This window comes from Akebia trifoliata, chromosome 11 (assembly GCF_017979445.1).
Source record: "Akebia trifoliata isolate Shusen 1 chromosome 11, ASM1797944v1, whole genome shotgun sequence".
Lineage (NCBI taxonomy): Eukaryota > Viridiplantae > Streptophyta > Magnoliopsida > Ranunculales > Lardizabalaceae > Akebia > Akebia trifoliata.
The window spans coordinates 36153270-36225358 of NC_141385.1; the positions used below are offsets into that span (position 1 = coordinate 36153270).

General features: G+C 39.1%; 1 protein-coding gene and 2 long non-coding RNA genes across 3 annotated transcripts; 1 reads left to right on the plus strand and 2 right to left on the minus strand.

Annotated features, from left to right (window-relative positions):
- Window positions 1–5889: 5889 nt before the first annotated feature.
- On the plus strand, window positions 5890–9539 carry LOC147391420 (uncharacterized). Its single transcript, XR_015170291.1, has 2 exons — window positions 5890–6487; window positions 9065–9539. It is a non-coding gene; the product is annotated as an uncharacterized LOC147391420 (long non-coding RNA).
- Window positions 9540–26289: 16750 nt separating this feature from the next.
- Window positions 26290–38879, minus strand: LOC147391421 (uncharacterized). Its single transcript, XR_015182990.1, has 3 exons — window positions 37554–38879; window positions 27369–27460; window positions 26290–27248 (listed from the first exon to the last, which is right to left on the minus strand). It is a non-coding gene; the product is annotated as an uncharacterized LOC147391421 (long non-coding RNA).
- An 826-nt stretch (window positions 38880–39705) lies between these two features.
- LOC147391422 (TRIGALACTOSYLDIACYLGLYCEROL-like protein) lies at window positions 39706–49525 on the minus strand. Its single transcript, XM_086459268.1, has 5 exons — window positions 49131–49525; window positions 47211–47460; window positions 42320–42701; window positions 41384–41724; window positions 39706–40040 (listed from the first exon to the last, which is right to left on the minus strand). Exons 1-5 carry the CDS (start codon window positions 49400–49402, stop codon window positions 39843–39845), a joined length of 1443 nt encoding a protein of 480 aa, XP_086315394.1. The 5' UTR covers window positions 49403–49525; the 3' UTR covers window positions 39706–39842.
- Window positions 49526–72089: the final 22564 nt, after the last annotated feature.

Below are 72089 nucleotides of genomic sequence, written 5' to 3' on the forward strand. Positions count from 1 at the left end.
CCAACACTCAAATGGTTCTCCGGATTGGACCATATGCTTATCAAAAGTTGGCAAGACTTGGCTGAAATGTTCTGGCATAATTATCAGTTGAACATAGATGTGGGTCTAGATTGAAATGATATGGCCAAGATGACTAGAAATCAAATGGAGACGGTGAAAGAGTATGCCCAGAGGTGGCGAAAGTCTGCCTCACAAGTAAGGCTTGCAATGACTGAACAAGAGATTCATTTCAACACTAGGGCATATCTTTTGTACTCATCTAGTTGGACATACTACAGGCACCTTCTAAAATTTAGTTCAAGTGGCAGATCGGTCGATGATGGGATCCGAACTGGTTTAATATTAGACTTTACAGCATTGAGTGCAACAGTAGGGACATCGGCACAGAAGAAATCAATGCCTTTTGTAAAAAAGAAAGAGGAAACCCAAGTCAATAATATACAACCCAGCCAACCTCTCATTGTTTAGGCACCAGCTCAGCGGACACCGACACCCTAGGCCCCTTGGATGCCAGTACCTTGAGCTACCTGAGCTCCTGCATCTCAAAATCAATTTAGGACGAATCCTCCACCAATTGCACAGTAGGCACCACTATATGGACAAAACCAACATGCACGACCTAACAGGATAAATAGAGTGTTTACCAGGTTACTTATGACGTTATCTGAGTTTCTGCCAATCTTGCTCAGGGGTGAGTATCTTGCAAAACGTCCACCAAATCCTGAGGCTGCCAAAGGGCCAGGGTACAACCCCAATTTGTTCTGCGAATTTCACATGGGTGCACCAAGGCACTCCACAGATCAATGCTGACAGCTCAAACATCAAGTACAAAATTTGATCGATAAGAAAGCTCTCATCCTGGATGGACCTGCTAACCCGTCCCAACAACAAAATATCAATCAAAACCCCCTACCTACTCACAATGGAGTGGGGAGTGGGCACATGGTAAATGTTGTCTGTGGAGAACTCAACTTCAATCCCTCAGATTTGATAGCACCTATTTGAGCAAAAATCAAGGTCTACTTAACAAAGGAATCAAAAGCACCTGCGGTTAATACAGTCAACCACTACACAACAAACTCATCCCAAAATTCACTACCACCTCTCAGATTGTCTGACCTCACCATCCACCCCATTTATCAAAATACTACTACCTAACCACCTTTAAGTATATCTTATGGATCACCAAGCCATCAAAATTCAACCCGACCTCCTCTTGTTATACCCTACACATTGTCAACTTCTCAGGGATCAACCCGACCCCCCTTCATATACCATACACTTTACCTTCACGTCTACCGCTTGTCATTTTATACACTCCATCAACCCCTCAGGTAACTCCTCCCACCACCACTACATCCAAATCATCACCACCAATACTCATTCTCAATGTAAAATCCGATCCACCTCCCATGATCATACACTCACCTAAACCATTCCCTTATAGCTCTGATCAAACAGTTCTTTGGAGCTACGAGACCATTATTACCACATCCACAGGGGTCGATACGATGAAAAAAGCAATGCTGGCCGACATTGGTCATATGACAAAAGTAGGAAGATGTTAGAAAGCATCAGTGAAAGGGGTAGAGATAAAAGAAACACTAAAAGGGGCAGATATCAGAGAAGAAATAAAAGAAACAGTGAAAAAGGTGACAGATGAAGAAAAAATGAGAGCAAAAAGAAAATGCAAGATGTATGAAAATAACTAGAATGAGAAAATATTAAACAATGAGACAGCAGACTTCATTAAACTCATTCGCAAGAGTGAGCATAATATAGTGGATCAATTGAACAAACAACCGCTCAGATCAGCATTCTGGGTTTGTTACAGAAGTTAGAGGAGAACCAATAAGTATTGTTGAAGATTCTAGGAAAATCACATGTACCTTCGACTAAGTCACCAGCACAGTTGGAACAAACGATCGGTCAGATCATGGCCCCCAATCCTATTATCTTTACAGAGAGTGAATTTGTGCCTGAAGGACAAGGGCACATGAAATCGTTAAACATCATGGTCATATGCAAGGGCATGATGGTTGACAGGGTGCTGATTGATTATGGCTCAGCGCTTAATGTTTGTCCGCTTGAAACCTTCCAAAAACCCAACGCCGACTGGTCACATGTCAAACCTAACAACAAGGTTGTTCGAGGTTTCGATAGCTCGAGAAGGGACTCTTTGGGAGATGTGGACTTACCGATCACAATAGGTCTATGTACATTTGAAGTAACATTTGAGGTCATGGAAATACCGACGACATTCAACTTATTGTTGGGCAGACCGTGGATCCATATAGCAGGGGCTGTACCGTCTTCGTTGCACCAAAGAGTCAAATTCATCATGGGGCAGTGAATGATATCAGTACTAGCAGAAAATCTCATCCTGGCGGGGAGAGCTCCGGACGTCCCCTTTATCGACATTGAGATGATAAAAGACAAAGCACTTTACCATTCCTACCAATTCGCTGCTGTCAATCATGTTGAATAGGGGAAGGAGAAGGTAAGAGTTGAGTTGTCAAAGGCAAATCTGATGGTTGGGCGAGTTATAAAGAAAGTAGGTTATCGACCCAGACAAGGGTTGGGACCAGGAGGAAAAAGGGAAAGCTACACCGGTCGAAGCAACAAAACACGATCCTTAATTCGGTCTGGGGTTTAGGCCCACAAAAAATGACATAATAGAAATGAACGACAAGAAAAAAGAACTTTCGACTAGCGAAAAAGTAAAACCGTGAACCGAATGTCTGGAATCTGGGCAGAGTTCCACATATCAGTGGTAGCTTTCGAAAATCACAGATTAAACCCAACAACTTATCAGAACCACTGCAACAAAACCAGTAAAAAAGTCAAAGACGGTAAATTTCAAATCTATGCACATTCAAGAAGACTCAGTCGTTGAGTCCTAATCATCCTTCATAGAAGGCATTGATGTTTTATTCAATGGGGATTCCGACGAAAGTCTATCAGAAAGAATTCGAGAACCCACAAAAGAGGAAGCAATTGAGAGTAAGGGAAAAGAATCACCCTTCCCCACTAGTATTGACTGGGCATCAATTGTCATCCCACCGAGTTTGGGAGGGACTATGCCCAATCTGACAAAGACCAATTAAAGATAATGGCTATCTCCGAACCACCCACCAAATCACCCAACAAATCACTCTCTCATCTTATCCGCCCCCTTAGAGAAGGAGAAGTTCTGAACAATTGGGAGGAATTCCTGTTAACCCTTGAGGCCTAAAAAAAAACGCCATTAAATGAATCTAGTTTGTCTGAGGATCATAACGAGCCCTCGTCATTGGGTAAAGACTGTTTTGAGGGCTCCCTATTTTTATTAATGAATTTGCATTATTGTTCTTCTGAAATCGCCTCGACCCGTTTTCCACCAAATTGTGGATAAGGGTCCGATTGATAAATTGGAGACTTTTAGAGAATAAGGAGTCGCCACCTAGTTTAGGTCTAGGAACCAAAAATAACTCCAAAATAGATTGGGTCGGTCCACGGATCAGAAAAATGGGTAAGATGTCAGATTACGGGTTTTAAAAAGTGTTAGGCATCGAACCCGTCCGATTGAGATGATCGGTCTCTACTACGATCCAAACTGTCCTACAGTCAATGGGTAGATACTAAAGTCAAGATTATGGTCCAATCATCGTCACCATCATCATCAAATTATATCGAATGTGTTAAACGAATCTCAAGGCTAATATTCCCCAAATATCATAATCTCAAATTTCGCATAAAGATGGAAATATTTGAAAAAGCCTTAATTCCGGTCTATACTTCAAAGTCCACATGGCAACATTTCAATTCAAATATATGAAGATTTTCCAAATCGACCAAACTAGGAATTTGTGAAAATTTTCTAAAGTGGAAAATTGAGAATATGAAACTTCTAATTTGGGAATTCACGAAATTTCTAAATTAGAAATTAGAAATTTCCTAAATTGAGAGATTAAAATTAGAAATTTGAAAAAGGGATTTTCCAAATTAGAAAATCATCAAAATTGGGTTTCTCAAATTAGCAATTTACAAATATCAACTTTCTAAAAATAGAAAATCAGGATCTTAGGAAAATCACCAAATCAAAGAAAAATCCATAAACCTCCAAAATTAGCAAGTTGTGAATTTTCAAGAACCCATTTTTGTCATATGAACATAAATCGGCGAGTCGACTCATTGACAACATTTTGAAAAGTAAAATAACTTTTCGCACCAATATCCACCAAGATCAGTGAGTCAACTCATGTCCATTTCATCTTGCAATATTATTAAAAAGAAGATTGATTTCAAACTCATATGTGCATACAAATCAGGGAGTTAACTCACGTGGCAACTTTACCAAAAATCAATTTTAAACCTCATATGTGCGCAAAAAATCAGTGAGTTGACTCACGTGTACATTTTAAAAGAAATCAATTTTAATGCTCCTCATGCACATACCAATCAGCGAGTTGACTCACATATTAATTCAATTAAACAAACCCATTTTGAAATTCCGATGTACACACACATCAGTGAGTCAACTCGATGCTCATTTCATAAAAAAAAATGATTTTAAACCTCCAATGCGCACAAAAAATCAGCGACTTGATTCACATGCATATTATTTATAAAATCAATTTCCCCTGCACACATAAACTCAATGACTTGATCCACAACCACGTTATAAAAAAAAATTGATTTTGAGCCCTTATATGCACCAAGATTCAGTAGGTTGTCTCATGTGTTAACTTTAATAAAAAAATCAATTTTGAAACTTCTAAGCACAAAAAAACAACAAATCGACTCATGCAAACTTCACAAATTAATGTTCATGAATGAAATCAACATATAAAATAACACCTAGAGGAGAGTACGAAAAGGAAATAAAATGGACTTACCACTTGCAATATTGTGGTTACACGGAGTTCCTTCAGAAATATTTGATTGCTCACTGCTCGAATATGTGAGAGAGGATGGATATATGCTACCCAAAAAGAGAGATATCGAGACTTGATGGAGATGATGTTGCGGCAATGGCTGCAATGAAGTGGTGACTTAGGCGTTGCAGCAAGGGCTGTGTGAAGGTGTGGCTGAACGTGAAGATGGTTGAGCTAATGAAGAATGATACGAAAACGAATGTGGTGTGAAGGGCTGCTGTCCAAAATGGGAATGAACTTAAAAAAAAGAAGAATGGGGGTGAAGGTGGTGTGCTGTTGGTTGAGCACCCCCTATCCGATCTTCCCTTCCTCTTATCTTTTAGTTCCTCGTGCTTGCTGTCCAAAGGATGGACTGAGAGTGAAGTGGGGCTGAAATAGGGCTGTCAATGGAGGACGTTTTGGGTGTCAAAGATAACACGGAGAGGGATTGTTGGAGAGGGTTGTTATGGACGGTGAGGTTGCAGATTGAATGTAGAATAAGATGGGACAGCAAGGGGGCTGTAATGGACGATTTTAGGGGCTGAAATGGGTTGTTTTTTTTTCTGTGGTTGGGGCTGCTGAAGAAGGCAACAATGGAGCCGTTTTGGATGGTGGTTGGGAGTTGCTGGAGAAGGTGATGATGGGAGTGTTTTGAATGTTGGTTGGGACTGCTAATGGTGGAAATAATGAGGCTGTTCTACAGACTGAACAACCAAGGGAATGGGGGCTGAAAATGTGAGGAAGGAAAGTTGTTAAGGGGGCTGTAATGGAAGGTGTTGAGATGATAGGTAGAGAGGAAGGGTGATTGAAAGAGAGTGATGAATGTTGCTGTGCGTTTGAGACGTTTTTTGGGAAAGATAGGGGTTGTTTTTGGCTGCTATAAGAGAAGAGCAAAATAAGAGGGAAAAAAAGAAGATGAGGATGAGAAGAAAAAGAGATGGGAGCTGGTTGTCTTCTCTCTTAGTGGCTGCACAAAACGTGGGAAGAATGACCTTTACACTGTGTTTGGATTGAGGGAAAGGGAGGGAAGGGAAGAGAAAATATGCTATTTTCTCTTCCTTTCTCCTGTTTGGATTGTTAAGTAAGGAGGGAAGAGAAGAAAAACGGAGGGAAGGGAAGGGAAAAAGTGCTGAATTTTGTTCCCTCCAAAAGTGGAGAGACGAGGAGGGAAGGGAAGGGAATAAATTTTATATTCCAAATTTACCCTCATCATTTTCAAAATTTCCTAAGAAATATGATATTGGCAGGCCAATTATAACTAGTTACACCCGAAGTAATAAAACAACTTATCTGATTTCAAAAGCCCAAGTAGAAAACGAAGGAGCCGAACTCGAACTCGTGTAGGAGACGACCTCTCTCTCTCTCATTCTTCTGGTTTTCTTCAAGAAACACTCTTCAACGGCACTCACCTTTCTCTTCTTCAATCCCACACACCTTTTTCTTCTCCTTTTTTTCAAAAATCCTGAAAAACAAATTTAATCTGATTTCAGAAACCCTAGAGGTGTAGAACAAAGAAGCCGAACGTAGGAGAAGACTTGAGGTATCCTCTCTCTCTCATTCTTCTGGTTTTCTTCAAGAAACCCTCTTCAACGGTACACACCTTCCTCTTCTTCTTCTTTTTTCGAAAATCCTCACTCTTTGTTTTTGTTTTTTTTTTGTTGTAATAGTGGGAAATTATCATCTTCGATTTACAAAAATATTTTTGCTGAAGAATAATTATAATTATAGGAATACCCTTGTATCAATTTGTATTTCAAGTAACATATCGATATGTAGTCTTAACACTGTTTTCATGTTTACTGATATATGCAAATGATTATCTATACATTTATTCCAAAGAAAAGCCAAAAAAAAAAAAAAAAAAAAGCTCTATAAAAAAGCATAAAAGGTAGAATTTTGTCTTTGTTTTATATTATTCATTATTCTTGGGTTTTTTTTATTAGCTTGTACTTTATGTAGAGTAATGATGCTGTTTCGATCGTTCATCATGTTGGTTCTGTTAAAATCCACTCTCATGCTTGTAAAGGTTATTAAGAGCAACCTTGGTATCTTTCTGTTAAGACACTTAAGATGTATTTTGGGCCTTTTGTCGTTCATTATTATTTGTGTTCATGATATGAATCGAGTAAATGATATGCAACTTGTAGAATGGTCATGACCTTAAGATTGTGCCAATCAGGCAGCAGTTACATTCTGATAATGAGCTAATACGTGGATGAATAGGCTGTAAAGAAATAAGTAATATGCCCATACGTTGGAATGATAGGATTGCTAGATTGGTAAAATTATGGGGATGACCCTTCTAATGTCCAGTTTAACACATGTTTTGGTTTCATGATGCATGCAATGCATTGTGCTTGGTGCTTGCACCAATCAGGCAATAATTCTTTTCTGATAATGAGCTAAGATATGGATGGATCGACAGTAACAAGGTCATAGGAATGTGCTGGTATGTTGGAGTAGTAGGCATGTTAGATTGGTAAACTTTTGGGTATAATCCTTCTAAGGACCAGCTTAACACTTGCAACAAAAAAAAAAAAGAAAAAAAAAAGAGACCTTATATTGGCATCCCAACCTTCTCAACATTGTACAAACAGATTGTTTTTTGGCATTTATAATCGGCATGGTGGTGCAAACTTATTGTGTTGTTGGATTGGATGTAGATTTAACCTGACTCATATGTGTAACATATGTAATACATAAAGAAATAAAAAAATAAAAGATAAAAATTTAAGAAATTATTATCTTTTTAGGATGTGTTTCTCCCGTAATTCCGGAGCTGGAGGTGATGTTTCCTCTACGAACATTCAAAGATCTACCTCCCCTAGGCCTTCCGAAGTTTGTGTTACTTCACATTCCGAACATGCTTTTCAGGCATTTTCAATGTTGCAAAACAGTCCTGAAGTTCAACTGTGAACTTGACCTTTTATCAACAAATGTTTATTGGAGTATGTTGTTTGTGTTTCTGGGTGTATACTTTTTGATACCTTAGATTAAAACAGAGGTTCAGCAAATATATTTTTTTATTGAGAAATCTTTGAATGTGTACTTCGGTTAGGGAATTGGTTCTTGGTGTCATATGTATTCATGCAAATCTTCATTAACTATTCTTAAAGGGTTTTTTTTTTTCAAATTTAATTATGAAGAATATTTGTTTGTAAATGCACAATTATCTCTCTCAATGACTTGTATCAACTTGATCCTGTGAAGAAACTCAAAGTAAGAGAATTTGAGTTTTATTCTTTAAATTTTCTTATTTTATTAGCTAAGTCTTTAAATCCTGATGCCCATTTGATCTTGTTGAGATATCTACTTTAGGAGATACCATATCCTTTAAAAGAAAAAAAAGAAAAGTGAAGGCCTCCCACAATGCTATAGGTTTATTTCCACTTGTCATTGATCCACCAACCCCAAAAACGCTTACTTACGTTCTCCTTTTATTTCAACTCCAATTAGCTAGATGGACCTGAAATTTCTGACTAGCAACCATTAAAGAAGGATTGGTCCACATTTTGTATCCCTGATAATTTCCTTCAGTTTAATTGGAGTTGATGTGTACTCTGATTAAACCAAAGGGAAAACGAAAATTGTACATCGTAACAATATGACGAAATATTTTTTAGGCCGCAGAAAGTTGGCCCATCTAAAATGGCTGTAGGAGGAATGATGGTATCGAGATAGATGAGTGGAAAGACTAGGAAAGATGAAATAAAAGTGAGAACAACCCGATGAATTTAGTAGTAGCCTTATTAGAAGAGGTAAAAAAATTCAATTAAGATGGTTTTGGCTTGTTTAACTAAGACTAGCAATGCTGGTTGAAGGTTCTAAACAGAGAAGAAGGCTGAAAGTGACATAAATTATGAGTTGTTCCAAAATATCAAAGACTCGTGCCTTGACGTAAGATTTAGATCTAGATAGAATTGAATGGAAAAGAATGATTCACTGATTACAGATGGCCAATGTGATTCATGTTCTCATCCGAATGATGTGGTTTTGTTCTGTTTGTAGAATGTTGTTGCCTCACTGACCTCTGATAAAAATGTCTAGGAAGCTGTGATGAAGAAAGAGAAGGTTATGGAGTTATATAAAATTATGCTATTTATAAACTCTTTTTCATATTTGTGTTCTTAAATACTGATTGCATTGTGGTTGTTCTACTTCTACTCCAGAAATGAACAAGAACATGGGCGAATCTACATCAGGAATTGAAGGTGAGAAAAGTCCAGAAAATAATCCCGATATTGGAGAACCATTTGGAAGCTCGGCCATGAGTTTGATGCAAACGATCAAGTTAAGAGTGTTGGCAATGGTGAAAAATCTATCAGAGTTGTTTCATTGCATCCATATAAATCCAATCGAGGGAAATAGGCATGGAAACAATATATGGAAAGACTCGGCCACAAGAACTGTTCTTGTGGTACTGGCAATGGCAACAATTATGGTGGTTATGGGGAAGTAGGCGTAGAGCTTAATCTGTGAATGCAATGTATACACAAACTTGTAACTTAAATGTTTTTGTTGAGACATGTTTGGTTTCCAATTCCAATGTCACGGAAAAAATCATGTCTATACACTGTAGTTCAAGTTTGTAGCAATGAAATATTGTTGTTCTTCCCCAAAGTGATATATGATTGATTTCAAATACCTCTTGAGACCTCTATAAGAAATCATGTTATTATGTGTTCCCAAATATCCTATCTTTTTCTTTGTGATTTTAAGATTGCTTAGAAGGAGATAACGAGTTGAGGTTGAAGTCTGAGTACAAACAATTTTTACACTAAAATGAGGAACAGGGGGGTCAACAATGGTTTGAGATGAATGTTAACAATTACCCAAAAGGTAATCTCTGTCATCCCGTTCATCTTTCTCTGGGTATTTGTAATCTTCTAATGTTCATTCTTTTTCTTCTTTCAAGGAGGAGATATTTAGTGTATGCTTGTATTGCTACTAGGTATTTCATTTATAATTCCATTAATTGGAGTCTTAAAGGGTTGGTGTGAAAATAGAAATTCTCATTTTTAATTACATTTGTAAATTAGCTTGACAAACAAATGGAATATCAAGCAGAACAAACCAGAACTTGAACACTAGCTATACATGGTTCTTAACCACAGTGACAAAGTCACGGTTTGAGAATAATTTGACAAGAGAAAGCTTTGGAAACAGTCGGGAAAACATTGGATAACTTTAAAAGTAAAAATGATAAGAAAAACAAAAATGATATGTGATTTTTTTTTTAAATCCTCGATTAAATCATGGTTAATCATGACTTTTTTTCAAAAACTTTGTGATGATTTAATCGATAACTATTTAAATCATGATTTAATTGAGATATTTAAAAAAAAAAAAAAAACTCAGATTTTTATCACTATGTTCTTAAGTACACTATAGCAAATATTCCTTAATTTTGTGGATTTTCCTTACAATCCGAAGACGAATTACAATTAGACAAAACTTGGTGCATTAAACTACAAGTTGAAAAATCTGAAACCATTTAAGAAAACCTTAAATTATCCTTGAAAGTAAGAAATCTCGAGTATTTATCATAAAATCATTCAAGAAAACAAAAAGTAGAACTTATTAGGCATAAAAACAGCACCTTGAGAGCCAAAGTGACTTCTTCCTGCCTTTCAAGCTCAATGAGACAACAATCATGTCCACCTTCAAGAGCCTCAATACATGCATTTTGATGAATTTATTGAGCTTCTCTTCATCATCTTTGAACCTTTTAAGACCCAAAATTACAAAAAGAGCTTCTTTGTAGATTATATCCTATGGCATTGGATCATGGTTTTGAAGTTGAAGTTACTTTATTTTGGAAAGAAATAAAAAATATCTATTTAATATTACATTTTTGGATCCGATTAATTTAACCCGACCGTTTCAATTTTTAAAATATTTCTTAGAACAAAGAAGGTCAAATGAGTTTAGGTGTTTATATTTTGTATCATTGTACAAGTAGAATTTTATTTTTTAGACTATGAAGGGTATAATTGTCATTTGACAGTAATAATTTCTCTTCTCTCTTCTCTTATGAATCTTAACCAAACAGTAGAAACTTGACTTTTTCTCTTCTCTTCTCTTTCAATCCAAACAGGGTGAAGAGAAACTTCCCTTCCCTTCCTTTCCCTTCCCTTCCCTTAATGAGTTTCTCTTCCCTCCCCTTCCCTCAATCCAAACACAGCCTTAATGGCTGCAAAAAAGTATTAATGTCTTTTTCCTGTTTTCTCTCCTTTTTTTGTTGTTTTTTTATTATTCTCTGTACCAAAACGTCAGCCCTCTTTTTATGACTTTCAAAATGTCCAATCCCCCTTATGAGAGAAAGCTCTCTCTCTTTTATAGCAATCTCTTGCTATTTTTTATTCTATATCTTTCTCTCTTTTATTTATTTCTTTCTCTTTTTGTTTGTTCTACTTTATTTGTTTTTTTTTTTTTGGTTTTTTTTTATTCTTTCTTTTATTTACTTATTCTTTGACCGAACCAAGGAGAGAATATCTCTCTTTTAAAGTTTAGAAAGAATTGGATCATGATCCCACGCTTCACAACACGTGCCACATTGGTAGATTAAATTTTGATTTTTAATTTTGGTTGATGGTTTGAGTTAATTTTTAATTTTGATTTGATTTTAATTTGATAGATTAATTGTGTTTCATTTTTCGATCTTGATTGGTTGATTAAATTAAGATTTTAATTCGATTGGTTAATTATGTTTTGATTTGGATATTGATTGGTCGATTGAGTTTAATTTAAGCTTGAATTTTGATTTTTTAATTTGTTAATTGGCTTTAGTTGGGTTTCGATTGGATTTTAATTAGGATTGGTTAATTAGTCATTAATTTGATTTTAAATTTATTTTTGATTTAATTTTGAATTTTAATTTGAGTTTTAAGTTGATCTTAAATTTTAAATTGTTTAAATTTTAATTTTAGCTTAATGGTTATTTTCAATTTGAATTTATTTGATTGTGAATTTTAATTGATTTTTATTTTTTTATTTTAAGTTGTAATTTAATTTTGATTAGTCGAGTTTTTTTTTCTAAATTTTTTTAATTTTGTAATTGCATTTTCCTAAGCGTTAAGGTTTCTAAATCGGATTTGGATGTTGAGGGGCAATTCGGTCATTTTGTAATTTTTCATAAATTTCTCTGATTTTATCAATTTGGGTCTCGTTAGACTCAAAATCATGTTTTGAATGTAATGAAGGTACTTTCGAGATTTTTCAGAGGTCCAAAATTCATGAGGGTATTTTCGTCATTATTTTTCAATTTTTGTCAACTTTGGTGAATTTTGACGTGAAATTTCTTTCAGTCGCAATGTGATTATTTCTAAGTCTCGAGGTCATGTTTTCCTAGCGTAGCGAGGTCTCTAAATTATCCAAATGTGTAGTGAACCTAAGTGTATGTGTTTACTAAGTCGGGTGGAAGATTTAGCGATCCTAAACGTGCGTAATTCTATGTCGCGTGGCCAAGAGAAAGAAGTGAATGAAATTAGAAGATAGAGAGAATTGGAAGGAGGTTTCTCGCAAGCTTTTGAGTTCTTTTACGCTCATCATTAAGAATCTACAGCAACCGGGTGCCGAATCGCCAAGTAAGGCGGATGCAAAAATGGGGTGTTTACATCTTCTTATTTCAGGTATCCAAAAAATAACAAAAAAACAAATATTTCTCAAAAAGTAAAAGAATAAAAAATTTCTCAACAGACAAAAAAAAAATCTTTCAAAATTATAAAAAAATAGATATTTTTCAAAAATAGAAAAAAGAGTTTGCAAAGGATCTGCCTCAATCACATGAGTATCCAGATAAAACAGAATTTGAAAGGGACGGGTATGATTTCGATCTTGAACTCGACTTCGACCTCATGGGAATCGAAGAAGAATCTAAGGACGAAATGGAATACCCACCCAAAGAAATCAAAGACTTGATAGAACGTCACGAGAAAGGTGTTCAACCAAACATCGAAGATACAGACTCAATCAATCTTGGTACCAAAGAGGACCCACGAATCGTCAAGATCGGAGTCTTATTAACATCGCAGCAAAAATAAGATATGATCAAACTCTTACGGAAGTATCAAGTTGTCTTTGCATGGTCGTACAAAAATATGTCGGGATTAGACATAGATCTTGTTGTACACAAGCTACCAATTGTCTCTGGAAGCAAATCAATTAAGCAAAAACTGAGAAGACTAAAATCCGAATGGACCCTCAAGGTTAAAAATGAGGTCATGAAACAATTCGAAGCAGGATTTCTTGCAGTCTCTACGTACCCAGAATGGTTGGCTAATGTCGTCTCAATACCCAATAAATATGGAAAGGTACGCATGTGTGTTGACTATCGAGATATTGGTGTGATAATGAATTAAGAAGTGCGAAAGAGTATGTTGATATTGCAAAAAAGTAGCACTAATGCAATAGGCTCGTTCGTAGTCTATGCTCTTGTTGATATTGTTGCGATGAATGCGACTTTAAATGTGGGTGACTCAGACTATGTAGCCCTCCTGCCTTCAGATCTTGGTTGATTCGACTCCAATAACAAAACTCCCTCTTGGATTGAAAAAAAAGTCAAAAATCAAAAATTGAAAATCGAGAAAATACAACAAAAAAAAAAAATAAAAAAATTGAAAAAATCCTTTCGAGTTGCACTCAACTTCGATTTGTTAAAACACGACAAAAAATATCCAAATTTCAAAACTCATCAAACTTTCATCAAACCCAAGATCTCACACGAATTTTATGCCATCGAGATCAAGGAATTAATAAGGCCAAACTCTGTCAGACCCCGTGCTTGAGTAGTCATTTTCTACAAAAGTCATCGATTTAATCCAAAATTCGAAGTCGTGTTTTACAAAGTTCTCTTGCCCGTGTAAATAGGGGTTTAGTTTATTCTTTATAGTTCTTTGCACGCAATTCCTGCAAAGAAGGACAGCTGTAGACATCCTAATTTGAACGGGCCCATACTCGAAAGGGTTCAAAAATACATATTTTTCAATAAAAATTGTCAACGGGCCTCAAAAGCCAAAATCAATCGAAATATGACATTTGGATCGAATCGCGGCCCTTGAGACCTTTTAATGGTTTGGTGGGCCCATCAAAGGGATTTAACATACCCTACACCTTCCCAACCTTTATCGCTCCTCTCTTATATCTCAAAATACCTGATTTTCAACGAAATTCTCCAACGGGCTTAAAAAGCCCGATTTGCCAACAGGTGACATTTTTATCAAATCAATGATTTTAAAAATCTCAAAAAAAATAATTAAAATTAAAAAACGAGACTTGGGACGCCTATCACCTCCTATACCCTCCACCTCTCCACTTCCAAATCTGAAAAGACCCTTAGCCCACCTAAGGCCCATAAACCCTCAATCCTCCAAAATCAATCTCTCACCTTTCCCCCCTAACCTAACCTAAACTTGATCTCACATCACCTAAAATCTAAAATCAACCTAAACCCTCATAACCATTTCCAAGACAACTCCCAACCAATTCCTAAAATCCAAAATCATTCCATAACCCAAGTCCAATACACTAAAAAGCCCACAAACCCTTATCCATATACAATTTACATCAAACCCATAATCCTAACCTACAAACTACTACCAACATCAACCAATCACCATCTTGATAATCAAATATGACACATGTCATCACCCCGTTTTATCTCCTTCATCCAACAACCTACCCCCATTAAACCTCATCTACCCACACATCAATCTATCACATTTTCTCTAAAAAATCACATCAACCCACACCCTCCCTAACCTACCTTCCCTAACATACCCTCATAATTTCCTAATCCCTATTCTCTCAAATCAAACACATCAACCCACACCTCCCCCTAACCTATTATCATCATACCTCCCCCTAATCTACCATCATCATTTCCTATAAATCCATCTCTACAACCTAAACCTACACCCATCCTCTCAAGTCAAAAACTCAATCTCTCACATCAATTAAATCTAAACCTCCAACTTCCACACATCTTACCACATGTCACCATCTTCCTCATCCTCCCTACCACCCTTTTACACCCTCAATTCTCTTAAATCAAACACTACTCAATCAATCAATCATCCTCTTAAACACCCATCATCTCACCTCACGAAACACTCCATCTAAATGATTTGGGTAAGATCCAAAGCATTTGGAATAAAACACAACCCATTTACCCTCATTACATAATTACCTCTCTCCTAACTCCTAATTTCATACCCCTACTTTTAAAACATATGACATTCTCTACTCTCCCACACTTCACCTCATTATACCCCTAAAATATCTTCTCAACATCTATAAAACCCCCTCCTCTTCCCAAAAAAAGACCCCAACTTTCACTACTAACCACTATTCCCAATTCTCAATACAAAAAAATACTACCAATTCTCTTCCCCAAGTCTCACAAAAAAATTACTATGTACTTCACTCATCTCTCTTATCATTTCTTCTCTACTCATTCAATCATATAAAAGTTATATTTTCCTAAATCACTAAGAACTCAATAAGAACTCAAGAAGACTCAAAGAAGAAGAAGGAAAGAAAGAAAAGAAAAGAAAATATTGAAGCATCAAGGTGGGTTCAAAGTATACTACCCCCTCTCTTCTTCTCTACCCTCTTCTATTATCGCCCTTATTCTTTTTAATTTTATTTTAGATGGACTTGGGATGAATGGTTCTTAAGGCATAGGTTTATAAGGATCATCCCCTTTAATGGGATGATCTTATAATCAAGCCGAAAGCAAATCTTTATTTAGGGTATAAACACACGACACGTGACACTTTATTTTTCGTATTTTTTTAAGTCAAAATGATCGAGTTGAGTTGAGGTTACTACTTTGATTTGTCAAAAATGTCAAATTTTAATGCTTCGGGCAAAAATCACTGTTTTTGGGCCCTTTCGAGTGAGGGTCCGTTCAAATTGGGGTGTCTATAGTTACATTTTCCTAAATTACTAAGAACTCAAGAAGAACTCAAGAAAACTCAAAGAAAAAGAATGAAAGAAAGAAAAGAAAAGAAAATATTGAAACATCAAGGTGGGTTCAAAGTATACTACCCCCCTCTCTTTAATTTTATTTTAGATGGACTTCGATGAATGGTCCTCAAGGCATAGGTTTATAAGGATCATCCCCTTTAATGAGATGATCTTATAATCAAGCTGAAAGTAAATCCCTATTTAGGTTACAAACACACGACACGTGGCATTTTATTTTTTGTATTTTTTTAAATCAAAATGACCGAGTTGAGTTAAGGTTACCACTATTTCGAATACCGATCTTCCAACAAAATAGGCCAACTGGCCTCAAAGGCCCAAAGAGTTAAAAAGTGACAATTTCATTGAACCAAGGCCACCAAGACCACCTAATAGTCTAAGGGACCCACCAAAGGGATCAGACCCATCCTATGATGACCCAACCTTTACCGCTCCACGCTTACATCTAAAAAAATCGATAAAATCCTTCAACGGGCCTAAAAAGTCCGATTTGCCAACACGTGACATTTTTGATCAAATCAATGAGCGCAAAAAATCTAAAAATAATTAAAAAAATAAAAATGTGAGACTTGGGAGACCTACCTTCCACCGCTTCGCCTCGAAATCCACAAACACCTTAAGCCCATTAAAGGCCCATGAACCTTCAAATCTACAAAAATCAATTTTCCATCGTACCCTTAACCTAAAATTTATCACATATCCCCTAAAACCTAAAATTTACCTACCCTCAAAAATTCGATCCAAAACTAACCCTATTCAAGCCAAAATAACCTACAACCCTCTAAAAGCCCAAGCCTAATATATCATAAATCCATAAACCACTATCTATACCCAATTCATTCTCCAACCCACAACCCTAACCCATTATCCATAATCCACATCAACCAATCACTTCCCCAAACATTAAAAGATGACATATGTCATCACTACCCTTCACCTCCCTCATCTAATCACCTACCCCCATCACCATTCTCTAAACAATCCATTTAACCCACATCACTTCCCTCCAAAATCACCTCAACTCAGACCCTACCCTAACCTAACCTATCCCCATCCCCTAACATCATCAACCACTCCCACCTCAACCCATATCCTAATTCATCACCATCCCCTAACATCATCAACCACCCACATCACCACCCATATTTCTTACATCTCAATCCATCATTCTCCCTTAAAACACTCTAACAAAATCACCTCAACCCATACTTCCCTCATCATCAACCAACTAACCCCTACCATTTTCTCTACTAAAAAAACCACCATCAACCAATCTCATTACCTCCCTCTCTCATCATATATGCCACATGGCATCATCCCCTTAATCTTCCCAAAAACCAACTAACCAACCTTTTACACAACTTATTCTCCTAAATCTAAATACCTCACCTCTTCAACCAACCTAACACTCCTTCTCTAAACAACCCTCTTACATCCCCACTCCCCCATCAACCATCACTCATCTCATCCCACCAAACACTCTATCCAAATGAATTTGGGTAGGATCCAAACCATTTGTGTTAAAATACAATCAATTTCCCTTATTTACATAACTACCCTCACCTACACTCCAAATTTCATACCCTTTACTTCTAAAACCCATGCCATTATCTATTATCTCAACTCTTCACCCCATTATACCCCTCAAACCATCATCCAAACACTATAAATACCCTTCCCCTCCTTCCAAAAATGGTTATCAAGTTTCATTAAGAAAAATATTTTTTCTACTCACTACTACTACTCTTCCATATCACCTTCTAAAAAAAATAATTGGATTCTCACACTTCACTTGAACTTAAGAAAATCTAAAAGAAGAAGAAAGAAGAGGAAATAAACTTCAGGTGGGTTCAAGACTCTCCCCCCTTCTCTCTCTCTAACCTTCTCTTCCTTCCTCTTCTATCATCCTTCTCCCCTTCATTTTATTTTAAAGTTTATGATGAGTGGACCCCAAGGCTAAAGGTCTATAAGGGTCATTTCCATCAATGAAGTGACCCTATGATCAAGCTGAAAGTAATCCCTTTCTACGGTACAAATACACCCACGTGACACTTTTTTTTACCGCCACATGGCGGGGAGAAAGGGGTGCCTAACATATTCTCTTTTTTCCAACCAAGCCGCTTACCTCGATCTCTAGGTTTGATTAGTCCCTTATTCATTGTGAGTCACTAAAATGTCAAAATGATAATTTTTTGACAAATGTACATCGGGTGACTATTCACACCCACTTACAATATGAATGGTGGTGACTCATATTCATCGTAGATGTGGTCGTTGTAACGATGAAATCCACATATCTACAGTAACTTTTTGTATGATTGAAGGAGTAGAAAAAAGATGATGAGAGAGATGAGTGGAGTATAGTAATTTTTTTGTAAGACTTGGAGAAGAGAATTTGTAGTATTTTTTTTGTAGTGAGAATTGGGAATAGTGGTTGGTAGTGAGAGTTGGGATCTTTTTTTGAGAAGAGGAGGGGATTTTTATAGATGTTGGGAGGGTATTTTAGGGGTATAATAGGGTGAAGTGTGGGAGAGTAGAGGATGACATATGTTTTAAATGTGGGGGTATGAAATTAGGAGTTGGGAGATGGGTAATTATGTAATGAGAGTAAATGAGTTGTGTTTTGATCCAAATGATTTGGATCTTACCCGAACCATTTGGGTGGAGTGTTTCGTGAGATGAGATGATGGGTGTTTAAGAGGATGATTGATTGATTGAGTAGTATTTGATTTAAGAGAATGGATGATGTAAAAGGATGGTTGGGAGGGTGAGAGAGATGGTGACATGTGGCAAGATGTATGGAGGTTGGGGGTTTAGGTTTAATTGATGGGAGAGATTGAGTGTTTGACTTGAGAGGATGGGTGTAGGTTTAGATTGTAGAGATGGATTTATAGGAAATGATGATGGTAGATTAAGAGGAGGTATGATGATAATAGGTTAGGGGAGGGTGTGGGTTGATATGATTTTTTAGAGAAAAGGTGATGAGTTGATGTGTGGGTAGATGAGGGAGGTGATGCGGGGTGATGACATGTGTCATATTTGATTATCAAGATGGTGATTGGCTGATGTTGGTAGTGGTTTGTGGATTAGGATTATGGGCTGGATGTGAATTGTATATGGATAAGGGTTTGTGGGCTTTTTAGTGTATTGGGCTTGGGTTATGAAATAATTTTGAATTTTAGAAATTGGTTGGGAGTTGTCTTGGAAATGGTTATGAGGGTTTATGTTGGTTTTAGATTTTAGGTGATGTGAGATCAAGTTTAGGTTAGGTTAGGGGGGAAATGTGAGAGATTGATTTTGAAGGATTGAGGGTTTATAGGCCTTAGGTGGGCTAAGGGTCTTTTCGGATTTGGAAGTGGAGAGGTGGAGGGTATAGGAGGTGGTAGGCGTCCCAAGTCTCATTTTTTAATTTAATTTATTTATTTTTGAGATTTTTAAAATCATTGGTTTGATTAAAATGCCACGTGTTGGCAAATCGGACTTTTTAAGCCCGTTGGAGAATTTCGTTGAAAATCAGGTATTTCGGGATATAAGAGAGGAGCGGTGAAGGTTGGGAAGGTGTAGGGTATGTTAAATCCCTTTGATGGGCCCACCAAACCATTAGAAGGTCTCAGGGGCCTCGATTCGATCCAAATGCCATATTTCGATTGATTTAGGCCTTTGAGGCCTGTTGGCAATTTTTATTGAAAAATATGTATTTTTGGCCCCTATCGAGTATGGGCCCGTTCAAATTGGGGTGTCTACAGACTCCATTACCGGTATCAGTATTGTACTATGCCAACTTCTTTTACTAAGCATGTAAAATGTTAGTATATAAGTTTAATAGTGTTCTCCTTTTGATGTTTTACCAATATGAAGCCAATGAAAACCCGTAGAAATTGACTAAATTGCTAAAGTGCATTGCATGTGTATTTTATTGGTTGCAAACTTTACATCAAATAATGTATTTATGATAGGGTGGAGGCTGGTGTAATAACATTATATCTTGTGTCTATCGTAAAAACTCTTGCCATGGATCATCAACTTATATGGAAAAACATATACAATTTACATGAATATTGAGCAATAATGCTGAATTTTTAGATAACCTAAATGGGCATGCTGTTTTATTGATGAAGCCTCATTTATTATAAAAATAAGTAGCTACAAATTATTTGTCCAACATGTCAGATTTGGTGAAAGAGGAGGCCGAGTTGTTTCTCCTCTCTTTTACAGTTTCTTGTCTTCTATTTAAAAAGAAGAAGAAACAAAATTAGATTTAATCATGAATAGAAAATCGTAGTTATACAATCTTTGATAGTGTGTTTGATTGATTGACTCCCCTTAATCTTGGGGCACTTGGAACCAATATCATCATATATAACATGTTTTATTTATGGTTCTAATTTTACTTGTTTTGGATTGGATGCACAATCGAGGCATGAAACTCGTTCACCTGCCAATAAACGTATTAAAGAGTTGGACCGATTAGCCAGTCGTTTGGAAGTTCTATTGAGTGATGCAAAACAAGAGGCACAAAAAGGAAACAATGCAGTCTTGATAATTAAGATACTTATACTTGCTCTGAGCCTCTTGTCAACAATCCATACGGTTCTAAGTTGGACATTTGGTCTTTAGGTAAAGCATTGGATAATTTATCTATTCTCGATTGATTAAATGTGTAATGGTGACACCGGAAGAAGTTGTTACAAGAACTCTTGATCCCGATTCTGCTCTTGTTAGTCAGGATGGTTTAGCTAAAACAATATACTCTCGCCTGTTTGATTAGTAAAGAGTTTATGTAACACTGGGATTTTTCTCTTCTCTCTTTCGTATGAGTTTATGTTTATTTATTCTGCTGCAAATTACTTTCTCATTATGTATGTTAGGTTATTTTAGATATCACTTTTTTGCATCCTTCTTCAATTGTAACTTATTGTGGTTGCGTGTTGGCAGCACGTCTTTAAAATGAAGCAAGAAGAATATACGAAAGAGGAAATCAATTGGAGCTACATAGAGTTTGTTGACAACCAAGATGTGTTGGATCTGATTGAGAAGGTTCTCAACTATTTCCTAATGTAGTTCACTATAGCACTTTGCATGCCTTTAGAGAAAACATGTTGCTTAAAATTGTCTTATACAAGGAGTAGGTTAATTGTTCTTTTGTGATCTCATGATGTATTCACACATTTTTGTTGCCCATCTGATGCAATCTTTATGCAAAAACTTGGAGGAATTATTTTACTTCTAGATGAAGCCTAGTATGAAGCCAATGGTCTTATTCTGTTTGTTTTATTTTTGCTCTATTTTTTGAACTACAATTTTTTGGTTGAACCTTTGTTGACTTCCTAATGTGCATACATTAACTCTGTTATGAACAAAAGTTTTTCCCCTCATTCATTCATGTTTTTTTGGTTGCTTCATGCAGCATGTTCCCAAAGTCAATGCATGAAACTTTTGCCCAAAAGTTGTACCAGACATTTAAAAATAATAAAAGCTTCATGAAGCCAAAGCTTTCATGTACTAATTTTACTATATGTCACCATGCTGCAGAGGTACACGTCTTTGCCTCTATATGCATGTTCATTTTCTACTAACATGATTATTATTTTTCACTACTTATATTATGATTTTTTTATTTATTTCTATAGGTACTATATCAAGCTGATCGGTTTTTGGGCAAAAACAAAGACTATGTGGTGGCAGAACATCAAGATTTATTGATTGCCTTAAAGTGCCCTTTCGTGGTGGGTTATTTCCTCCATTGCCTGAAGAATCATCGAAGTCATCCAAAATTTCTTCAATTGGATCATGCTTTAAGGGAATCTGGTTCCACTTTTCTTATTTGATCATGTTAGTTTTTAATGTTGGTTACTTTTCGTTTACTTGCTATAAAATTATTGATAAAAAAAGCTATAAAAAGGCCAACTGACTTAAATTTTCTTGCTCTAAAGCAACCTACTAATTAATTTTATCTTCTATTTTGGCTTGACGACAGGTTTTTGGTTTCTTGAGCTTCCTTGATTTGTCCACACACACACACACACACACACTCTCTCTCTCTCTCTCTATAGCATGCTTTTCATGGTTTTGTGTACATGTGATACTTGAGCATAAACGTTCTATACACAATTAACTTGTACCATAACTATCATCTCACTGATATTTTGACAAGGACACCGTTTTTAATGTAGTTACAACTTCAATCTTTAATGGAAACCTTGAGTTCAACAGAGCCTCATTACATCAGATGTGTGAAGCCAAACAATGTCTTCAAACGTACTATTTTTTAGAACTTAGATATCATTAAACAATTACGATGTGGTGTAAGTATACTCCCAATCACACTTCACTCTCCTCATGGGTTTCAGTACTCAATGTTACATTCCAAAAATGTAGTCTTGGTTTTACTAATTTTGAAATCCTTGGACTGCAACACATTTTTATATAATTATAGTTTTACATTGACGTCCTCTCTAGTCTCATCAACTAGTACTACGTCATATTCAAATATCAATAACAAAATAGTTAAATAAATTATCGTTTATACAAAAAATTAGTTGACGTGCATCTGACATGCAAGCATGACACAATGTCCAACACAAAATTCTTAGAAAGTGGAATGTCATTGATACATATGTTCATTTTTTTAATAATAAATTTGCCTTTTTTTTGTTACAAAGCCAACATTTCCATCTATTAGGCTCATGACATATGATTGTAAGTAGAAATCGATCATTCTCTTTCCTCTCATATAAGTATGATTTCATTTATATAACAATATTGCACTTTAGCATAGTGTCACCAAATTGGTTTCCAAAGAAAAGCTTACTGTGGGGACCTTTAGTGAAAATGAGGGGGATAAGCTGTTCAATCTTTCTAAAGTTGAGATTTGTTTCAATGACTTAGGCTTGAAGAGAAACTTTCCAATATGGAGTATGAGAATCAAGTACTTCGTTAGCAAGCACTGGTCATTTCACCAACTAGTAAAGCTTTAGCTTCACGGCAAAGGACAACCATCATTCAAGTACCAATGGCATAATACATTGCATATTTTCTTGAATATTCACATATTTTTCATGGAAGACATCTTTGAGGGCTCTTTATGAATTGGTAGAGGACTCCAGAGACTGGAAATGTTCTAAATGTCGAAATGAAGATGACATCAATAAGAAAATCTTGTTACTTTGAGATATACAATGCATTTGGTGTATTTTTTTAAAAAGTAAATTAAAACAATATATTGTGTTTCATCCATCTAATAAATTTCTTAGGATTTGAGTCTTTCCGCATCTAATCCACGGGAGCTAGAAACTGAGGAAAAGCTACATAAATCGCTTAATAAGAAGCAACATGTAAGAAACACTTGGAATTTTTGCTGCAATGTATCCTTGATCATGCCCTCCCTACACCTTATGTTGATTTTGGATTTAAATTTCCACCTTTTGAGGATTAATTTCCTTTTGGTGATATATTCTTGCAATTTGCTTTGTTTCTATAGGAGAACCAGGACTTATTGATAAAGTGCATTTCACAAGACCTGGGATTCTTTGGGAGCAGGCCTATTGCTGCATGTGTCACATACAAATGCCTTTTCACTGGAGGTCATTTGTTTGATTTTACCTACTAACAATAGATAATTTACAGTAGGTGGTTCAGAATATAGTTAGATTTATGAAAGTTGAAGACGACGGGCATTTGGGTATTTTCATGTTGCTAGTTGGGGTCTAGGTCATCAATTTCAAAACATAGGGTATTTCCAATATTCAGCAACATGTGAGGGGTGCAGGTGTAAAATTAATTTTTTTTCAAAAGTTCTTATAGCGATGGTCGTGACCATAGCTAAAGACCTAATATTATTTTTTGAAAAAAATACCCTATAGCGATGGTCGGCGACCGTAGTTAGACCAAAATTTGATGGTTCATGAGCACTTCACGTTGTTAGACCAAAATTTACATTGTAGGACTATTCACCCTTTATTTAGACTGATTCACTATTTTTCTATTTAATAAGGAGGTAGTCAAAAATTCAATCTCCATGTTTTTGTACTTATATTTTTGTTTTTATTTATCTTAAGTGAAATATCTACTTATATGTTACACGTATTTTTGAAGCATTTGATGAGTTAATACAACAACAAATAGTATATTATTGATGTATTTGTTAGGGAGAACAACTTATTTCAACATAATAAAAAGTGTAATTCCAATTTCTGTTATCTGATTATCATCATAACTTTTCTATTTTGTTGGTAGACATCATAAAAACTTCAATTATCTTCTTTATTGTCCCATTACGCAGATGTGGTACAATATAAGTCACTAATAGAAACATGTGTATTTTTTATGCACAATTGATTTTAATGAAAAGTGGAGGACATGTAATCTACACTGGACACTTGGGTCAGCATTCAAGTAAGCTTATTGAATATTTTGAGGTAAGCCCACATTTTTTTACATGAAAAATCTATAGCTATCATATCATACATAATATTAAACAAGTAAACTTGTAATGATATTGATACTACCAATGCTCTCTATGTTTCTCAATTCTTCTATTCATCCAATCAACCGCATTAGAAGAGGTCCAGTCCAGTCCAGTGAAAACCTTATCAATATGAGAGAATCAAGAGCCATTTGAATACCTCGAAGAATTTCCCATAGTTTCACCAAGGAGGGTATACCCATAGTGCAATTTTCAAGGAGTTGCATCACTCCCTATTTATATCACAATGAAGCCTACAAGCTTTAAGGTGTGGAATCATATTCATCCACTTCCTTATGCAATAGATGCTAATCAATCATGTAACTTCTCACACGTCTCATATGTGTTCTAATTGTTCTTTCTATGCCTTTAACCACCAATACTCTTTGCTCTTTCTGCTTGACAGAATTTTCTTTTTACCACCAGAGATGAAGATGCTTCAATGAAGCTTATTGATTTTAGTCTTTCTGACTATATCAAGCCAGGAAACAATTAATTGTTGTGTTGAAATTTGTTACCATTAGTCCTTGATTGAACGTTGTATTTTGCTAAATTCAGCAAGGTAAATCATTGGAAAAGAAGATCAATTTGCAATCAGATGTCTAATATTTTCTTTACTTGGTGAAATGATTATTGATATGTGAAAGATTTATTCCATAGGACCAAGTTCACAAAAAATCTCATAACTTTCAGAAAATTCTTGGAGAATATTACTTTTTAGTTTCAACATTCTGTGTAGATTTAGTTAACTTGTTACCATGGAAACTACCATTCCTTTTTGTCAATATAGTCTTGACTCTCGAATAAAGATGTTAGCTTAAAATATAAATATGTGTAGTTTTTTGGTGATTTATTTATGCATTAGTGTGGGATTAGTAAAAGTTAGTGTGGTAATAGCAGCTTTCTTTTATTATTTATTTTAGAGTTTTCAATGTGTGCAAGTTGGAGGACACAAGTTAAATCTATATATATATATCTCCTGTTCTGTGCCTCACGGTTTACCCTACGCTTTAGCAAACATTTTTGGACTGTTCGATATAATGTGATCTGACAGACATGATTAAATCCTGGCGCAATTTAACTTAAACGTCGAAACTTTTATATATTACAGTGCCATCCCTCTAAATATAGTTAATTAGTGCTTACTCCCTCTTCTCTTAAACCCGACAGAATAGATTAAAGAGTTCTTTTCGAACTCAATCTAAAACCTTGATCTCTTTTCATCTTCTCTCATTTTCTCTCTCACTCGTTTTTGCTCTCACTCTTTCATTCTCCCTCACTCTTTCTCTCTTTCACTCTCCTACTCTCGCATTTTCTCTCGTCTAAATCCAATCGAACGAAATAACAGAGAGTTCTGTCCAACCCTCTCTCTCACTTTCTCATTTTCTCTCACTCTTGCTCTCTAGTTGCAACTACATCCCACTTTCTCATTCTCGCCTGAAACATTCGTTGAAACCTTCACTCCCACTCTCACTCTCTCATTCCCTCTCCCACGAACAGGAATGGCTGTTAAGGTGAAAATTCAATCACAAAACCCCATTTTAGAGTTTGTAGAGATTGAGATTTAGAGCTTTTTGATTATATATTTATTTGCTTGTTATTGTTATTCTGATTACAAGAGTAAAATGTGCAGTTTTGTTGAATTATTTTTTGGGATTATTTCAGTAAGTGATCCTAGGGAACAAGTTGTACATGTAGAAGCCCTTTTGTATATTACCAACACCTTAGCAACACCAACACCAACACCAACACCTTCATCTAGTATTTTCTTTTGTTAAATAAAAAAAATCCTATTTTTACCAAACTTTATCTAATATTTAAGAAAAAATTTGTAAAGTGCTAATAAGATAATAGAAACTAAAATAATAAAATAGGGTAAAAGTAGAATAAGATCTCCTTCAAGAAAATAGAGAACATGAGCACAAACAGAGAAATTATTTCAAAACAATAATGTTTTTTTATGATTTCAAAAATAAATAAAAAAATAACTAAAAAATAATCTAACTAACACTCAATAGTATAGAAGAGATAGGCAAGTGAGCAAATCTATTAATAAAAACAACCAAATCATAGAGGGAGGGATGATTCACCGATCGCTAGAGTTGAGAGGTAGCCCGCAGTCGCACACGTGCAACCGCACGCCTTGCAAGTTGTAAGAGAAAGAGAGAAGGAAATATGACCCCAGTCGTTGAAATTGAGAGGCAGTTCGTAGTCGCAAGAGATGAGAGAGAGTAGAAGAGGGAAAGAGAATAAGACAACTTATTCTTTAGGGTTTTGAAAAAAAATTATATTTTATTTTAAAATAATATGTTGGTTCAGATCTCAATTTGATTCGATTATTTATCAAGTTTGAACCGAGAACCGAATCAAACCTATTAGTTCTTCATTTTTTTAACCTGAAACCGAACCGTTACTTAGTCTAAACCGAACCAAACCGACCCAAAATTCACGGTTTGAACTGAATTAACTTGCACCCCTAGTTGCAAGCACACCCAAGAGCATAGGAGTGAGGAATCAATCAAATAGTGAAAATCTCGACGTTGTACAAATTTTTGCATCTACAAAAAATATATAAATTATATTATATATTTATTTAAATATATAAAGTTTATTTAGATTTTGTATATCAAATTGAGTTTGCCCTAATTAGGACCCGATCCAGATACTTATACCACTCATGGTCGTAGGATAGATCCATCAAAAAGTAAACGTGGACCCAAAATTCAAAGGTCTTTGGGCCCAACAAAATAGTGTCACGTGGCATGATAAGACACAGATAGAGAGCAACTTTAACATAGAAGATCAATTTATTTATTTTTACCCATTCAGACGGACAAAGTGATCGATAATACCGAGCAAACTTCTCGGACTCTGGTGTGTTCCCTCCCTTGGCTCGTACACACCTGAATCAAATTATATATTATAAAACTCGAAAACGCAATTTAACTCACGAGTCAACTAAAGTAACACAAGATTCAACCATTTTGAGTCGACTCAATGAATTTTGAACAAAAGAGACTTACTAGTGATATTCGATGTAACATGTAAAGCAATGGCGAGTCTGATTGGTGCAAGGGAAACGAATATCAAAAGGAGCTGTTTTCATCTCCTCCACCTGATCATTATCATCATCATCATTGTAGATGCACGAAATTGCTCTACACTTTCCTTCTCTCTCAACTCGGGCAGACCTGCAAATCAGCCCACTCCGACGATCAAGTTAGACAAATCGATCAGTGTAGTTTTTAAGAGAAGAAGAATTCGAACCTCTTTTACCCATAGTTTTCTTCCTTATATAGGCGTTAAACTTGATCGTTTTCCGTGCCACCCTCTGAGGTGACCTAGGGTAGTTAGCTCACTCCCTGACATGTCAGCTGCAGGAGTTGTTGCAACTACCCTATCACTTCTGAGAAAATCAGAGTTGATCTGACATGACGTGGGTTGTCAGGACTGACTGTCTATCATTGGCACATCTGTCAGATCTGTCCTACCGACCTATACTACAATTGCCCGGACCACTTCATTGGCTGATGGCTTAGTTCCGAGCTTCGAATCGGTGCATCCGTCAAGATTAATAAACCGAGCAGAAGTCGCGGTCCGTCCGACCTTAAAATCATTAATTCTGCCCTTATTTGAGCCACGTGTCCGTGTCAAGAATTCCTCCCACAATACCCCCTCTCGGGGGCTCGGTCAGAATGATCGGGTACTCGAGAATATTAATAAGAAATTAGAAAATTGACACATGGGTACCTCTCATTGGGTCTCAGCTAAGATTAATGATGTCTTTATGGCGAATCGTTACTTAGCCTTTTCACTTTTCAAGGGCGGCGGTCGGTTGGGCTGTTATCGTAGCGTGCGTCCTGTCTGTTGGTTTGAACGGCGCAATTATTGCACAGAGTACACGTGGTGTTCTGTAGACGGCTTGATTTGTGTGAGAATTTCGAACGGTCATATCGGATCTCCCAGCAATTAATGCCTCGTCATTATTGGCTTAAGAGGTCTCAGCCGTTGATTTCAATTGCGCATCTCGAGGCTTCTCAGGCCTATAAATACCCCATCCATTTCTCATTTTCATTTTCACTCTCATTTGCCTTGCCGTTACTCTGCCCTTCTGCCTTCTCGTGCCTTCCCTGCCTTTGCCAGCGTCTCCGTTTGTGCCCCTGCTGCGTCTTCTCAGCTCCCTCGCGCCACCAGTCGTTCAATCACCCAAGGCCTTTGGGTTCTCAGGAGGAGAGAATAAGGTAACCAAAACAAGGTCTCTCCCTCTCCTCTGCCTCTGCCCTCTTCCTTCTCACTCCATTCATGGCCAGGGGGAAATCTTATTCCCCCGCCTACCCTCCCCTTGAGCTAGTTAGGGACACATTCGGTGTCCCTGACAGCGTGGGCATGTCCTATGTGGACGATGCTACGCTGCTCAGAGGTAGTCCCCCCAGTACCACGGTGGTGCACTGGGGGCAACTAAAAGCAGGCCTCAGAGTCCCTCTAAGTAGGTTGACTCGGGAGGTCCTAAATTTTTATAGGAGGGCTCCTGGCCAAATGAGCGGAAATTTCTTCCGACTCATCAGTGCCTTCGAGCACATGAACAGTGGTTTGGAGGAGGGCCTCCAACTCGGGCTCTGGGACATCAAAGCCCAGTTCGCATTAAAGAAGTGCCCGAACAGGCCGGGCTTCTTTTACTTGTCGAAGAGGAGAGGGAAGCCGTCCTTGGTCGAGCTGCCGGACTCGGACAAGGAGTGGTTCTTGTTCCCGATCCAGATGGCCGGGCAATGGGAAAATGCTCCAGGGGACGAGCTTCCCCCTCTCGCCTTCTCATCCTTCAACCATCAAGGTGAGCTTTACTAAATGTTCCCGTCTTGCTTCCTGACCTGCCCCCCCCCCTTTTTTTTTAATTGGTTGAACGACATTGCAGATCCGAGCAAGGATAGGTTCCCGGGGGAGTCGGTGGTGATCGCCCATCTTCTCTCAAACCCCGAACTCTACTACCAAGTAACCGCTCTTCTCCCCCCCACCATACGCCGATCCGACATGGCGCTCCAATCCAAGCGCCCCCCACCAATCCTCGGCTCAGATTCCGAGGAGGAAATTGCCGAGGCTCCCCCCACCCTTCCTACCGGAGCTACCGGGGTGGGGCGTGCCGCTCTGGACGAGGAAGAAGAAGAGGATGACCATCAGCCTCTTCTTAAGAGGTTAAGAAGGGGGCCTCGCTCTCCGGCCCCGATGCTCCAGCTGCCACCACCTCCCGCACCCGAGGAATCTAACCATCCAGCCCAGCCATCCCAGGCATCCTCGGCTGGATCGGCGCAGAGGGGGAGTCTGCCCCCTCCATCTCCATGGGTGGTACAACCCATGATCCGGGGGAGGCCGGTGTCTGATAAAGACTCTGCCTTATCTGACCCGAAAATAGCCCGGGCAATCTTCGATGCGTCCGCGCTCCCGTGTGACGTCGAGAAGGTTCGTCGAAGTTTTGCAGCTGATTCGGCGAAATTCTCACGCGACGCGTTCTGAGCCTTGGCCGTGGTAAGTTACTTGTTCATTTCTTCTAATGTGCTATATCTTTTCCGCTCTTTCATCCTGCTAACGCCGTTTCTTCCTTCCTGATCAGGCTCAACACGCCATGGCCAAGCTCGTTGAATCTCGCGACACTTCTGTGGATAACCTTCGGGCCGCGGAAGGTTGTGTTCTTCAGCTTCAGGCTGAAAGGAATGCGACTGCGGCCAATTCCCAGAAGCTCCAATCAAGCTTGGACAGTGCACTATCCGAGCTGGAGCTGAATAAAGATAAGCTAGCTCTGGCGGAGGGGAAGATCTCTTCCCTGGAAGAGCTGGTGAAGGCGAAGGAGGCAGAGCAGGAAAGAACACTTCAAGATCAGCTCAACTCTCTCCAGGCCCAGCTGGACTCTTCAGAGGAAACCTGGGAGGCAGTTTATAATAAGCTAAAGGCGAAGCTACGGAAAGCCGAGGCCGCTGCAAAGAGGCCGGAGGTGATCCCGGAAGCTATACCAACCGCTGCTGCCGAGCCGAGTCTCGAAGCCCCAGTTGCACCAGTTGACATCCAAGCCCCCGAAGATGCCGTGGTAGCGATTGATGCGGATGAATAGTTTTCTTTTTTCCTTCTTTGTAGCACAGTTTTGTAACTTCATATGTAATCCTAATGGAAGTATATAAACATATATTTTTTGTGTCAACTCTTGTGCCTTCCGTTTTTTTTTTGTTTGCTTTCTCTTTTCTGCCTTTAAGTTAAGGCATATTGCTAAAAACAAAACCCCGAAATAATTAACTATACCTAACTCCTTAGGCTCGTCATTTGTTCAAGACAGAGATCTCGTCTTGATCTTGGCATTTTAGCATGGGCTTGATGCCAGTGAAGAACTGGGACTCTAACTCTGAATCAGACTCCTTAGTATGGACCAAGTCTTTAGTTTCAAACGAATTCCTCAGCTAGGCTCGGCTATTGTTGAGGAATAGAGGCTTTGTCCTTAGACCAACTCCTCAGCTGGGCTTGGTCCCCGTGGTGGGACCAAGGCCTTTCCCTTCCTACCAACTCCACAGTTGGACTCGGCTCCTATGGAGGGGCCGAGGCTTTCCCTTAGTCCAACTGCTCAGTTGGGCTTGGTCCCCGTGGTGGGACCAAGGCTTTTCCCTTCCGACCAACTCCTCAGTTGGGCTCGGCTCCTATGGAGGGGCCGAGGCTTTCCCTTAGTCCAACTCCTCAGTTGGGCTTGGTCCTCGTGGTGGGACCAAGGCTTTTCCCTTCCGACCAACTCCTCAGTTGGGCTCGGCTCCTATGGAGGGGCCGAGGCTTTCCCTTAGTCCAACTCCTCAGTTGGGCTTGGTCCCCGTGGTGGGACCAAGGCTTTTCCCTTCCGACCAACTCCTCAGTTGGGCTCGGCTCCTATGGAGGGGCCGAGGCTTTCCCTTAAGTGGCATGCATAGGCAAAGATGACTTTATTGATAATATTTCTTTAAATTGAATACATTCCATGGTGATTGAATTACGTCCCCCGCCGATGTCTCCAAGTAGTACACGCCTGTTTCCCCGACTTTACGGACAATGTATGGTCCTTCCCAGTTGCTACCGAGCTTCCCACTATTGACTTCCTTGGTGTTAGAAAATACCTTTCGTAACACCATATCGCCGACTTTGAACTCCCTATGACGTACCTTCCGATCATAAGACCTCTTCAACACCTGTTGGTACCGTGCCAATCTTTCTATGACCCTTTCCCGCGTCTAATCCAACCAATCCAAATTCCGAGCCACCATTTCATCGTTGAACTCTGTCTCGGCCACTAGCGTCCTCGTTGTAGGAACCTGTATCTCGGTTGGAATAACGGCTTCCGTTCCGTAGGCTAGTGCGAACGGAGTGAAACCTGTTGCCCTTCTTACTGTGGTCCGGTATGCCCATAGGACACTGTGTAGCTCGTCTACCCATCTTCCCTTGTGCTCCGCCAGCTTCTTCTTCAAGTTCTCGAGGATTGTCTTATTGGATACCTCAGCTTGACCATTTCCTTGTGGATATCTTGGTGATGACTGCAGCGATCGGATTCCGTATTCCTTGAAGTACGACTGCACGCGATTGCCCTTGAACTGCGTTCCGTTGTCGGAGATCAACGCATAAGGGATCCCAAAGCGCGTTATGATGTGTTCCCACGTGAATTTGATAACTTCCTCCTCCCGAATCCGTGTCAGGGGAACAGCTTCCACCCATTTAGTAAAATAATCTGTAGCTACTAGGATGAATAGCTTACCCCCCTTTCCCCAAGGTAGAGGTCCAACAATGTCCATTCCCCATATCGAGAACGGCTAGGGTAACTTCATAGGGTGGAGTTCGCTGGCCGGCTGCAAATGCATAGGGGCATGTTTTTGGCATTGATCGCAGGTCCTTACGTACTTCTTACAATCTTCTTGCATCCTTGGCCAGAAGTAGCCCTGATTGATAACCTTATTGGCGAGCGACCGTCCTCCCGAATGATTACCGCAGATTCCCTCGTGGATTTCCGCCATTATGAGTTCGGATTCGTCCTTAGTAAGGCATTTGAGAAGTGATCCCCCGAAGGACATCCTATACAGTTCCTCCCCAACGAGAGTATATTTCCCGACCTGTCGAAGCAATTTTCTGGCTTCTCCCTTGTCTGCTGGCAGAACCTTTGAGTGGAGATACCGCGTGAACTCTTCTATCCATCCCGAGGCTCTTCCAGCCTGTGCGCACTCCCTTTCCTCGTGTTCGATGCTTGCTTTAGGCAGGTATTCCACCGGTAAAGTCCGTCCTTCCATCTCTCCTAGCATTGAGGCAATGTAAGCCAACGAATCTGCATGCCTGTTCTCATCCCTGGGTATCTGGCATATCTCCACTTGGTCGAACTTCTTAATCTCACGCTTGACTGAGACTAGATATTTCGCCATGCGTTCGTCCTTTGCTTCGAATTTCCGGTTGCACTGGTTTGTTATAAGTTGGGAATTGGTACATAGCCTTACCCGGTTGATCTCCAACTCGCTTGCCATTCTTAGCCCGTGGATGACTGCCTCGTACTCAGCTTCATTATTTGATGCCCCATACCCAAGCTTGATTATCTTTTCCAGTCTGTCGTTGCTTGGCGTTACAAGTACTATTCCCACCCCCGAGCCTGAGTAATTCGATGATCCATCGACGAAAATTCTCCACCCTGCCAGCTTGTCCCATAACTCCACTTCTTCCGCCCCTTCGTCTTCGTTCTCCAACTCTACCCAGTTCGGATCCTCAACCGGGAAATCAGCAAGGAAATCTACCAATACCTGTCCCTTTATTGATGTCCGGGACTCGAATTGTAAGTCATATTTGCCGAGGGTTACAGCCCATCTCGCCATCCTCCTCGACTTTTCGGATCTATGCATCATCTCTTTCAACGGGGTGTCCGTCACAACTCGGATGCGATGTGAAAGGAAGTAAGGTTTGAGCTTGTGTGCTGAGTAGACGAGCGACAACCCCACCCTCTCCGTCCTGGTGTACTTCATCTCCGATAAGCCCAACGTTTTGCTGACATAGTAGATGGGGTATTCCCGTCCCATATCGATTTTAAAGAGAACCGAGTTTACTGATGATGAGCTAGTTGCCAGGTAAATTCCCAACTCCTCTCCCTCTTCCGGAAAGCTAAGGATCGGTGGCTGCCCTAAATACCTCTTCAGGTCGTTGAACGCTGCCTCGCATTCCACACCCCAGGCGAAATTCTTCTCCTTTTGCAACAACGTGAAGAGCGGACGGCATCGATCGGATACCTTGGAGATAAACCTGTTCAGCGCAACTATTCTCCCTGCCAATTTCTGCACCTGCTTTTGGTTAGTGGGGCTCGGCATTTCCACCAACGCCCGGATTTGGTCTGGGTTGGCCTCAATGCCTCTCCTGGTGATAATGTGCCCGAGGAATTTCCCAGAGGAGACCGCGAAGACACACTTCTTCGGATTCAACTTCATTTCGAAGCTCCTCAGCCGATCAAAAGTTTGCTTGAGGTCTATCAGATGGTCCCCTGCTCGCTTGCTTTTTACCAATAAATCGTCGATATATACCTCCACGATCTTCCCGATCAATCCTTTGAACATCTTTGTCACGAGTCTCTGATAAGTGGCCCCGGCATTTCTTAAGCCGAACGGCATAACCTTAAAACAAAACAACCCTTGCTCGGTGATGAATGATGTTCGTTCCTGGTCCTCCACTGCTAATGGGATCTGGTTATACCCCGAGTATCCGTCCATAAATGACATTCTCTCATGACCAGCAGTGGCATCGACCAACCTATCGATCCTTGGCAGCGGGAAGCTATCCTTTGGGCACGCCTTATTTAGGTTCGTGAAGTCAATACACACTCTCACCCTCCCATCCTTTTTCGGTACTGCCACTATATTCGCTATCTATTCTGGGTACTCTACCTCCCTGATAAACCCGACCTTTAAAAACTTCTCGATTTCCTCATTTACCCCCTGCCTAAGGCGCGGAGACAGCCTCCTTGGCTTCTGTCTAACAGGTCGGAAGCTTTTATCGACATTTAATCTATGACACGCTACCGATGGGTCTATTCCAGGCATGTCCTCCAATGACCATGCGAACACGTCCTTGTTTGCCCGCAGAAGTTGGAGCAGTGCTGCCTTCTCCTCCTGCAACATTGTGGTACCAATACTAACTAGCTGTCCTCCATCATCGCCGAGGTCCACGACTTCGACTTCTTCAACTGTTACCCGCTGCTCCCGCTGCGGCTGCTTCTGTAATTGCTATGAAGCTTCATTCCCAGTTGGGGGTACCTTCCTCTTCTTCTGAGCAATAGCCTCATGGCCTCGGTCTTGCTTCAAGGCCAGGTGAAAGCACCTCTACGCCATCTCCTGGTCACCCCTGATCTCCATTATCCCTTTCTTACCCGGGAAACGAATAACTTGATGATAGGTTGACGGGACTGCTCTCATCTCGTGTATCCACCTTCGCCCCAGGATCGCGTTATAGGCTGAATCCACATCTATTACCACGAATCTTGTCATTACCACTTTTGGTCATGCAGTGACCGGGAGTGTGATTTCCCCTACCGAACTGCTCGGAGCACCATTGAACCCATAGACGAGGGCCGGTGTTGATTCCAGACTCCCTGAGACTCCCATCCTCTTTGCCGCGCTTAGGAAGAGAATGTCCACCGCGCTTCGCGAATCCACCAGTATTCTACGGAGCTCGACGTTTCCTACTGGGAGCGCGATTACTAATGCGTCCTGATGGGGCCTGGCTGTTCCCCTCAGGTCATCCTCTGTGAACACAATTGCCCGGGAATCAGCTCCGTTGTTCGTCGTTCCTGTTATCCGTACTCCTGATGCCACACTGTTAACCCCGACCATATGTCGGATCTTTTTTACTCTTTCCCGCAACACCTGCTTAGATGGCATTTCGGCCCCCAGCACCCCCGTGATGGTGTGGACTATTCTGCGTTCTTCCGTCCCTCTACGGCCTCCTTTAGTCGGCCATCTTTGTTCGGGCTTCCGCTCGGCTCTCTGGGCAGTTTCCCCTCTTCTTCCTCTTCCCGTCGAGACATAACCTTTCAGTTTCCCTGCTTCGATCATATCCTGGATGATATGGCGCAGCCTGTAACAGTCCTCAGTAGGATGATCCTCAGCCTCATGGTACTCGCAATACGGTTTTCCCGGTTTCCCCTTATACCCCTGTGGTGGTTGAACGAAGTCGGGTTCCCCCTTTATGTGCCTCAGTATCACGGATAGTTTTTCATTGAGCGGGGTATATACCCGGCCTCTCTTCCACCACGACTACTCGTTCAAATCTCTCCGCCTTTTCTTGCTTCCTTCCCCTCCGAGGTGGACAGGTACCTTTGTAGCGTCCATTCCTCCTTCGCTGTTGGCCACTGTTTGAGCGCTTCGTCTCCTGCCTTTTACGGATTCTTCCACCAGGATGTACTTTTCCACCTTTGCATACAAATCTTCCAGACAGGTTGGGTCAGACTTGATCAAGGATTCATGCAACCGTGTCCCCGGGACGACCGCAGCGATATACGCTGCGCAGGCCGTTGCCTCGTCCATGCCTTCTACATCCAGGGCTTTTGTTCGAAAACGAGTTACGAACGACCTAATACTCTCCCCGGACTCTTGTCGAAGGTTAAATAGAGTGTTAACTCCGACCTTTTTCCTTCGTAGGTGAACAAACTGCCCAACAAACATTTCCTCTAGCTCGGAAAAATTCGTTATGGTCCCAGCTGGTAAGGCCTGGAACCACATCATGGCCCCGAGCCTCAAGGTTGACGGAAATAGCTTGCAGAGTAATGGATCATCGTTCTGGTACAACACCATCTGACTTCTGTAGTGTTGTATATGGTCCATAGGATCTCGTGTTCCGTCATAAGTTTCAAACTTCGGCATGTGGAACGATCTGGGTGGCTCTGACTTCATTATCACCGACGAGAATGGTGTCCCTTTGAGTTCCCGAATTGCATTCCGCACCTTTTGTGCGGGATCCTTTCCTCGGGCGAATTCCTCATCCCTTCTCTTGAGCATTTCCTCCACTTCCTTCCTCGTCATCGTTTCTTTAACTTCAGAGCTTCCTTGTTGCGTTTTTACTGCTGCTGAATCTTCGGTCCAGTCTACCTCCGTCCTTGACGCTCGGACAATATGATCGCTACTTCGCTCTGCACCTGGGCCTTCTTCGGTCTCCTCATGCTCACCTAGCCTTTGCCTGAGCTCCTCATTTTCCCTCCTTATGTTCATTATCTCATCATTTTGTTTCTCTAACCCCCTGCGCATTTCCTCTCTCATCTCCGTGAGTAAATTATACATTGCAAGCATTGGGTCTTGCGCGTTTGGAGGCGAGTCTGCTGGTAGCGGGTTTGATGGCTCTCCACGGTTTTCGCCTCTAGCCCTTCCCATCTTGGTCGTTTTTCTCCCTGTAAGTTTCCCACGGACGGCGCCAAATTGTAGATGCACAAAATTGCTCTACACTTTCCTTCTCTCTCAGCTCGGGCGGACCTGCAAATCAGCCCACTCCGACGATCAAGTTAGACAAATCGATCAGTGTAGTTTTTAAGAGAAGAAGAATTCGAACCTCTTTTACCCATAGTTTTCTTCCTTATATAGGCGTTAAACTTGATCGTTTTTCGTGCCACCCTCTGAGGTGACCTAGGGTAGTTAGCTCACTCCCTGACATGTCAGCTGCAGGAGTTGTTGCAACTGCCCTATTACTTCTGAGAAAATCAGAGTTGATCTGACATGACGTGGGTTGTCAGGACTGACTGTCTATCATTGGCACATCTGTCAGATCTGTCCTACCGACCTATACTACAATTGCCCGGACCACTTCATCGGCTGATGGCTTAGTTCCGAGCTTCGAATCCGTGCATCCGTCGAGATTAATAAACCGAGCAGAAGTCGCGGTCCGTCCGACCTTAAAATCATTAATTCTGCCCTTATTTGAGCCACGTGTCCGTGTCAAGAATTCCTCCCACAATCATCAAGACATCAACGATTCAAATAAAATAAACTCATTGAAAACCGAGATGACTTGAGTGAGTCATCCCGGTCATGGAAGCAACCAGGCTAAATAGTTCATGAATCGTCCATCTCATGAATTCGTCCCCATCCAAGACAAGATTGATTTACTTTTAAACAATTTGACAAATACAAAACGAGATGACTCGGACGATTCAACTCGGTATTCATACCATTCCGGTTTTATAAAACCAAGAGGGAGAGAGAGAGTACTTTGATTGGATTGGTTGGCGGTTCGGGTGGAGCTTGAGTAATTGAACCGGGTTCACGAGGTGGACGTGGAGCTTGTTCACCTCGAGCGACGCGATTAACATCTCTTGCTCCCATGTTGTCATGTGGATCCAGATTCGAATCCGACATTGTTGTTTCTTTGATCACTTTCAAAATACACAGAAACACACATTATTAACTCAATACTCGTCATGGCAGGCATCCACGTGGCATTGATTTAACACTTGTAGATCCTGTACTCCAGGAGTGGTGTAATATTCCCCAAACCACATGTCTTCGTTACTGCTATTAGGCATACTTGTTTAGATTTGTGGTCCATTAGCAAAATAATCAGGTTGATTGATGGTTTTTAAACCATTTGACTAGCGCTTATTCTTTGTCATTGTACATATATGTGTCATAGTTATTGGGCTTTTGTGTCGTTACAATCCAACCCTAGGCCCAATATGATTGGACTCAACTTTTGGTTTTATGTGTTATGGGTGCAACTTGGTCTGGTTCAAACCGAGAATCAAAATAAACCCATGGTTTTGGGGTGGTTTATGGGTTTGGTTCAGTTTGGAACAAGTTGCGGTTCGGTTCTAGATTAAGAAAATGGAGAACCGATCAATTTGGTTCAATTCTCAGATTAAGTTTGTATAGAACTGAACATTGGTTTGAGAACTGAAACCCTTATATAATATATATAAATTTATTATGAACTATTTTAGGAGTTAAGACATCAATTAATAACTCTTTTTTTTATATTATAAATTAATGATTTTTATGGATAGATTAATGATTTATCATTTGAAATTTTATGTTTATTACATGTTTGTTTCTTCTTTAAAAATATATTACTTCCAAAAGTTTGTAGACTATGACAAACCATAGAACCTGAGTGGTTAGTGGTTAGGTTCCAATGGCATTTTGGTTCTGTTTTGGTTCTTATATAGTGGAATGATCTATGTCTGTTTAGTTCCAATTTGGTCTAAAATCAAACCAAATCGATCCGAGTTGCACCCCTACTATGTGTCATGGTTAGTGAGCTTTTCCTTGTCACGACCCAACTGCCAACTCCTTAGCCCAATATGATTAGAGTGTATGCACACAAGTGTCTAATGACAAGCAAGCGTGGCAAAACCCAGGGCATCGACTCAACGATAAAACTAGTGACAAAGGTTCTCTCTCTCTGGTTGTAAGGTCAATACTTGGTGGCTTCCTTACTTTCCCTATTGCATGTTGGAAAATTCCCATGGACTTAGGGTGCGCAATCGTAAGGAATAGTCCTATCCCAATAGGGTGTGGGGGTAAACCCTGCAACACAAAAAACGAAAAAAAAAAAAAAAAAAAAAAAAAAAACATGATTTACCAAATGAACAAGTCCGGCTGTGACAAATCCACTACACAGAGTTGAGTACATGATTTTAAAACTTGTTCGAGACTGAGTTTACTCAGAAGCATCATTAGATCTCAAAAGTAACTTGACAAGATAGTCAACGCGAATCATCCATCCATTAAGAATGACCACTTAGCTAAGTGGTAAGACTTTGCGGAGGTTAACCTTCTTACACTAATGTTAACTGTTAACCAATAACATCGTTAACCAAAACAATATATATATATATATATCCAAGACGAGTCGTCCAATATGGACACTATCAATCTTATGTCTTGGGAAAATGTTAAAAGAGTCCTCATCCCTATGTCCACACTATTGGATGTACGACGCAGATCAAGGATCCAAAAACAACAACATGAACAAAATGCACTTACTAACTTTACCAACTTAGCAAAATTGGCATCTTCTTTAAAATGTCAAGTGTTGTTAGATAGCACACCAATAACTCATAAGATGAAAACAGATATTAAACTCAAAAGACGTATAATGAAGCAAAATAAATTCTATTTATTTTATTAAGGATCGTCTTCAAATAGTTTCTTACTACCTCAATCCATGTCATTTTTAAGCTCATTCTTGTTGAGCTCATAGCCAAAAGAAATCTTTCAGTTTAAAATCCGCCATTTTTGGTCTGGACCTCATCACAAGAATTTTGAGAAGAAGAATAAAATTTTAAAATTTAAAATTTCCTATTTTGAATGGCTGAGTACCAACCCCAATTAGATGGTGCATTGTGTTGCAGGGCCCAATTCATGTCCCCGGCTAAAAGCTCAATGTCATTTAACTAATTTTTTATCAATAAATCAAAACAAAATAAAATAAAATTGCAGAACGTATTCCCGCCTGATTTCGTTCTTTTTGCTCACCTTGATAAACAAAAAATTGGAGACCTAGAATTCAAAAAGGCGAAGTTCTATCATTCCCTCCTTCCTCTTTGGAGAATACCAAGCTACAACTTTCCCGGAGCGAAGGAGTCTTAGAGAGTAACTCAAGCTGTACATGACATCCTCAATATGAGGACCAGATTTCCCAGACGAAGAACCAAGCGAAAACTTGGAATCTACTCGAAAGACAATTGGCCCTGCAACCTGCATAACAAAATTTTCACCATAGCATATAAATGGGTTTGGTTGCAGTTGCAGATTTCCAAACCAAAGAAAATGATCTTGTGGATTGAATTTAAATTTTGAATCCTGTTTTTACATCAATTGTACATAAAAGGTTAGCATTTGATGATTGTTAATTATGACAGTTATATTTTTCCCTTTAGATAGAAGTTATTTCTCAATCTCTACCTTCTCCATATCCCATAGAGCTTTGAGAGCTGCTATTGGCATCCCAACTTTTACTTATTACACCCCCAATTATAAATAAAGAAAATAAGTAAATGGTTGAGAATAAGTAAAAGTTGGGATGCCAATTGAAGTTCTCTCTCTCATTATTTTTTGCTATATTTCTATTTTTTGGGTTTAAGATTTTATATGAGCCTAATCATAATTATAAACAACTACTGAAATTGTTTGAATGAATGTTATAACGTTTTGTAATGTTGGGCTAATAGTTTGAGCCAAACCCTTGTAATGTTTGAATAATGTGTTTTAATCCTTTATTGGGGTGTAATAAGTTTTTTCACATAGTTTATATGCTCTCATAGTTTTTTCACACACACACACATATATATATGGGTCGGGTTATTACGACCCCCTTTGCGACACACCATTTTGTCTTATATGGGCAAAAATGTTTGGAATGGGCTGATTTTTTGTGAGGATGATCTCTGTGATGAGGGGATCATCCTGGCAAAAAATCATCCCATTCCAAAACTTCTAACCCCATCAAAATTGATTTACAAAAATTGGACGGTCTATAATTTTTCAACAAAAATCGGACGGTCTAGAAGTTTTGGAATGGGATGATTTTTTGCCAGGATGATCTCCTCACCATAGAGATCATCCTCACAAAAAATCAGCCCATTCCAAACATTTTTGCCCATATAAGACAAAAAGGTGTGTCGCAAAGGGGGTCGTAATGGGGGTCGTAATAACGCAACCCTATATATATATATATATATATATATAGAATTTCTTTGATTAGATTCTTGCCATCCTCCCTACCTGTCATACATTTGAGGCAATCAGACCCACCATTTGATGGATCCCACGATGGCACAGATGACACATTTAGGGGGGCTGGATCCACTCGTTAATGCATCCCATCAAGCAGACATTTTAGGTAAAAAATTAGCATGATTGGACTACGATCATAATTCATAACCACATGATCTTAATTAGCTTTTTCTTTTTTTATAACTCAAAGCAATACAATAAATATGACAATTAGGACAATCTGCTCCAAAGATGGATGATTGCTCCCATGCTAATGTGGGCAATCATTTACTTTGGATATATTATTAATTGAATAGAAAAGATACCTGCTGTTGAAAGATCACATTAAGCCTTGGGGAAGCAAGTGGGTTCACTTCACTTCTAACTGGAGAACTCTTAAAGACACTGGAAACTAGATGGGCAGCGCCCCTTGCAAAGGCTGAAGCCGAACAGATGTCCACACGAGCATCCACTCGGGTCAGATCCCCATATAACTTCCTGAATTTCCCATGTTGGAATGTATAGCAAAACGACCCATACAAATCAGCACTAAATGGGCTTCTGTGCTTGGTGTTTGAAATGATGGCCTCCCCATCTTCTGATTGTACCCCCGAGTGAACAGCCGCTGAATTCTCCTTGCCTCCAAACCAGGCAGTAGAGGTACCACCTAATGTAGAGAATCATGAGAGAACAAGTGATGAATCAAAAAAGAACTCATAACATAGAAAACTATATTGGTATCTCTAAAAAATTATAGTGTAAAAATGGTAACTAAAAGACATGGAAATTGAGATTATACTATAATCAATTTTATATACTTGAATCCTGAATTATGTAATTAGATACATGACACTGACCAGCATCAATTTGCATGGAGCTTTTACCCTGTAGTTTAAACCATAGTCACCAAATCGGGATTTGGGAATGAGTTGGCAAGGAAAAAATTTGATAAAATTGGGAAAAAAATATTCAATGAAATCCTCATTATCTGATGCTTCATCAATAAAATGGTCACCATCATCTTCATTAAGGTCATCTTTCATCGTCTGATACAATCGTAAAGTTCATAAAAGTCATGATTTATTGAAAAAGTCGTGATTAAATCGGTGAAGGAAATAAATCAGAGAACTAGGTGACTATGATAACAATTCCAATGTTTACTATGGAAAACTGCACTGCAGTAAAATCTAATCCACTTGAAGAAACAAGAAAATTTAATTTCCATAACTAGTAATAGTGATTCAGCAAGTAAGCAACATTACCAATAATTCCGGATATTGCAGCATGAGGTTCTTTTAGACGTACATCATAAGAGGGCCACCGATACCGACCCTTGTCCGTCTCAATAATGATATCTTCTGGTCTCTCCTTTTGTCTCCAAATATCTCTGCTCTTCTCATAAGAAAAGGCAGCTTTAGCACATAATCCAGGCAACAGAGCTAAAGGTGGGTCATCAATTGTGGTGTTAAAAGCCTTCGGATGGCCACTATTTTTGTGTACACCGAAACGGTATCTCAATCCAGAATCAGAAACAAGAGATGACAAGTCCAAGGATATTGATTCAGGCACATCCCAGTATCCTCCTTTACGGTCAATGAAAAGCTCAGGCCAGGCCGCTTCCAATGTAATATCGTGTTGAGGTAGCTGAAAATATGCAAGGAATGTTTATGTTAAGATATCTGGTAGGATTTCCATGTACATATAGGAGAGGGGAATTAGAAATAAAATGATCCAATAGAGTAAAACCACCAAGACTTAGGGTCGCCAATAGATCGGATCAGACACAAAACCCGATCCGATAACTTAGCGTCTGGATTGGTATTTTGGATTCTGACAAGGATCCAATCCGACATTTTATTGGATCAGATTTGGATCAACCATGTCCCGATCCGATAAGGACCCAAATTGATAAAATGCTAAAAGGTATATAAATTATATGATATATTTGTTGAAATATGTGAAGTTTATATATAAAATTGGGTTTGACCCGATCTGGACCTGATTGTTATTGGATCAGGTCTGGATCTTAATATTGAGATCCGATAAACCCAATCCAATAAGAGTTCAGTCCGATACTTATTGGATTCAGTCCTGGATCCATTCCTTATTGGATTGGTACCAAATAGACCCCAATCCGATCCGTTGACAGTTTTACCAAGAATGAAAGATTTATCATAAAACTCTGTAATTTTGACATGTGCACCGACACGGTGTATCTCTTGGTGTTACTGTCATTTTGATCCCGATTAAAATTTTTTGGATGTTTACCAGGGTAGCATTGCCACTGAAAATAATTGCCAAAAAAAGGCCATAGTGTGGGTTTTTTGTGTCATCGGTAAAGAGAAAGGGGAAAATACAAATCACCTCTTCCTTCATTGCCCCAGAGTAGATCTATTTGGTGTCATTTATTTCTTTTCACCTTATATGCATTGTATTCTTCCATATTCTTTGCTTTCCCTATCTAGCTGGTCCAATTATGCCTCTAATGCTAGAGATAGAATCAGTTTGAGCCTTTTATGATTTAATATTTGCTGGTGTTTTGATGAGGTGTATTAAATCCTTTCAAAATTAACTTCATGAGGTGTTTTCTGGTGTTCTGATTGTTGGGTAGTCATCCTCTGCCAATTCTTTGTAGGTTTTCTAGACCTACTACAGCTCAAAAGGTGGGAAATCAAATTTTTTTTTTAAAACTACAAGTTTAGAGTGGGGAGCTGGTGAATATGGGAAAGCTATCAATCGACTTGGGATGTGATGCAATAGTTTTCCCTAGATCTACCTTGGTCTTTTGTTAGGGGCAAGCTATTAATCAATAAATTATGGAATCTCAGTGATTGAGAGGTTGGGAGGAGGTTAGCTTCTTGTAAAAATGGATACCTATCCAATCTATTTGATTAAAAGCACGCCTTCTACCCTCATGATTCGTTGTATGGATTTGTTATTCACTCCCGTGTATTGGCAATAGGTTTGAAATGTTGATCACGGATTTCTTGTGGAATGGACTTGGCAATGTCTAAAAGTACCATATTATGGAAATGGAAAAAAGAGGGGCATTCCAAAGAAATGGGTACGTCTGGATGTGAGGAATCTCAATTCTCAATGACACAAGTAAGCCCTTTTTGGAGATATGGAGTGAACTAGTAGTTACTGGAAAAGGACAGTGGACTCCAAGTATGGGTGTGGAAACAATTGGTGGAAAATCAATTTGGCTCATGCACATATAGATGATGTTTCTACAAAGGAATTTAAATGATCCACTTGAATTCAATGTATACTTTTTTTTTGATAAGATAAAGACATGATCAAGATGACCAAACCAATACGGAGAAACAAAAAACTGAAATGGACGAAAATACAAGATGAAATTACATGGAAATACTATAGATTCACTCCCATCTCCCCATGTCGTCAAAGAACACCCTTTTTGATTCCTCATGAATTTTGCACCAAAAGAAAAACAACCCCAAGATGGAGATGGTAATTTCTTGAATCGATCTCTCCCTACCTTAAAAAATTCTAGTATTTCTTTCTTTCCAGATCATGCAAACAAACAACAATAGGAAGGATTCTCCAAAATTTCCTCTTAGACGCAAGAAAGCCATAGTCAAGGGGAAGCCAGCTCTCAAATAACACACAAATGGAGTTGGGAAAGCACCACAAAATGCCAAACAGACCAATAAAATGTGAATGAATCACCCTATCCAATTTGCAATGCAGAAGGATATGATCCACTGACTCCCCATCCATCTTACACAAAAAAGCAAAAGTGTGCCGAAACGATACCTTTCCTAATAACATTATCCATCGTCAGGATCTTTCCCATGATTGTGGTGACATGAAAAATGAAACCTTGGACAAAACCTTCGGACCTCAGACTTCTACAACCAAAAAATGTGCTAATTGTGAAGTAAAGAGGGCATGATAAAAGGATCTCACTGAGAAATCCCATTCCCAACACCGAAAATCTTCCTCAATGGAGGTCCACTGAGTGAACTATTGACAAGTCTAACGATTGAATCCAACTCCTAATTGTTAAAACCTCTCTAAAAATCGAAGTTCCAATCAATTTTGGGGTCCGATCAAATAATAAAGTTTGAGATTGGAGCTTCTTTCTTCAGAGCCATATATTGAAAGGCCTGGAAATTGGTCTTTAAGGGGAGAGAACCCACATCAACGGCCCTCCCAATGCTTCACATTGGAAACCCTCCCCAATTTTGAACATTACCTTATCCCAAAAGAAATGGAGGACCTTTTGGAAGACCCTCCAAACTCCACAACTCTATGAAACCCAATCCAAACCACTCTCCCAACCAAAAGCCAACGCCCCAAACTTCTCCACAATAACCTTTCTCCAAAGGATGGTGCGTTTGCAACAGAACCTCCACAACCACTTTTTTTTTATAAGCAAAAATTTCATTGATGAAGATGGTTGAGGTGACCAGCTACAAATGGAGCGAAAACACAAGAGGAGCTAAGAGTTAGAAATACAATACACTCACTCCCACCTTCCCATAATATCTTTGAAGAACACCCCTCCAAACTCTTTGAAAACCTCACACCAAAAAAAATAAAATAAGAACTCAAAATGATCTTAACCGGCTCACTCTTCCCGTCAACGCAACATCAATTCCTTTCATTCCAGATTCCCTAACAAACCCCAAAGGGAACAATACTCTAGAGAACTTTCTTGGGCCCCTTGAAAGGAGAGCTTCACTCAGCCCAAGAGTGAAAGAGACTGAAGTGGTCTAAGGAAACAACCCTCAAGCCCAAACAGGTTCAAGAATGAATCCACATGTGATGAGACACCACATAGTGAAGCAAGACATGATCAACTATCTTGGATTACAAACACCAAAGCCACTGTACTTTATTGGAAGGCAAATATGTTTCAAACACACCAAATAGAAATTCTTCTTCCCTTCCAGGTCAAGCCATAGGAAATCCCTAAAGAGCTTATTCAGTTTTACTCCACACTCTCCGTGGTCGATAAGAGGGAGAAAGTACACAAGCATGCTAGCTGGATTGTTCTCAATTAGGATCATCTTACCTCCTTTTGAGAGAGAATGAGATTTCATATCTTGGACTTTCCTTGGGAGTGGCAATACAAGTAGATTTCATGGGGGATAAAATATAGGGTTCAATTGTGGGAGATCTATGATGAAGGGAGTCGCCTCTCAGGGAATAAGGAGTCCTGCTCAATTCTATATTCATTATCAAACTGGACAAGTCTTTAGTCAAATATTGAATGGAAAGTGGAAAGAAAGGATTGATTTGAATTAGCAATATAGAAAGAACCTCAATGATTTGAAGTTGGAGTCCATTTTCTCTTGTCTAGCTTTCCTTAGTGAGGTTATCCTTTCTTTTGAGGGGAATATGACGATATGGCATTCTTTTTAGTTAGAACTCTTTTATTTGGATTTACATCATTATATACCCAATGTAGGGTGACAACATAGTGGTTCTAGTTCGGGTATTAATGCACCCAGAATGGTAACCTAACATATACAACGATTTGGAATCTTGAAAACAAGACATTTGATTTATCTTCTAGTAGAGTATCAAGTTCTAAACCCAGTTTGGTTTGGATACCAAGCTACCCAGAGCTGAAGCCTATATTCAAATGGTTCTAGTTCTAGTGGTTTTGGTACCGGTACCAAAATAGATAGACTGCACTATAATGGATTTCAATTCTAATCAGGTACCTTGGGTGCCCACTAACACCACATCCTCAAATTTTCCTTCTCATTACATGTGTGGCTTTATAATTCTGACACGAACAATAATTTTTATGTGGATTGCAGTGTTGGATAAGATGTGACAGTTGATCATCTAATTAGTCAGAAGTAAAAAACGGTTGACTACCATGAAATGTATAAGACTTGTTTCATTTTTGACATCAACCCCATGCCATCAAAGGGTTTACCTAACGTGAGGATGGTCCAAATAAATGAGCATGTGCCTTGTATACGTTACACCTATAAAAAGACAATTAATGCCTTTTCCTAAAGATGACATAATGTTTCCATATTGTTATTATCATGATTTCACCAAAAGGAAATAAATTTATTTTTTTCTTTTGAAATAACAAAACTATATGTTGGACATATATCTACAATACAAGAGATTAAGGATATGAGACATATTTAACAAACTTGCCTTGTGAAAAAGCATTGCTTTAGTACGGCGGCCCTTTTTCTCACCATGTCCTTCAGTGCTTAAAAGCAAAGACGACGTGGAAGTCAAGGCGAACTGCGTGCACAAACCAAGCGAATATAGTGACTTATCCAGGAAATGCTTTGCCACATCTTTAAATGCGGGCAGTTCCAACTCATCACCATTAGTAATTTCTGCTTTAATGGAAGATATCAGTTTCTTGGGACGAAACTGCCCGATTAATCCAAGCCACCTATGCAACATAAAGGGTATTTCAATGTATGGTATGAGATTAAAAAAAACATTAGAAAATGAAACATATCTATCAACAAGTTATATTGAAAAACCTCCAAACAATTCAAAATCTCAACTCATACATTCCTCTCTTCTTTTAGGCACAATATCCATGATCAAGGAATGAGGATATCAAACTCTAAATTCAAAGCAAGTAGTAGTAGATCAGATATATGAAAATGTGAAGAAGGTTCGAAAAACAGTTCCGAGGAAGTTTCGGACACTACTATAAACAGAGAAGTTTGCTTCATTAACCAATTACTTTGTATATGAATGATCAAAAGAATATGAATGTTAAGTATGTCAATCCTATTACATACTTCCATAACATAGTATAAAATCTTTATGGGAGAGTACCATCAATCTTCAAACTTCACAAGAAAGATTCAAGAAGAAAAATGGGTCGGCTTAGTGTACGAATTCGCTATTTTATAAACCTAACAACATACATAGTGGTCTTGTAACCTGACCATGTCTCTGCCATACTAGTCTTGTTTAAAAAAAAATAAAATTTACTTGATGATAATAACAAATACTTTGAAGGTTACAACTTGCTAAGCTAGTGGAGTCTGTGAGTGTTGGTAACATGGAATTGGGTTCAAGATCTTGCCTTCATCTTTGTGGTCCCATTAAAGGTGGCAGCACCAAACATTCAGACACTGCAAGATTTCTAAGTTTGTGACTCTTGGGTTCAAAACTTGCTTTTACTCACAAGTTATTGATCTCACTAAAAACAGGCTTACCTAGCGGTGACATCAAACACTTTGAAGGTGCCATCTTGCTAAGTTGGTGAAGCGCTTGTGAGTGTTGATACAAGTTATACAACATACCCAGGTTCAAAACCTGACTTCACCTTTGAGTAATTGGTCTCATTAACAATAAGGCACCCGCTGGGAATGTCTATAACGAGTTCTTTTTAAAGATTTATTCAAGAATATATCTATCAAAAATAGAAATTTATCCCCAACCAATGTTAACAAGGCATTTTTTGTTAATTGAAATTGTTGTGTCCATGATGTAACGTGGCCATGTCTCTGTCATGCACATGTAACATAATTCCCAACTCAGTATAAAAAGAACTAAGAAAAGAGAACTCAAGAACAAACATGGAACACACATAAAAAAAAGTGCCCAATAACACATGCAATTACCAAATTCACAAAAATTGGGATACAAAAAAAAATTCCAAATGTACCCTGAATAAATAAAAAAATCATAGAAATTCATCTCCAAAGTCCAGTCATCCTCAAACAGCAACTAAGAAACCAAATAAATGGCATGAATTTTATCTAACCATTCTCAGTTTGGAATTGAAATTCATCTCCAACCCATTACATTTTAAACACAAAGAAAAGCAATAATTAACATGGATGTAAAAACAAACTAACATGCATTTCAGCTAAAACCTTCTAAATCAAGTTAAAGACATCAAGGAAAAAAATCAACATTTATCTATAAACAATTGCATAAAACACAAAGAAAAGCAAAACCCAAGAATAAAACACCAAATTTCATCCAAAAACATCGAAGAATAACCAAACTAACATGCATTTCAGCTAACCATTCTCAATGAACAAACAAAGGGAACACAATCAAACTCTAACACAGAATTTCGTAAGTTTCTTTTACCAGTTGGAAGTAGCGGTTCTGAACAAGAGAGATTGAAGAGAGAAGGAACCCAACTCCTTCTGTGAAGTTGGAGAGAATGAAGGAATGATACCGAGAGGGAACCCATTGCGCAACAACGATACTTGCTGAGCTCGAAGTACTCGACTCGCTCGAGCTCCATCAAGTGGGAACCGCTCGCCCGGCACGAACCGGGCCGTTCCATCTAGGGTTTGAGGAGTCGAAATGTTCAAATCCCAGAATGTAGAATCCATTGCTAGTCTCAGATTCGCCATTTTCGCCTCTCTCTCTTTTTTTTCTTGGGTTTTTCTGCGTCTCTGATGGCTTTTTTTCTTCCTTATCCGTCCTGCATTTGAAATGGGTGGGTTTCGGCTTTGGCTCTGGCTTTGGCACTGGCTGCATTTTCTGGACGTTTTTAAAGGAGAACTTCTATGTGCATCCAAACGTTTAATTGTTACACCCCAATTAAAATTTAAAAAATAAATATTAGGAGAGCTGCTATTGGCACCCAACTTTTACTTATCACACCTCAATTTTCATAAATTATTTATCACATCGCAATTTAAGACTAAAAACACACCATTCAAACATTACAAAAAGTTTTGCTCAAATTATTATATCAACATTAAAAATCCTTATAACACTCGTTCAGATAATTTTAGTAGTTGTTTACAATTATAATTAGGCTAAATAAAATTTTAAATCCAAAATATAGAAACCTACCCCAAAGAGAGAGAGAGCTACTGACACCCCAACATTTACTTATTCTCGACCATTTACCTATTTTCTTTATTTTTAATTGTTGTGTAATAAGTAAAATTTTGGGTGTCAATAGCAGCCCTTGTAAGTGTGTACCCCATTAAGATTCATGCATAAGAAAATATGGGGGTACACACTTTTATAATAAGCCTTTTGAGGCCTTAATGAAAAATATGGGATCACCCATAAAGTGGGTACATCCTATCGCCCATGGACGAATGGACAAGTAAAGGTCTTCAATCGTGAAATAAAACATATTTTAGACAAAAATGCTTAATTTGAATTGTAAAGATTGGTCTTTACAACTAACCAATGTGCTTTGGGCTTACCATACAACTTTTAAAACTCTGATTGGAATGACCTCGTATTGACTTGTCTTTGGTAAAGCTTGTCACTTGTTTGTGGAATTGGAGTAAAAAACCTACTGGGCAATAAATATATTCAATTGTGATCTTGAAAGCTAGCTCATTTAGGAAGTTACAACTCAATGAGTTGGAAGAGATTCGGAATAATGCTTACGGTAATTCTATAATTTATAAGGAGAAAATGAATGAATTTCACGACAAAAATATTTTGAGAAAAACTTTTGAACATGTACAAAAAGTTATCCTTTATAATTTTAGACTTCATTTATAACGCCCCCCAAGTTTTAACACGAATCCCTATGCACATTCTTAACTCATTGCCACCACTAGCTTGCATTGCCCTTTTGCTTAAAGGAAGTTAAAGTCACTTTCTACTCATCAGCACAACCCATGACTATCAATAACTCATTTGTCCTCAATACTCACTCTTCTACTTTTACTAGATCTATTGGCCCTCTAAATGATGGTGATTGTAGCCTCTAAAAATTTTGTAGTAACACTCTTGGCTATAAGTGACCCTGAGGTGCTGGAACCCTTATTACAATTGGTGGTTGCATAGGAGGTACGGGGTCCTAGGGGAGGGACTTGAGGTGGAGTAGTCTCTTCCCCATGAGAGTACACTTGGTGTTCCCTAATCTAAGCCATCTTTTCCATTATCCTTATTCGATTTTCTATGATGAGAGCTATGACCTTCAATATCGACACCTTGTCCCGTAGACGAACCATCTTCCATTGTTCACTTTCCTCTTCTTCTCATATCAATAACTGTGATATGAACAATTTATATGTTAGATTCTTGTAATGAGTAACCATTGTTAGACAATAGCTTATTCATCATACTAAAAAATTTGATCATGTTTTATTTGTGTAAGAGGTCTCTATCTAGCCTTATTTATTAATCACAATGTGGTATTTACATTCGGGATTTTAATTTAAGATTTTTAATCATACTTGACCCATTAAATCCTAGAACTGAAAGATTATCACATGACTTAGAAATAGTGCTATGTATCCTAATTCTATTCTTGACTCTCGTTTAGACTCTAACTAACCTTTAGACTCAAGAGCTTTCTTCTCATACAAAACTAATATTGAGCCATGATACCATTATGTGGTATCAACTAGATCTTCAAAATAGAGCATGTCTATATCCCATATTGACCTAATACTGCACTCTGATACCACTCTGTGATATCATAACTCAGTATTAATTTCCTATAGGACAAAAGCTCTTGAGTCTAGAGGTTTGTTAGAGTCTAGATGGGAGACATGAATATGATTAGGATACACGACATTATTTCTAAGTCATGGGTTGCACTGATGAGTAGAAGGTGTCTCTGGTTTCCTTTAAGTTAAAGGGTGATGCAAGTCAATGGTGACAATTAGTTAAGAATGTGCACGAGATTCATGTTAGAATTTGGGGGGCGCTACACCATTTATTCCTAGGAAAATTGAAATCTCATTAGGTATATCCCTTTATTGTTAAAACAGTTTATCCTTATGGCATTATAGAGATCGAAAATCTAGAGAATAATAATATTTTTAAAGTCAATGGACAACGTTTATAATCATTCTGGGAAAATTTCAACCTAGAAGTTGAATCCACAATTCTAGAAGATCCTATTTATCAAGATTGATTCTTCCTGTCACTTGTGGTCTTTCTATGCATTTTGTGTATTTATTTATTTATTAGTTTTGTGTGTAAGTCCATTCATATCCCTATATTATTTTTTAATCATATTTTCTCAATGTATTATTCATTATTGTTTTTCTTTAAAAGATTAAGGACAATGTTCGATTTAGGTTGGAGGTGTATGCATTTATATATATTTTTTGGGAATAATTTCTGTTAATATTACTGATTACTACATTCCTAAAAAAAAAAAAAAATTGTTCATGCTTCCATAATATTTGTTGAAATATTAGATTCTAAATGAAAAGGCACATGATGCAAAATCTTTTACCAACTAAATTTTGTTTATTTTTAGTGGTGAGTCTATTTTACTAATTTTCAATTAGATGATTTTAGGAATAATTGAACTTTTGAACTCTCATTACACAACTGATAATTTCTAGAGTTTATGTTGATTTTAGTAGTGGTTAAACTAGTGATTACCTATAATGTTAGAAGAGACCAAGTCTGATGAATTATGACTGACTTATTTACTTGGTTGACTGAGAAAAAAAGAAAAAAAGAAATGGTTATTCTTTAGTTATGGAAAAGAACTAGTAAATTAGATTAAGTATTTTGAAAAGAGCTACCCATTGTTTAAGTTTGAAAAAAAAAAATGAATTGAAAGAAAAAATTGGAAAAATAAAAAAATTATAAAGCAAAAAAAATAATGAAAGTATGAAGTGTAGTTCTTGAAAAACATGGGGGATGTGAAAGTTATCATTGTCAAAATTAAAAATGAATAAACTGAAATATTATAGATAAAGTCCATGTGGTATTAAGGTGAACATTCAAAAAATTTACGATCATGAACAGTCCAACTTAGTTTTGAATTGAAATTTTAGGTTAATCTGACCATTTCTTTAGTGATTATAAGTTTAGCTTTATTTTATGAGACGAAACCTTTAGTTATTTGTCAGACTTCACATGTATTCAAGGTCAAATTGTTTTAGAGTTTTCTAATGGTGGATTAGTAATTTGAAATTTTATTTTAAATGTTAGAATTTTTGGTTGAAAAATTATAATATCCTATGCTATAATAATTTTGAGATTGATTCTTGATTAGTTTATGCAACATTTGAAGTTGATTTTTGAACATATTAAATTTGTACTTTGAACATATTAGGGATTGTTGGTCATACTTTATAATGATTATTTTGATTGCTAATTTATACTATTCTAATTTAAGTTGAATTTATTATCATGATTTGGTAATACCTTTGATGGTTTGAAATCAATTTTTTTTGAACGTTTTTCCTTCTATTCCCATATCTCTTACCTTCTATTCCAATTTCTTTCTATTTTTTCTATTCTCCTACTATTATTTATTTCTTTAGACTTCTCATTTTTTTTTTGTCTCCTTCAATCTTCATTCCTCTTTAATTTTTTTTAGTTTATTTTTCTAAGTTTGTTATTCAATAATTTTGATGAACGCTATGGAGATTGTTGATTAAAATCTTACTTAGGACTAAGGGTGAAACTTGAAGATTGTAATTTTATTTTCAATTAACAATCATGGATTAATTTCATATTTTTGAATTAATCTAATGTGTATTAATTAATTGGTTTGATTCAATATTTATATATAAAAAAAAAATTGAGTTTTTGTTCATGATCATCACATTGAATGCTTGAAAATTTTCCTTGATTCATCGTGGATGAATGTTACACTAATTGCTTAGAGAATCTTTTGACATGTGAATGTGCTTTTGACATTGTTGAGTTTTTGACACATGATAACCTTAGATTTTTCAAAACACTTTTAAAAAATAATTTTTTTGTTTAATTGTTATATCATCCGGTTAGGAAGAGTCTTTATTCGAAACTAACCGAGAAAAAATTGAATGAATTAAATTGTGATTTTTTTAGTAGATCCCCGATGCCTTAGTGTTTTTTAATTTTTATTTTATATCTTTTAATTTTTTCTCCAATAAAAGTGTGGAAAATCATTATTTTCATAGTTTGTGTCAAATCTTGTTTCACCTCACATAAGTTTTATTTTAATTTTTACACAATCCCCATGGATTAACCTCAGACTCTTGAGATTTTATTATTTCACTATAACCGTATACTTGGGATATTTAATCTACATTATTTTAGTTGTAGCATTGTAATCCCTACGGAGGTTCAAGAACCTACGACTCGGACACTAATAGTGAGGGACGTCATCAATGATTGGATGAATGAAACCTGAGAAATGGTACTTAAGAGGTTCGAAAGATATTAACAAGAGTTTAATAGATTTTACGATCGAAAAATACGTAAGAGGATCTTCAAACTTGGAGCCCTAGTGTTGAGGAAAGTATTCTCAAACTCATAAGACCCAAATAGTGGAAAACTTGGGGAAAATCAGGAATGCCCTGACATCGTCAATAAGCATGGTTAGGCATGGGCATATCATGTAAAGACTATGGTCAGGGATTTGATCGAGTCGCTCTGGAATGCGTTCAACTTAAAAAGATATTCTCAATATTAGTTTTGCATTAGTTCTTTATTTAAATAGGGTAAGTGTTTGGTAGAGTAGGATTAGAATTTTTTATGTAAATTCCTATGAATGATATCTTTTGAGTAAAAAGTGTTCATGTTATCGTTTCATTTATCAATAAAAATGATTTTTTTTTTGTTCAAGTATATTGGCTATGCGAATGTTAGAGGTCGATTCACCTTATAAATCGAACTTCATTTCAGTTTTAAAAAGAAGACGGAAGAGGGCATCGGTTCATTTAGGGAACCAAACTTAATTATGGGTTGAAAAGAGCAAAAATGGAAACCTAACCATATGCAACGAGCTAAGAGAATATCTAAAGAGGTATATTGGCCATTCTATTTCCACCTACCATATCTTGTTATGAGGATAAAATTTAATAAGCCTTAAAGGTTGGTGCCTTAATAATAACATGAAATGTTAACAATAAAAGAGAAGAAACAATAATAAAAAAATGTTTTCATTAACCCAAAAAGAGATTACAGAGAAAGAAACAAAAAAGGGTTAAGGGACTCAAGTCACAGTGGGCTTGAGTTCTTGCTCATCTCCTTGAAGAGAAGCATCATCAACTTAGGCATTGTGTCTGAAAGGGGACATCATCAGCGTTGGGGGAAACGGAGTCGGTGGTAGGAACAAATGAGATAGAAGGATAGGACTCGTGTGAGTACTTAATTCGCCTTAAACTTGCAGATAGTAGCCTTTAGTTGAGTAGTGAGAACATTTTTTCTGTTCAAATCATCTTATCACTCCTTTAAATTATTGTTAAGTTGTCGTTGGAGGTCAACAAGTTGTTCCTCTAGAATAGCCTTTTTCTTGTTCTCGAATTCCTAAGTAAGGCCCTTCAGCTCAACCTTTAGCTAAGTTATCCTCCCCTCAAAGGTGAGGATGGCACATGATAACTGATAGTTGGTGTGCTTCAACTAACCCTCCAACCTGGTTTTTCAGGTCGGAGATAGATTTGTCCCTAGCCTCCAAGGAGGACCAAGTAGTGTGAAGAGACCAAATAGAATCGATTATCCCCCGAGCTAGGCAAAAGGTTATTGGGCACCAACAAAATAAAGAAAGAGAAAGTATGACAGAGTAAGAAAAACAAGAAACAAATATAATAATGAAAGCCAAAGTAAATAAGGTCAGGGAAGTTATCGACATCAAGTCTTGTAGGCCTTATTCATAAAGGAGACCTAGTCCCTTTCAAGGTGGCCGAGAACTACCTTTTTGTTGGAGGGGAAGAAAGCAACCTCAATGATTGTCTGAGCCACCTTTGGATCCGAGAATGTGGATGAGTTCTTTGGGATCATCAATGTGAAGGCCTTTTTAAGAGGGGGCGGTGTGAGTCATGGTCCCAGACCCATAATGAGGGGCAACCCCAAACCACAATATAACGGATGAAGGGACCACTGTCACCTCCTGATATCTGAGAATGACATTTAGTTTTTGCCTCTTGCTCGGAGGCTGCGCTTCAAAACTAGTAAAAATAGATTGGTCCACATTCCTAGATTGAGACCACGTCTAGGTAGGATCGAGAACTTCCACATCCACCTCCGAAGAAGAAGGAAGGACAATAGGAGTAGTGGTGGTTGGGGAGTTGGTAATAGGCTTGCTTACGTGGGGGGAGGGGACGACAGGCTTGTGGGCCTCGAGCCTGGAAGACATATCTTCTTCTTCATTGAAATTAGAGGATGACCCAAAGTCAGTGCTGGAAGAGGATGTGAAAGAGACATAACGAGGAATAGAAAGACCCATCCTTTGTTGGTGGAGAAATGGTAGGAGAGGGGGATAAGTTTGTAGAGACTTGAGGGGTAAATAAGTTAAACATTTCATTAACACCATGTCTTGAAGAATTGCCTCAAAAACGGAAGCGGGCGGATGACTCTCGTCCTTGGAGCCTGCAAAGACAGGCCAAAGAAAAGAAAAACTTAGTAAAAGGAAAAAAAATTGGTAAGAGAACATGAAGGGATTTTTGAAAGTAGGGTCAGGGAATTTCTGTATATGTCAAATTGAATAAGTAGTTCTCCAGAGTAGGAACGAACTACCCCAAAGCATTTTCCCAATAACCAGCCAGCCTAACTGGATAAAGGAAATACTTTTTATCCATTTTGGGGGATTGGAACAAGGTCTCTCTCCCTTTTCTCTTTAACATATAATAAAATCGGAGCCTTTTGGGGGCTTGGGTAAGCTTGAAGTGAGCTCAGATATCCACCAAATCGAGCTGTTTATTATTCAGTAGTTGAGAGTTCATCAACTCCAAGATATAGATTAGGCGGTAGAAATTTCCAATCATCTACCCCAAGGCCTTAACGATAATAGTTTAAGACCTCACGAGTGAAAAAGGAGAGCAGGATGCTGAGTCCAGCTCAAAATTGGCCCCAAAAGACTACAATAGTGTCCTTTTCTTAGGTATCATTCGGGTTAGGATCGTTAGCCCATTTTGTTGCAAAAAATATCCAAGATATTAAAGGAAGTCATAGAGCCTTTCATAGAAGCCTTGGTAGGGACATGAGATTTCTTTCCCATTTAATGGTTTAGGGTTTTTTTTTTTAAAAAAATGAGAAGGGGGGAAATGCACTTAGAGAAAAGTCAATCGAGAAAGGTAGAAAGAGTACCTGAAGAAGGAAGAAGGAATTAAAAAAGTCAAGGCTTCACCAGAAATTTGATCAGAGAAGAGGCTTCAAAACTTGAATGAACACAAGGAGCCATTAGGGAAGAAGCAAAACATAGAAAAAAAATGAATGAATAGAAGAAAGGGAATTATAGAGGAAAAAACATCTTGAGATTCAGGTTTTAAACAAACGGTTGAAAAGACCTTGGAGAAGGGACTCATAATGAGTCGTCTCAATATATAAATGCCCAGCAGTATCAAGAAGATCAAATGATTCGAATTATGGGGCAGTCCAACGAAGGGACTCCACGTGTGGTTGGCATTAATGGGTTGCCTATTCGGAAGGCTAAGCTCTATGCATTACATTCATGCATGATATATAAAAAAAAAAAAGACGACTCAAAATGACTAACCACTAAACGAATGCCACGTGTTCCCAGAAATAGTTTCACGTTTTGGGAATATGCGATTGATAAGTAATATCCATTATTGCAGGATATCGATAAAGAAGATTGGGTGTCCTTGATAAACGTGGGGAAGCAATTCTCAGAAGCTCGGAAAAAATCCAAACTTCCGAGAAGGGGCATTGTGGAGGACTATTACCCCCAGCTCCTGAAAAAGTGACACGTGCACGAATCAACCATAAGAAATTTCAGCCTAGTAAGGTTAACCCTAACCTAAGAAAAATGAGAATGGTTGGGGGTAATTCGGTCAAAGATGTCAAATAATAGGTTGGGGCATGATTTTGTAAACAGGGGGAAAACAAATCCATTCCCTGATTCAATGTGATTTAAGCGGAATGGTGAAAAAAAAAAATTCTAATATGAGAGATATTAATCAAAATAAATCCCTATATTAAAGGAGATAAGGGGACAAACGTTCAAAAGAGGGAATCAAGTTCTTTCTCTATAAATAGAACTTGAAACACATTCTAAAGGTAAGAAAAAAAGAACACATAGAAACCCTCTCTTCTTTTCTTGAGAGCTAACCTTGGCATCAGGAGCTCTGTGGTGCAGGTCTACAGAAAGAGATTCTAAAGCACACATCGATTGGTTGAAGATATGCAGATCTCGAGGAATAATGGATTTTTACCTTTATAACTACTACATTCTTACATTTCAAATCTAGATCCAAATCCAATGGAGAAATTTTTTTTTAGAAGTTATTAAAATCCGGTAGTCTGTATGGTATTGGATCATGTTTATGAAATTGAAGTTACCTTATTTGAAAAAAAAAAAAAAATAACTTACTAAATATTTCATTTTTTTCAATTAAAGGTCCTAAGACTTCAAATAGCCCAATGATCCACCATAAGACTAATACATCAACTAAATCCAACCACCTCCACAACCCATTGCCGTTCTAACCTCAAACCTAAAACTTAGTGTTAAGCTCATTTTCGAGTCCATTTAAAATTCACCATTCCTAAAATCACCCCAAATCCTTTTCCTAACCCTACCTTAAATCAAAGCCCTAACCTAAACCAATTCCAACTCATCCTCTAACCTATGTCAATCTTAAGTCCAATACCCTACCTATGACTAACCCAATCCCAATACTACTATAAGAACCCAATCAAGGTCCAGAAACTCTCAAAAGCTCATGCTCATCAAAGTGGACACTTGTCACCACCACAATCAACCTCCCAAAATCAATCTACCTAACCCAATCATCACCTTCAAAAGCTACACAATCCATACATCAACCCACACCACATGTCATCACTATATACCATCATTTTCTCAAAAATTTCATCACAAATCAACCCCACACCCCTTCTCCTTAATCAACTCACTTAACCCACTCATCTCGTAATATTTGCCACATGTCATCACCAAGAGCCAAGAATAAAATAGTTGTTCTCTTGTTGAGTATTGTATAAAATACTTGTAAAGATAAAGACAATTTTTTTTTTTTATGTTAATTACTTGTTATTGTAAAATAATTATTTTGTTGCCTACTGTATAAAGTATTAAATATAAAGATAAACTCTTTTTTTTTTTTCTTTCTATTTGGTAACTATTTATTAAAATAAAATAGTTACTTTGTTTTCAACTATACAAATCATTATATATATATATAGAAAGAAAGAAAAAAATAGTTATTATGTTATTTCCTATTACATTATAAAATATGAAGATAGAACCTTGATTGGAGAAGAGGCTTGAAAACTTGAATGAATGCAAGGAGTTCTCCAGGAAGAAGTAAAACAGAGAAAAAAAAAAAAAAGAACTGAAGGGAAGAGAGGGAATTATATAGGAAAAAACATCTTGAAATTCGAGTTTTAAACAAACGGTTGAAAAGACCTTGGAGAAGGGACTCATAATGAGTCGTCTCCATATATTAATACACAGTAGTATCAAGAAGACCAAATGATTCGAATTATGGGGTAGGCCAACGAAGGGACGTCACGTGTGGTTGGCATTAATGGGTTGCCAGTTCAGAAGGCTAAGCATCATGCTTTACATTCACACATGATAAAAGAAAAACGGCTCAACCACTAAAAGAATGCCACGTGTACTTAGAAATTGATTCACGTCTTGGGAATATGCGACCGATAAGTAATAACCATTACTGTAGGCTTTCCATGTAGAAGCTTGGGTGTCCTTGGTAAGCATTGGGAAGGAATTCTCGGAAGCTCGAAAAAATTCTGAATTTCCAAGAAGGTGCATTGTGGAGGACTATTAACCTCAGTTCCTGAAAGAGTGACATGTGCATGAATCAACCATAAGGAATTCCAACCCAGGTAAGGTTATCCTTGACCTAAGAAAAATGGGAATGGTCGGGGTAGTCCGATCAAGGATGTGAAACAATAGGCCAGGACATGATTCCATAAACAAGGGAAAACCATCCTCTCAAGTCAAACACTCAACCTCTCCCATCAACCTATCCAACCCTTCATTTCCACCCACCTTAACACATGGCATCATCTCCCTCACCCTCCCAAAATATCATCAACCACCTCTTTAAATCCTCCATGCTCTTAAATCAAATCACAACCACCATCTTAAACTTACCTCACCAAACACTCCACCCAAATGGGTTGGGTAGGATCCAAACCATTTGGGTCAAAACTCACCCATTTAACCCTCCTTACCTAAATACCCTCCAATCTCCTCTAAATTACACCCACTTCTCTCTCAAACTCATAACCATTCTACCCTTTTTCTTCACTTCACCCCATTATATCCCTAAAATAACTCCTCAACATCTATAAATACCCTCCTCCTCTTCCCAAAAATGGCCCCCAACTTCACTACAAAGTTCTCCCCAACTCTCTCTCTACTAACAACTATCACCCCTCTCACTAAGAAAAATCTCATCAATTCCCTCACACTAACCCTCCCAAGTCTCATAAAAAAAAATCACACACTACACTCATCCCATTATCATCTCTTCTCTACTCCTTCAAAAAAAAAAGAGTTGTATTTGTTTAAAATACTAAGGACTCAAGAAGACTCAAGCAAGAAGAAGAAAAGAAGAAACAAGATACAAGGTGGGTTCAAGGCAACCCCCCCTCTCTCTTCTACATCCTCTCCTCCTCCCTCTTCTATCACCCCTCTCCCCTTCATTTTATTTTTTAGGATGAATGGACCCCAAGGCTAAAGGTCTATAAGGGTCATTTCCATCAATGGAATGACCCTATGATCAAGCCGAAAATGAACCCCTATCTAGGGTACAAATGCACAACACGTGGCACATCATTTTTCATATTTTTTTTAATCAAATGACCGAGTTGAGTTGAGGTTACCACTATTTAGTGGGGAGAAAAGGGTGCCTAACACCTTCCCTTTTCTCCAACCGAGCCGCTTACCCCGGATCTTAAGGTTTGATCCGTACCTTATCCACGTGAGTCACTAAAATGCCAAAATGTCACTTTTTCAAAAATGCACATTGGGTGACCATTCACACCCACTTACAATATGAATGGTGGCGACTCCAAATCATAGTAGATGTGGCCGTCGTAATGACGAAATCACGTGTCTACAGCTTGGCGACTCCACTGGGGAGTAAAGGCTCCACCCTCGTGTCAACTCGGTTATTTTGGTAAAAAAAAGGAAAGGTTTCAATTTTTATTTTTTTTTATTTTTGCAAGCTAACAATACTTGTTGTGTTTGTTGTATTTATTTTTTAGGTAGGTTTCATTTATTTATTTACTCGCTTGAAAAAAAAAAAAAACAAAAAATCCGATTTTCACTTTATTTCTCCGATTATGTCATTTTAAGCATGCGTATCATCAAACAAATGAAAAAAAAAAAATTTCTTTTTTGGCCCAAGCCAAAAACCAGAGGCAATGTGCCTCAAAATGTGTATAAAAAAATAAAAAAATAAAAAAAAAGTCGTTTTTCTTCTTTTTTGGCCGAATGGACAGTCGAACTTAAAATGATCATAACTTTCTCGTCCGATCTCCGATTAGCTATTAGTGCATATCGATTTGGGGTAGAACAAAATTTTCTACCAAATGTGACAAAGTCAGCAACATTTTGACAAGTCAGAATCGGTTTTTGAGCTCATTTACTATCGTTTACGCTATCATTTCCGTTTGACGTCTCGTCGCGATACAAAATGAGTAGGAAAGAAAAGCATAAAAAAGGGGAAAAAAATTTGGCCCAAGCCAAAAACCAGAGGCAATGTGCCTCAAAATGAGCACAAAAAAATTTTTATTAAAAAAAAAATTAATTAAAAAAAAATTAATTAAATTAAAAAAAAAAAAAAAATTTTTTTGCTCAACTTGTTCCTTACATCAGTCTTGGAAACTTTCCTTTTGGAACTTATTTTTATTTTAAGTTTTAAAGCTTCAAAAGATCAAACGGATCATCTTTTTCAAACTCAGGGCGTACCGCTCGCCACTTTTTGATTGATCAAAATGAAAATTCAAAGTGATCATCGGTTGGACTATAATAAAAAAAAGAGAAGTCCTTTTATGATTAGTTCATTCATAAAATTGAAAAAAATGATTAAAAAAAAAAAATCGATTGGTTGATGCTTAACTATGAATGTGCAACCCTTATGGACAAATTATCTAAAAAGTTATGATCTGGCCAACGGGCCCACCCATCTGGAAAATGCCCCGGGCGCACCCTATCCTATTTGCACACACCACTAGCACGTTTACATTACTGTATTGCACGCTTGCATGTCCCTAATAGCCAACGTGGCACTAGTGCGTGGCCCGGTCTCCTCGGAGATGCGACGTCATTCATGAAAACCACAACTCCAATCACGTACCGTAAGGTATATAAAACTGGGGCATCAATACCGTTTGATCAGGTGATTCTGAAAGGTATATTGATACACCCACGTTGGAGCGACCTGAGCCTTTGTCCTATTGTAAGCCGCACGGTCACATGTCCCGATTGCCAACGTAGTACTAGTACGTGGTCGGTCCCCTCGCGGGATGCGAAAACCATTTATGAAAGCTACAACTCCTGACTCGTACCCATAGGTATATAAAAGATAATCCAAGTACATCAATTGCACTTCTTGGTCAAAACCAGTGCCTAAGCAAGATCCTGCCCCGCTGTACCCTACTGTACGAGGGGGATAGATTACGTCTATTCTAGACGAGAGGTACTTAAGCGGGCCTTTGCTCAGCATCGTGCGCCACCTCTCAACTGGGGATCAAACTGGCTGTTTTGGCTTCAGAGAAGTGAATTGAAGTTTTAGATTGTCACCTATACGGTATATCAAACCAAGTCACCACGTACCGTCTGATTGAGTACGCTTGAGAGGTATATAGGTGTGCTTGGGCAAGAGTGGCCAGATAAAAATGCATTGCAGTAGTAAGCTTAGAGTCTAGAAGCCTTCCCTGTAAGTCACGACTCGAACTTATCGCGGGTGTTCCCGGGTTGTTGAAAGAAACTCGATGATTGATGTATGTGAATGATCAAAGTGTATGATTGTCCTCAAGGGTCAAAATTTTGTTTTCAGAAATTAAAATGGGTACACCGACCCAATAAAGAATCCATTTCTTGCAAAAATTCAATAATGACCCAGTCCATCTCGATCCAATGATCATGATAGGCCGGGCCATTTAAATCAAAATGAAAATCAAATTTTCAAAAAAGAAAAGCGTTTTCAAGAAAGTGTTTCAAAAGAAAAGTAGTTTTACATAGACCTTGGAAATGTACTGAACTATTCTCTTGTGTCAACTCAGGATGCTGGCTGCAGGCAATAACCCAATCGACCAATTGGTCAAAACAACCATCACGGGGATGCACACCGTAGAGAAATTCAACTTTGCAAAATTCATGTTGAGATGCGCTCTGTACTTCCACGAGTTTGAGATAGATTGGAACCTTTTGCACGCTATGGCTAAGCGTTGGAATCCTTATCTTCACATCTTCCACATTGGGCATATGCACTTGTGTCCTACTCATGAAGACTATTGTGGTATCATGGGGATATCTACTTCAGGTCCTCTAGTCAGGCCTTCATTGAAGACAGGATATTCTGGTGATCTCGCCACAGGCCTAAACATTTCAAAGGAAGAAGCCAAGGCCTTAGTCCGTAACGGGAGATTGGATTTAGTACCCTTATTGAGTCCATACCACTCTCGTAGTCATCCCATCAATGTAAAACCAGAAGCTTGGAGAGCCACTAGAGACTATCGATTATGTTTAGGGATCCTAGCCCAATACATACTGACCTCCAAAAGCGAGGGTCAAACTGTTCCTGAGTCTTTCATAGACATAGCTTCCCAGCTCTCTAGAAAAGCCAATCCCGTACCTCTTATTCTAGCTGAAACCTTCTCAGGTTTGGATGCCATAAAAAATGGTGAGGGAAGGGATTTCAAAGGAAGCCCTCACCTACTTTATATGTGGCTCTGCGACCGTCTCAAAATTGTGGACATTCCTTCAACCCTCGAGTATAGACCAGAGCACTTTTCCAAGAGAAACATGTTAGTGCGTCACAACTCAGTCAAGGCATGGGGCAAATGGTTGGATTCTCGCCTTGCACGTCATATTGGTTTGAGATGCCCTTGGTGGATGACGGACTACCCTGTTTTAGGTACCAAAGGATCCTATTATGTCCGTTTGATCGGACTAGATGAGACATCTTTTTACCAACCTGCTTTGATCCCAGAACAGTACGGAGTACCTATAGAATTTTCGCTACCTCAACACAAACAATTCTTTTCTCCCGAACCATTGACTGAAAAGTTAGTGCATCTCATTGAGAAGGCGTGGAACAAACGCACCTTAGGGTATCCAGATGGACCAGCAGAGTTCAAAGAGTCAGTCGTTAGAACTAAAAGAAGCAAGCCTAATTGTCCCAGCAATCCTGATGACGATCAAAACAAATCCAAGCGTCCATGTAAAAGAATGTAAAACAGGATTATTTGAAAGTTGTAATTCAATGAAAATCCTATTTGTCAAACAATTTTCAATAGTTCAATGAAATTTCTTTCAGTATATTTGTGGATAATCATGGCATAAATGAATTGTTTAATGGGTTGGTGTACAAAATTCAAAATGTAATCTTCTTTTTCAAAATGTCTTACCGACTCCGTGTCGATGCCAGCTCCATGCTGATGTAATCATTTTAAATTTTACCGACTCCGTGTCGATGCCAGCTCCGTGTTGATGAAATCTTTTTTTAAAATGCTTTACCGACTCCGTGTCGATGCCAGCTCCGTGCTGATGAAATTTTTCTTTTAAAATGTTTTACCGACTCCGTGTCGATGCCAGCTCCGTGCTGATGAAATCGTTTTTAAATTTTACCGACTCCGTGTCGATGCCAGCTCCGTGCTGATGAAATTTCTTTAAAAAAAAAAAATGCTTTACCGACTCCGTGTCGATGCCAGCTCCGTGCTGATGAAATTTCATTTTTTCAAAATGCTTTACCGACTCCGTGTCGATGCCAGCTCCGTGCTGATGAAATCGTTTTTAAATTTTACCGACTCCGTGTCGATGCCAGCTCCGTGCTGATGAAATTTAAAAAAAAATGCTTTACCGACTCCGTGTCGATGCCAGCTCCGTGCTGATGAAATTTCATTTTTCAAAATGCTTTACCGACTCCGTGTCGATGCCAGCTCCGTGCTGATGAAATCGTTTTTAAATTTTACCGACTCCGTGTCGATGCCAGCTCCGTGCCGATGAAATTTCTTTTTCAAAAATGTTTTCCCGACTCCGTGTCGATGCCAGCTCCGTGCTGACGAAACTACATTTTTCAAAATGTTTTCCCGACTCCGTGTCGATGCCAACTCTGTGTTGATGTAATTCTTTTTCAAAATATTTTGCTAGTCCCGTGTTAATGCCAACTTCGCGTTAATGTCGGCTCCAAACCAAAGAACTCTTTCTTTAAAACTCGTGCGCTTTAAAATAAATAACTTTTACCCGACCTAATAAAATGTCAGGCATTTTTTCTTTTTGTAAACAAGATAGTAATGCTTGGTCTTCTGTACCCAAAGGTGGCCAAACGAAAGAAGTACAAACAACCTGAGAAGCCTCCGTATTTCCTTCGATCTACATCAACTATGAGCAACTCAGAGGACCCACAACCTGCGACAAGTGAACTTGCTGAAGCTAATGCAATGATAGCGAAGTTAATAGAAACAACGAAAAGACAAGAACAAATGTTGATGGCTGTTTTTAGTAATACTAACTTCCTACAAGCGCAAGCCGCTCAGCACCAAGCATCTGGATCAAATCCAGAACCCCTTGAACAGACACGACCAGATCAACAGACTACCACACCTCCTACGGTGCCAATGTATCAGGGCCCTCCACTTTACATCCCACAGAATCAACCACCCCCGGTGGTAATCCCAGATGATGAGTGTGACTTCAGGGTGCCTGAGGCCAAAAATGCCACTGATAACAAAATGGCCCAGCAGATAGAGTCTCTCCAAGAAGAAATGAGACGAATGAAGGGTGCAAATACTTTAGGAGGGACAAGATTCAGGGACCTTTGCTTTTATCCTAATGCACAGTTGCCGGCCAAGTTCAAATGTCCGGAGTTTGAGAAGTACAGTGGGGTGGGGTGTCCTCTGTCACATCTAAAACTATACTGCGGATCCATGTGCCAATACGGCGAAGATGACAGGCTACTGGTGCAATTGTTTCAAAGAAGCTTGACAGGGCCAGCACTTAAATGGTTTTCCGGATTGGACCATACGCTTATCAAAAGTTGGCAAGACTTGGCTGAAATGTTCTGGCATAATTATCGGTTCAACACTGATGTAGGTTTGGATCGAAATGATATGGCCAAGATGACTAGAAAGCAAAGGGAAACAGTAAAAGAGTACGCCCAGAGATGGCGGGAGTCTGCCTCACAAGTGAGGCCTGCAATGACTGAACAAGAGATGAACACCACGTTCATCTCAACACTAGGGCATGCCTTTTATACTCATCTAGTTGGACATACCACGGGCACTTTCTCCAATCTTGTTCAAGTGGCAGACCGGGTCGAGGATGGGATCCGAACTGGTTTAATATTTGACTTCACAGCCCTAAGTGCAGCAGCAGGGACATCGGCACAGAAGAAGTTCGTGCCTTTTGTCAAAAAGAAAGAGGAAACTCAAATCAACAATGTACAACCCAGCCAACCTCTTTTCATTCAGGCACCAGTTCAGAGGCCGCAGGCACCACAAGTCCCTTGGGCGCCAGTACCTCGAGCTGCTTGGGCTCCAGCACCGCAGAACCCCTTTCAGACAGTTCCTCTGCAAGCACAACCAGCACCACAGTATGGGCAAAACCAACAGGCACGACCTAACAGGGTAAACAGAGTATTTACCAGATTACCCATGACACTATCAGAATTACTGCCACTCTTACTCAGAGGAGAATATCTGGTAAAACGTCCACCAAATCCTGAGGCTGTGAAAGGGCCAGGGTACAACCCTAACCTGCTCTGTGAATTCCACATGGGTGCACCAGGACACTCCACAGATCAGTGCTGGCAACTCAAGCACCAGGTGCAAAATTTGATAGATAAAAAAGCACTCATACTGGATGGACCTGCCAACCCACCCCAACAACAGAATATCAATCAAAACCCCCTACCTACTCACAATGGAGAGGGGAGTGGGCATAGGGTAAATGTCATCTGCGGAGAACTCGACTTCAATCCCTCGGATTTGATAGCGCCTATCGGTGCAAAAGTCAGGGTACGCTTCACGAAGGAATCAAGGACGTCAACGGTTAACACAGTCAACCGTTATACAGATTCATCGCAGAATTCACAGCTACCTCTCAGAATGGCCAACCTCACCATCCATCCCCCTCATCAAAATACCGCTACCCGACCACCTTTAGTTATACCTTACGGATCACCCCATCATCAAAATTCAACCCGACCTCCCCTGTTATACCCTACACACCACCATATTCCCAAGGATCAACTCGACCCCCTCTCCATATACCATACACCTCATCTTCACGACCACCGCTCATCATCCCATACACTCCATCAAAACCATCGCCACCACCTCTCATCCTCAATGTAAAACCCGATCCACCTCCCATGACCATACACTCACCCAAACCATTCCCTTATAACTCTATCCAGGCAGTTCCCTGGAGTTACGAGACAACCATCACCACAACCTCCGGGGTTGAAGCCATGAAGAAAGCAATGGTGGCCGACATTGGGCATATGACAAGGGCAGGGCGATACAAAAAAATATCGAAAAATGGGGTGAAAATCAAGGAAGAAGGCAAAGGGGTGACCGACGAAGAGAAAAGAGAAGCAAAGGGAAAGGGTAAGCTGTATAAGGAGGAGAAGACGGAAGAAAAAGTGAAAGTGACAGACGAAGAAGCCACAGACTTTATTAAGCTCGTCCTCAAGAGAGAGCATAATATAGTGGACAGATTGAACAAACAGCCAGCTCAAATCAGTATCCTAGGTCTAATGCAAAAGTCAGAAGAATACCAAGAGGCATTACTGAGAGTTTTGGAAAAATCGCATGTACCTGCAACTACCTCACCTACGCAACTAGAACAAACGATTGGCCAGATAATGGCCCCCAATCCCATTATTTTCACTGAAGATGAATTTGTGCCTGGAGGAACGGGGCACGTCGAGCCACTAAACATCATGGTCATATGCAAGGGCATGATGGTTGCCAGGGTGCTGATTGATAATGGCTCAGCGCTTAATGTTTGTCCACTTGAAACCTTCCGGAAGCTCAACGCTGATTGGTCTCATGTGAAGCCCAACAACAAGGTCGTCCGAGGCTTTGACAGCTCAAGAAGAGACTCCTTGGGAGAGGTGGATTTACCCATCACAATAGGCCCGTGCACCTTCGAAGTAACATTTGAAGTCATGGAAATACCGACAACCTTCAATTTATTACTGGGCAGGCCATGGATCCACATAGCAGGGGCAGTACCTTCTTCTCTACACCAGAGAGTCAAATTCATCATGGGACAGAGAATGATATCCGTTTTGGCAGAAAACTTGATCCCGGCCGGCAGAGCTCCGGACGTGCCATTTATTGATATAGAGATGACGAAGGACAAGGCACTCTACCATTCGTACCAATTCGCGGCTGTCAATCACATCGAGAAGGGGAAGGAGAAGGTAAGAGCAAAGCTATCAAGAGCAAACCTTATGATTGGTCGGATCATGAAGAGGGCAGGTTATCGACCCAAGCAGGGGTTGGGACCAGGAGGAAGAGGAAGAGCTACACCGGTCGAAGCAAGAAAGGATACTCATTATTTTGGTCTGGGGTTTAGGCCCACAAAGAAGGATATAGCAGAAATGAAAGAAAAGAAGAAAGAACTTCGACTAGCAAGAAAGCAAAATCGGGAATCGAATGTCTGGAACCTCGGCCGAGTCCCTCACATTAGCGTTAGCTTCTCAAAGTCTCATATCAGACCCGACAACCTATCGGAACCACCATTGGCAAAAAGGGCAAAAACGGTAAAAATCGCACCACTGCACTTTCAAGAAGACTCAGTTGTTGAGTCCCAACCATCCTTCGTAGAAGGCATTGATGTTCTATTCAATGGGGATTCCAACGAAAGTCTATCCGAGACCGTTTTAAAATCCACCAACGTGGAAATCACTACCGACCAAAAGGAAGACTCACCCTTTTCAACGGGCATTGACTGGGCATCAGTCGTCATCCCACCAAGCTTGGGAGGGACCATGCCCCAATCTGACAAAAATCAATCGGAGATCATGGTTATCTCCGAACCACCGACCAAATCACCCAACACATCACTTTCACATCTCATCCGCCCCCTCAGAGAAGGGGAAGTTTTGAACAATTGGGAGGAATTCCCATTGACCCTTGAGGCTGTTGAGGCCTCCAAAAAAAAACGCGCCGTTAAACGAATCTAGTTTGCCCGAGGATCATAACGAGCCCTCGTCCTCGGGTAAAGACTGTTTTGAGGGCTCCCTATCTTTATTAACGAATTCGCATGATTGTTCTTCTTATTTCAGGTATTCGAAAAGCAACAAAAAAACAAATATTCCTCAAAAAGCAAAAAAATCAAAAAGCTTTCTAAGTTGCAAAAAAATAGATATTTTCCAAAAATCAAAAAAAGAGTTTTCAAGGGATATGTCTCAATCAAATGAGTACCCAGATAAAACAAAATTTGAAAGGGATGAGTATGATTTCGATCTTGAACTCGACTTTGACCTCATGGGGATCGAAGAAGAGTCTGAGGACGAAATGGAGTACCCGCCTAAAGAAATCAAAGACTTGGTAGAACGTCACGAGAAAGGTGTTCAGCCAAACATTGAGGATACAGATTCAATCAATCTTGGTACCGAAGAGGACCCACGAATTGTCAAGATCGGAACCTTATTAACGTCACGACAAAAGGAAGAAATGATCAAACTCTTACAAGATTATCAAGATGTCTTTGCATGGTCGTACAGGGATATGCCGGGATTGGACACAGATCTTGTCGTGCACAAGCTACCAATTGCCTCCGGAAGTAAGCCGATTAAGCAGAAGTTGAGAAGATTAAAGCCAGAATGGACTCTCAAGGTCAAGGACGAAGTCATGAAACAGTTCGAAGCCGGATTTCTTGCAGTCTCTACGTACCCTGAGTGGTTGGCTAATGTCGTCCCAGTACCCAAGAAAGATGGGAAGGTACGCATGTGTGTTGACTATCGGGACCTAAACAAGGCCAGTCCTAAGGATGATTTCCCACTTCCACACATCGACACTCTAGTCGATAGTACAGCAGGGCATGGCATGTTCTCGTTCATGGACGGCTTTTCAGGCTATAACCAATAAAAATGGCGGAAGAAGACCAGGAAAAGACTGCATTTATCACGCCATGGGGTACTTTTCACTACAAAGTCATGCCATTCGGGCTGAAGAACGCAGGGGCGACTTACCAACGGGCAATGACCGCACTATTCCACGATATGATCCACAAGGAAATGGAGTCTACGTAGACGACATGATTGCTAAATCCAGCATTGAAGAAGATCATCTGGTAAATCTAAAGAAGTTGTTCGACAGGCTGAGGAAATACAGTTTAAGGCTAAATCCTGCAAAATGTGTATTCGGGGCAACATCGGGCAAACTACTGGGTTTCATCGTCAGCAGAAGAGGCATCGAGATAGATCCGGCAAAAACCAAGTATATCCTCGAGATGAAAGCACCCGTTTCAGAGAGAGATGTTCGGGCATTCTTGGGAAGAATACAGTATATTAGTCGTTTCATTGCACAGCTTACGCCTATCTGTGAGCCAGTCTTCAAACTACTCAGGAAAGACACACCGAAGAAATGGAACAAGGACTGTCAGGAAGCGTTCGACAAGATTAAGCAATATCTGCTCAATCCACCAGTCCTAGTCCCTCCTACTCTAGGGCGACCTTTGCTGATGTACATCTCGGTACAAGAAACGTCAATGGGGTGTGTGCTAGGGCAACACGATGAATCAGGACGGAAAGAACAAGCCATTTACTATCTCAGCAAGAAATTTACCGAGTATGAAGCAAAATATTCAACACTTGAGAAGACTTGCTGCGCATTAGTCTGGGCATCTCAACGACTACGCCACTATCTGCTTAGTTACTCAACTATGCTTATTGCTAGAATGGACCCCCTGAAGTATCTTTTCGAGAAACCAGCATTAACAGGTCGCACTGCAAAATGGCAACTATTGTTATCTGAGTTTGACATCACCTATGTCACTCAAAAAGCCATCAAAGGGCAAGCAATCGCCGACCACCTAGCCGAGCACCCGTTGCCTGACTACGAGCCATTAAAGACGAACTTTCCTGACGAAGCCATACTGATCACTGAGGTTGAAGACGATAATGATGAACCAGGCTGGAAAATGTACTTCGACGGAGCGGCCAATCAGAAAGGAAACGGAATAGGGGCAGTTCTGATCAAGCCAGGTGGATCCCACGTGCCAATCGCAATCAGACTAAAATTTCAATGTTCCAACAATGAGGCTGAATACGAAGCATGCATAGCAGGGTTGAAGGCAGCACTGGATCTCGAGGTAGATGAAATCGATGTTTTCGGAGATTCAAGCTTAGTAGTCTATCAGACGACTGGAGAATGGAAGACCCGAGAGCAAAGACTGGTCCCTTACCACGAGTATCTGGAAGAACTAAGCTCACGCTTCGATAGGATTTCATTCACGTACATGCCGAGAGCTAAGAATCAGTTTGCAGATGCACTAGCTACACTGGCCTCTATGATCAACATCTCGGAAGACCTAATCATCGACCCTATTGAGATTGGAATTCAAGATGAGCCAGCCTATTGCTTACCCGTCGAAGTAGAAGAATCTGAAGAAAAGCCATGGTATTCTGACATCAAGGCATATCTTGAAGATCGAACACTCCCCTCAGACGCAACGCCAAATGATAGAAGGACCATTCAGAGGCTAGCAGGACAATTTTTCTTGAGCAACGGTATTCTGTACAAGAAGTCGCACCATGAGATCTTACTTAGGTGTGTGGCAGAAACAGAAGCGAAACGACTAATTGAGACTGTACATGGAGGAGTCTGCGGACCTCACATGAATGGTCATATGCTTGCTAAGAAGATCATGAGGATGGGATACTATTGGTCGACAATGGAGAGTGACTGCTATCAGCATGTCCGCAAATGCCATCTATGCCAAATATATGCCAACAAATCAATGCCCCACCT

Coding starts and splice junctions, on each gene's coding strand:
- LOC147391422 (XM_086459268.1), bottom strand. CDS start 49,402: ATGGCGAATCTGAGACTAGCAATGGATTCTACATTCTGGGATTTGAAC. Junction 41,725..42,319: donor TGCAATATCCGGAATTATTG/GTAATGTTGCTT, acceptor TCTCTACATTAG/GTGGTACCTCTACTGCCTGG. Junction 40,041..41,383: donor ATGTGATCTTTCAACAGCAG/GTATCTTTTCTA, acceptor TTTGTTATGCAG/GTTGCAGGGCCAATTGTCTT.